The following is a 62,242-nucleotide window of genomic DNA, read 5'->3' as shown; positions in this document are numbered from 1 at the left end:
TTCCCACTGGTCAGGAACAAATGGGGTTGCCCAGCAAACTCGCACAAAAGGATCCCCCCCGCCCATCCCGCTCGTTGTCAGAAGCCCAGACAAGACCACCACGCAGAGGCCTCCTCGAATCCATGTCTCCCAGGAAATGGGCCCCCGTGACTCAGCCAGCACCTTCCTGGGAGAGGACTCTGGGCTCGCAGCTCTGAGGGGGGGAGAGAGAGCGTAGCCTCCAGGCCCCTGGAAGGGAGGGGGAAGCTGCCTGCACTTGCCTGGGATGCTGACAGGGCTCCTCAGGTTCAGGCCACACCTGCCCTGACTGGGGGATGGGCGGCCCTGGCGATGAGCCTTCTAGGCCTGTTTGGAAACTTTCTTTTGGAGAGGTGATCCCCAAACCAGGGACAGCCCGAAGAAGCCACAGATCTGTGGCGGCAGAGACCCGTGCTGACACCCCAGGGCTCCTCTGTCTGCGGGACCCTCGCCCTCGGGCCACCTAGGTTCTGTCTCCCCTTTCCCTCTCTCACCGGCTCCTGGACGGGCTAATTGTGCCAAGTCCAAAGAGTCAGTGAGTGTATCTGCACGGAGGGCTCCACCGTATTTTTATAGACTTCTGAACAGAAAGAAGAAAGGAACATTCATTTTCACGTGGTGGGTTCTCCCAGCAATTTCGAGCTGAGTGACCTTGGGGAAAGCTCTTGGCTCTCAGAGCTTGGGTCCCGCCTTCTCCGGGATGGGGGTAACGAGCCCTTCCCAGTGGTGTTGTCCAGATTCAGTAGGGTCATGTGGAGAAGTCACCCCCCAGGTGTCTGGTGCCCAGCTAGTAGTCAATGGATGGTCTACATCCTTCCATCAAGACTCACCACTCTTGTCACGACACATCATTCATTTTACCGTCGGGCTGCCAAAAAACCCAAACGCAACCACTGAATTCTGTCCCTCCGTACGCACTACCACCTGGCGCTCGAACCCCCTGACTCTGCGTACACAGTTCCCACATCTTCCCGAGCCCCTCCTTCACTCAGTCCACATTTAGCTTTCTCTGTGAGCTCCCAGTCTGGTGCTCATCGTCTGTGAGGAGCACGTGGACGTGTGCTCACTTTCCCTGCCGAAACTGCCAGGGCTCCAGCTGCCCCTAGGTTGAATGCTGAACGTCAGCCACCTCGATTTTTAGGGCAGTGGAACTACTCCGTACGAGGGTGTAATGATGGGTACGTGTCATTACACACTTGTCCAGACCCACAGAGCGTACAACCCCGAGAGTGGACCCAAAGGCGAACTGTGGACTTTGGGGCTTTATGACGTGTCCGTGCGGGGTCATCAGCCGTAACAACAGTGGACCCTCTGCTGAGGGATGTTGATAGTGTGGGGGGCTGTGCACGGGGCGAGCAAGGGGTGTCCGGGAGCTCTCTGCACCTTCCTCTCAACTGTGTTATGAAGCTAAAATGCTCTAAGAAATAAAAAATTAGCCACCTCTGAATATCCGTCCGTTCCTTCCCAGCAAGGCCTGGTGTGGTCTCCGAAGTGCCAAGTCCCCATGACCTCATGCTTGCTCAGCCAGCCTCTGCCACCAGTGACCCTACGGAATGGCTGCTCTGTTGGTCGTCCTCTATGGTGGCCGCTACAGCCGCTCCCTGTCTGGCTTGAGGATTAGGGGTGTCACCTCCCTCGGCTGCTCCTTCCCAAGCATGTGAAAGCTGTGGGTCCCTTCATCCCCCAGTGCAAGAGAGACCTGGCTGGAACTAACTAGTCACAAGACTCCCCTGAAAACTCAGGGTGATCAGAGGGTTGAAAGTTAAAGTAACTTACAGAGAGTAACTACTGTTGCTACTACCAGAGTGGGCCCTGCTCCGAGTCCAAGGCTGGACTGTCAGCCTTCATTTGGGGGTTCCAGAAGTGTGCCTGCCTCCCTCACACTGGTCAGAGGGTCCCCACGGCTGCCCCTCCTGCCTCATGGATTCTGGGTGTTTTCTCTGTGTCACCCACCAGAATCACCAGAATTTTCCAAAGGTGGTTGGGATCCGGGACGACTGAGACAGAGGACGACAAAGGGACCCTCAGGGCTGCCAGCTGGCTGGGTGTGCCACAGAGCCATCCTCCAGGGGGAATGACCCGGTGCTGCCCAAGGTGAGGGACAGGTGCTCAGGGGAGCCCCTTGCCAGGGTGACAGCAATGCTGAGAGCACCATGTTGCCCTCAGCCGTCCCTCTGCTGTGGGGAAGGGCCATTGTCCCACCTCCGTATGGCCAGTCACCTAGAGAGCTGTCCAGGTCATAACCAGACACTCCCATCATCTCTCTGTAGGTTTTGGGTGACATCCCCGTTACCCCAGTCTGGTCCTATCTGCCCATCCTGGCACCTGGAATTTGCCATAGTGAATTCAATTTTTAGCCTTTGCCTTCCCAGACAATGTTTGCATTCAATGTCCTTTGAAGCCTTTGGTATCTTAGTAAAAAGTAGTTCTATGGTGGCTTTCAGCTCTCTGGTGGAATCTGGAAGATATGGGGTTAGGATGGCTAAGTCTTGGTGTCCTAGCTAGAGCAATCGGACAACTAAAAGAAATAAAAGGCATCCCTACTGGTAAGGAAGAAGGAAAACTCCCACTATTTGCAATGTCATAGAATACCGTGAGGATTCCGCCAAAAAACAGCTAGAACCGATAAATGAATCCAGAAAGTTCTCAGGATACAAAATCAATGTACAGAAATCTGTTGCATTTCTATACACTAATGATGAAGCAGCAGGAAGAAAAATTAAGAAACTAATCCCATTTACAGTCGCACCAAAAAGAATAAAATGCCTAGGGGTAAACTTAACCATGGAGGTGAAAGTCATGTACTCTAAAAACTATAAAACATTGATGAAGGAAATTGAAGATGATACCAAAACATGGAAAGACATTCCATGCTCATGGACTGGAAGAGCAAACACTGTTCAAATGTCCGGTGGATCCAGGCAATCTACGGATTTAATGCAATCCCTAGCAAAATGCCAACAGCATCTTTTTTTCCCACAGAGCTAGAACAAACAATACTAAGATTTCTATGGACCCACAAAAGACCCCAAATAGCCTAAGCAATCTTGAAAAAGAAAACCCTGGAGGTCTCACAATTACAGATTTCAAGTATACTAGAAAGCTCCAGTAATCAAAACAGCATGGTACTGGCACAAAGGTAGACACATAGATCAAAAGAACAGGATACAAAGCCCAGAAACAAGCCGTGGTTATATGGTCAATTAACCTTTGACAAACGTGGCAAGACTCTGCAATGGTAAAAATACAGTCTCTTCAATAAGTGGTGTTGGGAAAAGGAGATAGCTACATGGAAAAGAATGAAACTGGACCACTTTCTTACACTATGCACAAAAACAAACTCAAAATGGTTTAAAGACCTACATGTGAGATCTGAAAGCATAAAAATCCTAGAAGAGACCATAGCAGTAATTTCTCTGACAGCAGCCATGACAGCACATTTATAGATGTCTCCTGAGGCAAGGGAAAGAAAAGCACAAATAAACTGTCAGGACTCCATCAAAATATATGCTTCTGTACAGTAAAGGAAACAATCAACAAAACTCAGAGACAACCTATGGAATGGGAGAAGATATTTGCACATGACGTATCCGATAAAGGATTAGTATCCAAAATACATAAAGAACTTCTAAATTTTAACATCAAAACACAAATACAGTATAATGAATCCAAATAAAAATAGGCAGGAGACATGACCAGACCTTTCTCCAAAGAAGACATCCAGATGGGAAACAGACAGAAAAAAGAAAAGATGCTCAACATCAGTCATCATCAGGGAAATGCATGAAAACTGCAGTGACATGTCTCCTCACACCTGCTAAAAACACAAGAAACAGCAAGTGTTGGCAAAGAGGTGGAGAAAAAGGAGCCCTCATGCACTGTTGGTGGGAATGCAAATGGGTTCAGCCACTTTGGGAACAGCATGGAAGCTCCTCAAAAAAAAAAAAAAAAATAGAACTACCCTATGATCCAGTAATCACACTGCTGGGTATTTACCCAAAGAATACAAAAACACTGATATGAAAGGACACATGCACCCCTATGTTTATTGCAGCCTATTTACAATAGCCAGATTATGAAAGCAGCCCACATGTCCATCGATAGGTGAATGGATAAGGAAGATGTGAAGGACACCTGGGTGGCTCAGGCGGTTACGCATCTGCCTTTGGCTCAGGTCATGATCCCAGGGTCTGGGGACTGAGTCCTGCATTGGGATCCTTGCTCAGCGGGGAGTCTGCTTCTCCCTCTGTCTGCCCCGCCCCCGTCGTGTGCTCTCTCTCTGACAAATAAATAAAATCTTAAAAGAAAGATGTGAGATATATATCTACAATAGAATATGATTTGACCATAAAAAGAATGAAATCTTGCCGTTTGCATCAACATAGCTGGGTCTAGAGAGTATAATGCTAAGTTAAAAAAGCAGAGAATGTGACTCACGTGATTTCACTCATATGTGGAACTGAAGAAACAAAACAAAGGAGCAAAGGAGCAAAAAAGAGACAAACCAGGAAGCGGACTCTTTACTAGAGAGAACCAACTGGTGGTTGCCAGAAGGGAGGTGGGTGGGGGGATGGGTGAAATAGGTGATGGGATGGAGAGATTACTCATCGTGATGAACACTGAGTAATGAATGGAAGCGGAGAATCACTCCATTGTATACAGGAAACTAATACCACACTTTATGTTCATTATACTGTAGTTAATATAAAAATTAAAAAAATAAAAGTACTCAACTGTAAACTTTTCATAGTCTTGAGACTTTAAAATGGTACATGATGACATTAAACATTTTGTGATGAACATATACCTGCAGCTGTTGAAGACCATCTTCCTGAATGTTCTGGGACAAATTATAAATCTAGAAAACAAAATCCAGCTTGATAACCACTCTAGTTTCACTTCAAAGGAGTCCTGAATAAGCCTAAAGCATTGAACACAAGCTGCGTGTAACTAAAGGTTTGTGTATAAGAGCATGAAGTCTGTTCAAGCAGTAAGATCATCTGTGTTTTGGAAAACTATGCATAGAAGGTTGAAATGACATAAGTCTTCCTTTATTGCTTAAAATACAGCTTTCCTAAATTCTTTTGAAATCTCCATTTCCTGTGTGATATAACGAACGTCATTTGAATTTGCACTTTTCAGGGGAGTATTTTATATGTACTTATGACCAAAGTGGAAAAACGGTTAAGGCTCCTTCTTGAGTTTGTAAGAGCTGAACTATTATATCTGTAGTCTAAAAAGAACATTTGATAACAGAAGAAGTTACACTGGATGTACTCCCTTGATCTCATTTCCTCTGCCTACTTTCTCCTGGTGGAGAGAGAAGCTACAAGTCTGGGCATGGGATGTTTCTTCTGCTCCCCCCCGCCCCCGGGTTAGTCACTGTGCGGGCTCCACCCTGGTGTCTCTTCAGCTGACAGTGCCAGCCAAGTCTTCCTCTTTCTGGAAACAGGCTTGTGATGTAGCACAAGGGGTGGTCCCGATTGGACAAACAGAGATCACTTAACTCTAGGCTGGCCACTCACAAGGTCACTGTCAAGTGGGGGAGGGCCAGCGCGGCAGGAGGGCTTAGCTAAGCCCACCCCAGCGAGAGCACAGGGGCTATGTAAGAGCAGCTGTTCTGAGCGATTCCATACATCCTGAAGAGTCGTCCCAGCTGCAGTCCATCTGTGTCCTGACAACAAAGCTCTTGTTGCGCTGGGAGCCCGAAGGAGGTAAGTTCCTGGTCCTTGCTTCCTGCCCACATGGCCTGCAGTGAGGCTGAGCTCCCTCCCTGCTCCCACCCCCCACTCTGTCCAGTTCGCCCGTGATGCCACAGCCCCTAAGTGGGTATCAGATGAGAGATTCTTATTTGGAGCTTCGCGTGGTGTAGCTCACTGGTACCTCAAAAAGCAGCCCCTCCACACCCAGGCGGTAGGGGATTTTGGGCTTCCATTGGGTCTAGAATGTGTGTCTCTGGGCTGTGGAGGGAGAGGAGGAGGGGGAGTGGTCTCTTGCCTCACATCTGGCCCAGTAGGCTCTCTGTGTCCAGTCTGGGGGGAAGAATGCGTTTCCGATGACAGGTTTGGTCTGGTTCTGTTGGGTTTGAAGTTGGTGGAAACGTTTGTAGGTTCTGGTCATGGTCAGTCCCAATTTTGGGGTCTTCTTGGAGTTCCTTGCTCTTGAAACTCTTTGACTGGCTCTTGTCTCTCCATCCTGCTTGCCCCACACCTGACTTTGCCTGTTGCCTTCTTCTCCCCATCTACCGCGAGGCTTGGCGAGTTTTGACCACTCCCTTGACCTCAGCCACCACCAAATCCTTCTGAATTGACACCTTGAACTCTGAGATCTCTTTTTTCCAGCTGATTTCCTGGCCCACTTGTCTACCAGGCATGTACCCTGGCTTGTTTCAAGATAGAGTGGTTTTTATGTGACTGTTGATTCATCTTTTAAAATATTTGTATGCCTGGGCAGGTTCAGAGGCAAACAAAACTCTTTTTTTTTTTTTTTTAAGAAGGCTCCACACAGAGTCACGACCCTGAGATCAAGACCTGAGCTGAGACCAAGAGTTGGTTGCTTAATCGACTGAACCGCCCAAGCGCCCCTCAAACAAAACTCTGAAAGTGAATAATAGTCTGGACATAGAGGCAGCAGCACACAGACACCACCTGACAGAAGGATGGCTTCAGTAAGTCCCCAGAAAACTATTTTAAAAAGAACCACTCTGTCTGTGGTGATCATGTGGGGTTCCCATGTTGGTCTGCAGCTCTGGCACAAAGGGGCGTGCGTACTTGCTGAGGCCCGAGGGTAGGGCTGTCTGGGTGGGGGATGTAAAAGAAACGTTTTGTTCCCAAAACTGCTAAATAAAGGCAAAGATTCTACCATTTCTTAAATGAACTGTACTCTGGGAGCCAAATGAAGAGCTACGACAAGACCCAAAGGCACAAAGTGACACTTTGAGGTGACTTCGAGGTGACCCCCCGCCCCTCCCCCACCCAGACAGCCCTAGGTCACCAGGGGGCAGGAACAGTGGGTTCAGGGAGGGCAGCCCGCCCCCCTGCCCAAGCCCACCTCCTCGCTCACACTGTCCGGGGTCAGTGGGCAGAGCTGGGGAGGGAGGGTCCAAGAAGATGACCCATGGAGGTGTGGGCTCGTGGTGGGGAGCCATCAGGAAGGCGTTCTTGTACCCCCTTCTCCAGCCTCTCTGCTTCTCCCTCCATCCCTTTACTCCCCTTCCCTATGTTCCTTCTTCCCTCTGGCTCAAGAATAGCCACATTTCCTGAGTGCTCCCTGCATCTGATACTTTGCCGAAGATTTTATTTCATCTCAAGGACGGTATGAAGTAGCAGGGATCACTCCCAGCCTCACAGACGAGGACCCCGACACTCCGGTGAAGCCTCTTACCCAAGACAGGGGGCCTCTGAACCGACGAGGGTCTGACTCCCAAGACTTGCCCTGTTATTTTTTTTAAACTGCTGTCTTTAATTCCACAAGATACATGTGAATACATTTCCCTTGTTAAAAAAAAAACCCACAAAATAAAACAAACCCCAGATCCATCCTCTGCATCGTGGATAGGGCAGCGCGGTGTGCGCCCCCCAACACGTTTTGCTACGCCTTTGCACACGTAGACACTGTCACATCGAAGTGTCGTTTTGTGCCTTTGGGTTTTGTCGTAGCTCTTCATTTGGCTCCCAGAGTACAGTTCATTTAGGAAATGGTAGAATCTTTCCCTTTATTTAGCAGTTTGGGGAACAAAACGTTTCTTTTATATCCTCCAAAGGCGCCTAATGAGTTTTTAAAGTATCATTTATGAACACACGGATTTTATTTTATTTTATTTTATTTTATTTTATTTTATTTTATTTTATTATTTTTAAACATTTTATTTATTTATTCGACAGAGATAGAGACAGCCAGCGAGAGAAGGAACACAAGCAGGGGGAGTGGGAGAGGAAGAAGCAGGCTTATAGCGGAAGAGCCTGATGTGGGGCTCGATCCCAGAACGCCGGGATCATGCCCTGAGCCGAAGGCAGACGCTCAACCGCTGTGCCACCCAGGCGCCCCTAACACACGGATTTTAACATAGTTCATGTGTTTCAATCCGTGGGCAGTGATCATTCTTTTTGATGTTCAAATTGCCTCACCTTTGATCAGTTTGACTCCTTTTGGTTTTGTTTGTTTTGGTCAAGTTGACTCTGACTCCTGTAGTCAGCCTTTATTCTCAATCGTGTGTCCTCGCCAGCTCTTTAGTTGGCTGGCAGCCTTGATGCTTCCAGAGGCTGAATCCCTGGATCAGGTGTTCCAGCCCAAGGCCTGGCTCAACGGAGTGGGGGTGGGGTGGGGATAGGGGGTGGGGGAGGGGAGGGAGCATGGAGGTGGCCGTGGGTGGACGGGATGTTGCTACTAGCAGACCTCAGAAAGCCCCTGCAGCAACAGCATTCTGAACGTGGCCAGGACAACATACTTCCTATTTCTGCAAAGTCCAGAAGGACGCTGACATACTCTCTGATCCCCAGCCTTCAGTTGCCCTGGGCTTGCCTGGGACATTCTGTGAAGGGCGTAAACATTAGAAACATTCAGACCTAGGATTTAGTCTTGCTCTCCTCACTAGGGAAGGATCTTTAGCATAATGCCCAACCTTACTGCGTCTCAGTCCTCTCACCTGTTAAGTGGGGGTACTGATCACGGTCACCCACAGTTCTCCATCTCTTCTTTGTCCCCAGAAGAGTTCATTTCAGAACGCCCCAGAGAAGGGAGGGTTTCCCACCTGTGTGAGGAGAGCTCCTCCTCCCTGTTTCCTACAGGTGATGGACAGAGGGAATCTTCAGGCTGGGCTTAGGCTCCTTGCAGGTCAGGCTCTAGAATATTCCTAGTAAGGGTTCATCTCTGCCTGTCTCTGATTCTCCCGTTGCAGGCCAAACGCGGACCTAAAGTTGGAGACCTGATTGAGATTTTTCGCCCTGACTTTCAGCACTGGGCCGTCTATGTGGGAGATGGCTATGTGGTCCACGTGACCCCCTCGGGTAAGGACAGATTTGTGCTGAAGCACAAGGATTGAGGTGGAGAGTGTGAGCAGCGGCGCCCTGATGGGCTTGTCCTCGCTCCGACATCTAGCGTAAGGGGCACTGGCTGACTCTTCCCTGCTCTGTCGATCAGCTGCCCTTCCTCTTTAGCAGTAAGTTCCTGGAGAGACTGTGGACCTTTCTTCCATTAGAGTTTGGGGTCCATGTCCAGCCAACACATTGTATTTGAGGAACACCCCTTCACGGGTCCCATCTCCTATGTATCTGCTGTTCTGGAGGGACAAAGACGAGGAAGAGGCAGCGGCCTCCTTTGAACGGCTGGCAAGTGGCTTTGAGGCTTAGTGGAGGAACCCCTGGTCTCCCAACTAGACTGAACTGGTTTGGAACCCTGGGCCCTCCGCTTCCTGGCAGTGGGACTTGAACACGTGACTCTGCCTGAGGAAGTTCAGTTGCACCCTTTCGGGTAGGTCAGACTCCCTACCTCCTGGGTGGGGGAGGAATGTCATGAGGGGGGCTCGGGAAAGGCCTGGTGCAGGGCTTGGCCAGGAGCTGAGCCAACCAGTCTTTCCTCCTGAAGAAGGTGGAGCTGGGAGACCGTGGACATCGCCTGGCCTGGTCCCTTCACTTTGTAAATGACGAAGCAAGAAGAGAGGGGAGTTGTCTGAGGTGGGCTGAGTGAGCCGGGCCTGGGGTCTGGGGCCCAGATTCCCGGCTCAGGCCTCCGTCTTGCTTAGCGACTTCCTTTCTATTTCCAAAATGCCGCTCTAGCCTGCTGGGGCCACGCAGCTATGGCCCTCGTGGGGTCCTTCAGAAGCACTCCCATTCTTTCCTTCAGAATTGAGGAAACCAGAGCCCATGGACTCCTGGGGATTTCTCCAAAGTCACCCAGGCGTGGATCTGACCTGTTTTTGAGTTGGGGGCCAAGCAGGTTGGCCACTGCTCCTCCTTACTGATGATGCCAAGGGCAGTGGGGCTGCCTGCTCGGGGCCAGCTGTGAGCCCATGGGCCTGCCCAGGGTCGAACTGACGGTGTCCTCTTTGTGGACTCACAGGTGAAAGGGAAAGAGCTGCTTCAGGCAGCACCAAATCTGTCCCGAGGGAGAAGGTCGTAGCGAAGAAGGAGCTGCTGGACGACGTGGCCGGGAGAGACAAGTACCAGGTCAATCACATGCACGATCGCCAGTACTCAGCGCTGGCTCCCGACCAAATCGTGCAGCGGGCGGAGCAGCACGTGGGGCGGGAGGTGCCCTATTTGATGCACAGGGGGAGTTCCAGGGACTTTGCGATCGATATGCGCTACGAAGTGACCACTAGCCTCAGGTATGTCTTCAGCCTGCGTCCCCGTCCCCAAGAAGCAGACCATCCCTCAGCCGACGGTGGCTGAGCCTCTGTGTGGCCTGGGCTTGGGGGGAGATGAGGCACGAATAAGACCAAATAGCAGAGACAGAATCCCTGCCCTCAAGCATGTCACGGTCGGGCTGGGGACGGAGGTGTGGACGAGACCCACACCGCGGCACAGCAGACTGCTGGGACGAGGTGCCCCAAGGACGGGAGTCACAGCCTTGCCGGTCAGATGGCGTGTCCAGCCCTCGCTGGCCACCAGGCGCCGAGATGGACCCTTGCCACAGCCCCAGAGACAGGTGTTATCATCCCACTTTACAGGTGGGGAAACGGAGGCTTTGACTGTGTATGCCGCCTGTCCGCGCTCCCTCCACAGTTAGGTATTGAGTCTCTAGGACGTGAGAGCCACTGGGCGGAGGTGGGATTTGAAGCCAGGTGGGTTCTGCTGCAAGGCTCTGATCAAGCAAGGCTTCATGGAAGAGGTGCCACCTGAGCTGAGTCTGATTTAATCCTTTTGATGAATCCGAAACCGGAAAGGGAGGTGGAGCTGACCAGGAAGCAGGGCGATAAGGAGGAGAGGCAGAGGAACAGTGCGAGCCACCTCCTGGAAGGTGGGTCTGTGGTTACTTATTTCTTCCAGAAGTCCTGTGTGTGCGGAGAGGTGCGTTCTTCCATCTTCCCCGTTGGCATCCAGGGATGCTCAGAGCTTAGGCTGTGCATGTAGATTCAGGATGGGTGAGGATGAAACTCCTCCTTTGTAGAGTAGGAGAAGGCTCTCTGGTGACGGGGGAATGGACAAGGAGAAGCCTCACCTTCTGGAAGCGAGGATTCTGGCCCGGAGCCCAGGCTGTTAACTGAGCCACCGCTCCTGGCTGGGGGCAGAGAGGGGATGCCGTGTGCTTGCCTAGCAGTGACCCGGTGATGGACTCCCTCTCCTTTGGGCTAAGGAGGGTAGACCTGCCTCCGTCCAGGAAGGGGTGGCAGCAGGGGAGAGGGCGAGGTGGGGAGGGACAGGGGGTGGTGCGGAGGGGTGAACTGCCCTGTCAGGCATCTAGAAGCACCCCTCAGATTGTGCTGAAGCTCCAACAACCAATCTGGGAGACCCCAACTTTTTGAGAGGGGTTGACCCTCTGCCGTTCTTCTGGGAGGTCAGAACTCAAGGCGGTAGGAGGGACCCAGGGGTGGCAGGCCACTTCTTTTATTCAGTTTGTCCCTTGCTTTGGTGTCTCTTTTTCTGAAGTCCTTCCCCCGAAGGTCGAAGGTCACTCCTTAACTTGCCTTTCTTTCTCCCTCTCACTCCTGACTCTGTGTCTGGAAAGACTCCCCTCTGTCTCTTTCTCTCTGCAAGAACTCGGGCTGGTGAGAATGGGCAGAACTTGTGGCCGGGAGGTGTGCATCCGAGCTTTTGCACCAGGAGACAAGCAAACTCTAGTAGGGCTTCTAGCAACATGAGGCCACGTACTTAGGATGGCCCCAGGTCCCCAGAAATGCCTGCCTGAAAAAGCTCAGCACTCCAGGAGAATTGACCGTGTAGAGGCCAACATCTGACCGGAGGCCCCTGACCTCTCTTTCTTCCAGCGTTTCCTGAGAAACGCTTACGGTTATGAACCCTTCCTCTGCCCGTGAGGCGTTTTGTATCTCCTGCAGCTTAGACGTGTCTGTCTCAAGGACCTGGAGGCCATTTCTTTGAATGTCATCATCAGAAAGAACAGGGCCTCAATCTCCCAGTGTCTGGGGGAAGGTTGGATGGTCGCTTGCAACCCTGCCAGCCCACAGACACGGCTGTTGCAACCGCATTGACCCTGCCCCACCTTCTGCACCTGCCACTCCCGGGACTCTCCTGAGCCCGGGCTCGCCTCTCCCTCATTCGCCCTTGAAAATGCCCAGTCACCTCTGTGCAGTTCCGGAATGGGGCTGAAGACCATCCGTCCTCAGTGCTTTCACCAATGTGTGACTTGGACACTGGCAAAAGTTTCTGCGTGGGTCTGAGTGAAATAGTGCAGCTTTTCGTCCTCTTTTCCCCAACCACTCATGGGGCTCAAATTCCTTGATATGCCGCAGAGGCCTGCTCTTTGCCGGCTGTTTGCAGTATTTGTTCTTCTGGCTGCGAGGGGCCGAAGCGTGCTTGTTAGCATGTCGGGCTGTTTTGGGCCCCGTCGCTTGCTGGCCGTGTGAGCTCTTCCTGCTACCCAAGCTGTCCCCTCTGCAGGATGGGACTAGAACAGGGTTATAAACAGGGTGTTTGGCAGATTAAGAGAAATCCTGTGGCTGTAGAGTCCCCTGACACCTGGCAAGCAGCCATTCCCCAATGCCTGCTGTCCCCTTCTGCCTCCGGTTCCTCCTGCACTGGTCTCACTGACACAGTGGCTGGGCAGGGCCCGGGCCCCCCTCAAGCTCACACCTGCTGTGCGGAGTCCACCGATCCTCGGGGGTCATCCTCACGTCTCCACCCCACCGTCGTGGATTTCCAGAGGATCTGCTTCCTTCCCCAGAGCCCTTTTCCTCTCAGTGCACAAGTGAGGTCATCTTGTTTCCTGAAAGCAGAGCCTCGGTGCTGCTCATTGTCAAGACAGGCGTTTAGCAGATGAACCGTGAACACCTCCTGTGTGCTTGGAGGTGGGCTGAGCACCGGGGACAGCGAGGACAATCCAGGCGAGCTCGCTGGCCTCAAGCCCTGCAGAGGGACGAATCACAGGGCTGCTTTCCCCAACTTTACACTCGCTTCAAGGCTCCAGGTTGGCCAGGCCTGACCTAGAACATCCGGCCCTGCCCCTCTGTGCTTTCCGCAGGCACATCTGGGGCTTTATCATGCTGTAGGTTACCACAGGGCCGTGCATTCTACTCCCATGAGGGTCTCCAGTTCACACCAGCTCCGATTTCCTCTCATTCTCGCCTCGTCAGGCACCTCCTCCCCTCTTTCCTGGTTGGCCTGCCCTCTTGGAATCCCCCTTCCCTGCCAGTATTTGTTCCCTCTGTGTTCCATTGGGAGGACAAATGCCACATGGGTCTTTTCCTGAGTTGAAAGTTCTAGGTGTGTGTTTTGGTGGTCAGACCCCTTTCTCTTCTGTTGCAGCTTGCCGAAGAGGACTTTGCAGGACAAGTGACAGCAGTTCTCCTGGCTGCCATGTTGGTCATCCGGATCCAGCAGGCCGGGAGCCAGCAGAAAAAGCCTTCCGTTCAATGGCAACCCGTCAGCATGGAAAAATGTTGCTTGGCCAGCAGGCATGGAGTTTGGTTTATTGATTTCGCTCTGTTTTGTGATCATGGAGGCTTATTTTAACAAAGCTAAATAAAAGCCCAGGAAAATTTATTTGGGGGTGTAAAATCTCATGTAAATTCGGTAAAAGACACGGTTGCTTCTGTTAGGGAGTGAATGTTTGTGTCCCCCTCAAATTCATGTTGAAGGCCTAATGTGATGGTATTTAGAGGTGAGCAGGATTACGTGAGGTCACGCGGATGGGGCCCCCCATGATGGCTTCATGTTCTTCTAAGAAGAGTGACCAGAGTTCTTGTTCACCCCCACGTGAGGACACAGTGAGAAGGGGGCCACTGGGAAGCCAAGAAGGTTCAACCGGCAACTGAACCTGCCCGCGCCTCAATCTTGAGTGTTTTAGCCGCCGAAATTGTGAGAAATCAATGTCTGTCAATGGCTCGCTCAAGGCAGGGTCCTGGTGCCCACACAGTCAGCGTCAGGCAACCAGAAAGCCACCCGAGAGGCTGGGCACAGACAAGTTTAGGGATCAAGCGTCAGGTGCCATCCCTAAGGAAACAGGCTCCGGGCTTGTCTGTCACGCTGCGCTCCTGCAAGGGTGGGGCGGGTGACAAGTATTTTAGCCAGCTCCCATCTTATGAATAGCCTCGTGTCACCAATGAGAGAGCCTTTCTAGCCTGTTAGGCTGATGATCGTGTCCTTAATTTTCCAAGGAAAATCCATTTTCAATATTCGGTGTGCTAGTTAGGAAACATCTGGTGATCAGAAATGAAGATAGTTTATGTAGCTTTGTCTTTCAGGCAGAACGCCAACCTACTGCCCCTGGGCTGTGGTTTCTTGGTTAGAAAGTCGGCCACCGCTAGGGACTTCGTGGGAGAAAACTAGCCTCTCTTTTGTTTTTCAGGCAGCAGGAGAATGTGCCTAGGGACTGAGCATGACCCTATTCTGGGAAAGTCTCAAGGAAAGAGGCCCACTAGAGCCGCCCAGAGAGCAAAGCAAATAGGGAGAGTGTAGAGAGAGCTGGCTGATGGGGCCAACGTTTGCCCTGAGGGGCTGGCTGAGAGGAAGGGCTGAGCGGGTCTTCACAACCCAGGCCTTCTGCCTCCTTTCCCGACCAGCCTCTCTCTAAGGTTGGGCACAGAGCCTTCTAGGCCCTTGCCTTCCCGATGCCCCCAGAGCAGGACTGGCCCTCCTGCTCTGTAGGATGCAAAGGGTTCTCAGGGATACAGGGGAGATTGTCTTCAAGTTCCCCACATCCCTCTTTAGCATTCCTCCTTCCTAATTCCCTATTGCCTCCCCACCCTGACTATTTGTTTCAAAGAATACCCTCCCACCCCACCACAACCCTGGTTCCGGGCTACACAAGCCTCACACATACCCTCACATCAAGACTTAGCCTGTCCTAAGTCCTATTTCTTCCAGATTCCACTAGGGAGCTGAAAGCCACCATAGGACTACTTTTTACTATGATACCAATGGCTTCAAAGGACATTGAATGCAAACGTTTTCTGAAAAGGCAAAGACTAAGAATTGAATTCACTATGGCAAATTCCAGGTACAAACAAAAAGACGAACAAAAGCTAGACTCTTTTTTTTATTATAATAATATTTTTTTATTACTTTATGTTAGTCACCATACAGTACATCCCTGGTTTTTTATGTAAAGTTCCATGATTCATTACTTGCGTATAACACCCAGTGCACCATGCAATACGTGCCCTCCTTACTACCCATCACCGGTCTATCCCATTCCCCCACCCCCCTCCCCTCTGAAGCCCTCAGTTTGTTTCTCAGAGCCCATAGTCTCTCATGTTTCATTCCCCCTTCTGATTACCCCCCCTTGCTTTATCCCTTTCTTCTCCTACCGATCTTCCTAGTTCTTATGTTCCATAGAGGAGAGAAACCATATGATAATTGTCTTTCTCTGCAAAAGCCAGACTCTTAACTACAGAGAACAAACTGGTGGTTACCAGAGCGGAGGTGGGAGGGGGGATGGGTGAAATAGGTGAAGGGGACTAAGGAGAGCACTTACAGTGACGAGCACTGAGTCATCTATAGAATTGCTGAGTCATTATATTGTACACCTGAAATGACTATAAGGCTGTATGTTAATTATACTTGAACTAAAAAAAGAATTTTAAATTAAAAATACATACATTTCCATAAAAAATAATAATAGACTCTCACTTTTTGACCAAGCTCCCCTCCTGCGTGACTGCAGGAGACCCAGTTCCCTCCCAAGGTTTTCCCAAGGGCATCGACCTGGAACCCCCCTGACAGGCCCCCACCAGCGGTCCCTGGGCCTCTTGTCTCTGTAGCAGTCGCTCTCTTGGGTGCTATTGGTGCCCTGGCCCTTCATCCCCCTTCTCAAATCAGGGCTTGAGAATAACAAAAGGTGATGGTGAGCATTGGGCAGACACTGGGGAGCAGCTAATCTCTACTGGTGACGTCCCAGGGGGCTCCCCTCTGTCCGTGTCTCCTCCCAGCCTCTGGCCTGCTGCCCGAGACGAGGGCTTCATCCTTTTACTCAGTTGGCACGTTTTCCTGACTGACATGGTTTCCGCTCCCTATCTCCTACTCCCAGCCGGAGAAACCAGATCCCTTTACCATCGTAATACTGTCTGCAGAGCGAATTCAGTGTTTCCCGAAGTCAGCCTTTCCATCCGTAGGCAAAACACCCAGAAAGCACGCGGGCCCTGCTGGCTCATGTGTCACGACTACTGGGCCCCCTACCGAGAAGCAACCCAGCATGGTCAAGTTCCCTGTCTTTCCCCGGATGTGCCCAGGGAACCAACCCCATCACTGACCCCACTCGCCAACCCCCAAAAGGGAAAAGGAGCACTAAAAAAGAAGCACACGAACAAGAGATCCGTGTGTAACGTCTCAGCAACATTGGCATTCCTATGACTTTCCCTTAGGATCTCCCGGAACGGCAGGTGTAAGCCTCACAGCTACAAGACTGGAAAGGTTCACCTGAGTGGTTCCACGCAAAGCAGAGATCTCACTTTCGACCCTAGAAGGCAGAAACTGCTCCAGGTTTGTAAACAGCACTTTCAGAAACCCTCTTTCCCCTCACCCCCACCCCCCACCTGCCAAGTATAGGGTGTGCGTTCGAGAGCTCCCGGCTTCGTGGGCAGCTGGGAGGCAGAAGACGGCTGTCCGGCAGGTGGTCTCCGCCCCGTGCTCCACTGTCTCGTGTCCCTCCAACCGACTCGCTTCTCGCTGCTGTCCCTGAGCGCTGCTCCTGGGTTCAGGCCAAGGCGGGGAGAGCCAGGGCGTGGCATGTGGTAGACGCTCAAAAATGTTTGTTGGATGAATGAAAGAACGTAAACCCTGAGAGGCACCTGAGGTCCTTGGCCCCACGGGGTGCAAACTGAAAGAAGCCACAGAAGTGACTAAGCGGGAGATGGGTGAGCCCTTAGTGTAGAGGTTACTGAACACTCTCTGTCGTGGGGGAGTTGACTGCTTGTAAATCAAGCAACATCCGGTTTCTTGGATTAATGATTGCTATGGTCTGGGAGGTCAGAGTCACCTTCAGAATCAAAACGTTCACGGATACATGACCAAGTTAATTCAAAACTAAGAGGAATGGGGCGCCTGGGTGGCTCAGTCGTTAAGCGTCTGCCTTCGGCTCAGGGCATGATCCTGGCGTTCCAGGATCGAGCCCCACATCAAGCTCCTCCGCTGGGAGCCTGCTTCTTCCTCTCCCACTCCCCCTGCTTGTGTTCCCTCTCTCGCTGACTGTCTCTCTCTGTCAAATAAATGAATGAAATCTTTAAAAAAAAAAAAAAACTAAGAGGAACATACTTTATAAAACATACATTCCTGGTGGTTGGGTTCTACTTCCAAGGAAGTCTCCATCTGGACCATAACGAAGGAGGAGCTGAAGGAAGCGGCATCGGGAACTCAGCGGATTCTGGGGGGCGGGGAGGAGATGATTGGAGGGACTCAGGGTAATAAGGGCTTTATCCTCATCACGATCCACAGAAATGAGGGCATATGCTCTGCCTACCAACCCCCCGGAACAGCCACGCAAAGCAGAGAGAGAGGCCATTGGGAAGGGCAGATGGAAGACAGAGACACACACCCAGACTCCAGCGCCTAGAGAATAGGAGGATGCAGCCAAGTTCAGATGCTAAGAAAAGAATGGGGGGGGGGCGGTAATGGAAGAGTTTCACTGCAGGTCTGCTTTGTCCAAATAGGAGAAAGGCTCATGGGTGATCCTAACAGATCTCGTGTGAAATGCTCTGGGCTCTCCATCCCGTGCTTGTTCCTAGCCATTCTTTTTTTTTTTTTTTCAAGATTTTATTTGTTTATTTGACACAGAGAGAGAGCGTGCGCACAAGTGGGGGGCGGGCAGCAGAAGGAGAGGGGGAAGCAGACTCCCCGCATAGCAGGGAGCCTGATGCTGGGCTCGATCCCAGGACCCCAAGATCATGACCTGAGCTGACGGCAGACGCTTAACAACTGAGCCACCCAGGCGCCCCGGTTCCTAGCCATTCTGAGAGTCCCTTCCCAGATGCCTTCAGCTCTCAACGGGCACCAACCATCCCTGGTCATAATTCTAGATCTGCCGTCAGGCCAACAGCGGTCAACACCCAAAAATCGCTCCTTCCTCTCCCTCATGAGCACAGAAGTCCACTGAGGAAATTATTTTAAATACTCGTCTGAAATCAGTGAAAATACCAGTTTCAAATCTTCTGATGATTCTAAGGTAGAAAAGCCAAGTAAATGTTGATTATACTTTAAAGCAGAGGGTGTTAAGCAACAAGGAGTGAGGCTGGCGTGGGATTTGGGATTTTGGATTAAGCCCAGATGGCCTTGAATAGCAAGTACTGAGTTTCCCTCAAGTCTCCTCCCCCGCACAGCGCTGCGGGTCAGAAAGAGCAGGGTTCGCGCAAATGCAAAAAAGCCGGAGACATTCGAGTTCAAGAACAAGAACTTCTGAAAAAGAGCTCTCCGTTCCTGGGAATGTTCCAGCAGAGGTTTCCCGGATGGCTTAGGTGGGATTCAAACATCACAGACCAGAGTCAGCCTGAGAAACGAGCAAGGCCCTTCCCACAGGGAGGGAGATAACGAGCCTGCCAAAGGCCTAGCACGGTGCCTGGCCTCTCACGGTTACGTACTAATAAATATTCGCTTCTTCTCACCCCGAGAGTCCACGGATCTGTGATCACATATATTGGATGTATTTCTGGAGGGGTAATTGGATACATTCTAGATTCTTCCAGAAGCTCACAGTTTTCTCGAGTCGGGCTATGGAGAGAGAAGGCAAGGGGAGGCAAGGAGGCACATGGTCCTTGCGGATGGCAGCATTTCTTCCTCCGCTGGGAGTCCGAGCGCCTTCAGGCAGTTACGGGCTTGGGCCTTATGCTCTCCACGACGGCGGAGATGACCGCGCCCGCAGCCTTGGCGCCTTCCATCAGCACGTGCTCTACCTGCAAAGCAGACCGGTTCACAGGACTCTCAGGGGTGACCCCAGGCTCGTGCCCTGCCCTGCCCCTACCGCACCACTCCCCTTCAGCAACCGGCCTGCCTGGAGGAGGAAGCCACCTGTGCTAGCCTCCATTACCAAAGATCCTAGAGCTGCAAGAGACCTAGAGAAGTCAGGATGGCCCGAGAGGGACATCCCAGGCAGATGCACTCCCTGTCCCCCCGGGGGCATCCATAGCTCCTCGCCCCCTTCCTCCCTCAGGCCAGGTGTCTGCCTCTCCTGTAGGGCTCAGAGGCAAAGGACCTCGGAGCGGCTCAGCCACTGAGGCCGTCACTCTACACACAGGGAATCTGAAAGCCAAGGAGGAGAACTCGCTTGGACAAAGTCACGGCAGGAATTCGTGTCTCCTCCGTAGAAGGCCCCTTATCATCCATTTGGTCCCTGGGGCCTCTTGTCATGTACAAATGCTCGTGGGATGGGAGAGCCCCTACACCAGAGCCTCCAAGCCCCCCGCACTGGAGCCAGGCCTCCGCAGAATGGAGGACAGGCCGGGAGAGGACAGAATATAAAGGAGGAAGGTGCAGAGAGTGGAGGGGGAGGGGTGGGTGACCTGTTCATACCTACTCGGCAATAGCAGAGAGACCAGCGTTGGGATTTGAGCCCAGCGACCCCAGAGAACATAAGAACCACAGAAAAAAAGCAGAAAAATGATGTTCCTCCTTTAACTCATCATTTCTCAATCTATTAAAAAGGGGATAATAAATACACCCCCCCCATGGGGTTTTAGTAAGGATCAAATAGGAATGAGGGCTGCTCAAGTCGTCACACGTATTTAGAGCTATTTTTCAAAGCTCTTGAACACACGGACTGTGCCTCACTGGGTTATCCCCGCCCTGGGTGGTGGGGGGTCACGAGCCCGAATGCAGCCCGGACCAGGCAGGTAAGGTGGGCGAGGCTGGCAGGTGGCACGCCAACCCGCACACGCCCCATCTAAAGAAGCAGCCACTGCTCGGCCCCCACGGGGTGTCACCAAACAGGAACAGGGGCCTGATGGCCTGATCAATGAGTTGTTCTAGAAAGGCTGTCAATCCAGATCTTTCTACATAAAATTTCTATGTTTTTAAATGTTGGCAAGTAATACAAATTAAAAAAAAAAAACCACACTATTTGTCCAAGCAAAACATGTCTGTGGGCCAGAGGTAGCTGAAAACCTCACTTTATCCCTGTTTTGTAAGAGAACAAACAGCTCAGAAATAAAACGGTCTGACCAAGGACACCCATGGCCAAGCCGGGACCCCCAGGGTCCTAGCTCTGCAGCCCGGAGCCTTTGCGCTCCTCCACGGCCTAATAGACCCGTCGGGTCCTGCCGAAGTGGAAGCCCACCAGCACCACAAAGAGCATGAAACCACTGACCACCGTTCTGATCACTGATGCGATGACGAGCCCCAAGACGGCTCAGCCAGAAGCCACCGTCTCAGCAAAAGGCGCCCTACCTGCTGGCTCCTGGGCACACCGTATCTGAGGCCATTGACAAAGTGCTCACAGTTCCCCTCGATCAGGCTGTACTGCACTATCTTGTTGACCATCTCTTTTGTGCGCTGGAGGATCTGGTCCACGGGCAGCGGCAGGTATGTCCCGTCCAGCTTGTTGTTGACCTTCCAGGAGCAGCCGTGCAGCACGTCCTCCAGACGACTGTACTTCACGACGGCGCGGTTGCTGAAGACGGAAGTGATGCTGCCGGCCTCGAATTCCTCACCTAGAGCCCAAGATGAGCAGAGGCTGGAAAGCTGCGAGGGACAGCGGGGCAGAGCCCTGGCTCGCTCTAAGATGCGGGTCCAGCTGCTTGCCTCCGAGGGCTCGGCGTCAGCTTCTATCAAAGGCGTGGCCGAGGACGGGGAGCTGGATGGGGTGAGCTGCCCCCAGGGAGACACCTGTCTCTTGGATATCAGCCTGCCTCTCAGCCTTTTTTTTTTTTTTATGACCGATGATGTTGAGCATCTTTTCAAGTGCTTATTGGCTATGGAGAAATTTCTATTCAGATCCTTCTCCCGTTTTAAAAATTGGGTTATTTGTCTCTTTATTATTGAATTGTAAGAATTCTTTACATATTCTGGGTAGTAGAACATGTCAGATCTGTGTTTGCAAATACGTTTTGCATTCTGCGGCTTGTCTTTTCACTTTCTTTTTTTATTTTCTTTTTAAGATTTTATTTATTTATTTGAGAGAGAGAGTGTCAGAGAGAGTACAAGCAGGGGGAGCTGCAGAGGGAGAGGGAGAAGCAGGCTCCCTGCTGAGCAGGGAGCCTGATGTCGGGCTCGATCCCAGGACCCTGAGATCATGACCTGAACCAAAGGCAGACGCTTAACCGACTGAACCACCCAGATGTGTGTGGCTGCCCGGAACCACCTTTCCCAGGAGACTTCTGCCCTGCACTGCACGCCCCATTGTCAGCGATCTTCCTCATAAAACTCTAGAAGTACCTTACAGTGGGACCCCAGATTCCACTCGTACTATACGGACCTGACCAAGTCCTAGGACTTGAGTCTTGCTTTCCTAACCAGACTTCAGTAATTTTCACAAATGTGTGTTAAGCACCCTTACGTGTGAGCGTCGCTCCTGGCTGCGGGGCTAGCATGGGGCTCTGTGACCTGCCTCCCTCTGCAGCCTCGGCTGGGCACAGGGGACGCCACGCAGACAGGGCCCTGGGTGCCACCCACTCAGCTTCCGCCCAGAGCCACACTGCCTTTCTCCCCACTCAGATATTGGGATTCAAAAACAGGGTTCCACAGATTTGAAAAAAGAACGATTTGAGAGGAACTATATTGTCATATTCAGTCCCTAGAGGAGACAGATGTTCTCAGAGAGGGTGAAGAACCCGCCCAAAGCCAGGGCGGTCGTAATATGAAACCAAGACCGTTTTTCTGCTCTGACCATATGGATAGGCAAATGCGTGTACCCTCCCCTGCAAAAGTCGACCGAGAACAAGAAATGTCCCTTGTCCTCTTCTTACGTACTTGAAGAATATCTGCCGATTTTAGGAAAGCTCGCAGCGGGCAACTCAGCTTTCAGGAACAGAATTCATTTTTAGAGAAAGATCTGATGGGGAGGGTGGGGACATAAGAGTTAGCGACCTCTTTGGTTATACAAGAGGGAGGCTCCTGGACTTAGGGGATGTGGAGGTGACATGGAGCACTTTTTACCTTCTCAGCATGTAGGCGGGGCAAGGGGGAGGGGCTCCCTGCAGGTGAGAGCCCCGGTGGTGGGGGAGCCCAAGGAGGAGGATGGAGCCCGGGGGGTGAGGGCCTTTGGTCTCAGTGCCCTTTGTCAGGGTCATCCTGAGTGGGCAGTACTCACACAGGATACAACATTGAAAAGGCATCAGACCATAAGCAGTGGTGTCCCCCAGCCTCCCCTTCTCCCAGCGCCTCCCAGTCCCTTCGAATGAGGAGACTCCTGTGACTCAGTGTGTCTCCTGTTCTATCTTCTACCATCACCCCGTTCTCCCATCAAATCTCCACTAAATTTTAACTAGCCACCAGTTGAATCTCAGCCTTGTGTTAGGCAACCTTGAGCAATGAAAGGAAGGCTGTGTCCACGCTGAGGCGGGAGCAGCCTGGGACAGGCAGAAAGAGCAGGGAGATGAGCCAGGGAGGACGTGCCCAAGCCATCAGGAAGCCGGGAGCCGCATTTGGGGGCCATCGGAACATGGAGGCATCTGCACCCCTCCTGGGGAAGCCTCCGAAATAAGAGGAAGGATACGGAGGCTCAGCGAACACGGGGCCACCTTGTGCATTGCCTCTCCCTTGGCGCTGGACACTCGGTATGTTTGGCAGACGGAGATCGAGCTCCGTCACCCAGTCGACTAAGGGCCGGGAACGCGTTGCGTGTGTGCTTGTTAATGAAGGGAAGCAGCTGAGAAACAAGAGCTCATGCACGTCTTACTCCGCTAACTTCACTATCAATACCAATATGTCAATAGAGTATCCACCCTTACTCGGGGCTGCCAGATGGACCACGCAGTCATCTTCCACGTAGATGGCCCAGTGCTCATAGCCGATTCGAAAAATCTCAATCAGGTCTCCGGGTCTGGGTCTGGGTTTGCCCTGTGATGGGAGAAATAAGATAACATAAAGAAACCGCACGTGGCCCCGGAGCTCCGGAGACCCTGTTTGGGGATTAGCTACAGCTCGGCCTGAAGACACTGGGTTTCATCACTTTCTAGAAATCCAGGCTGCCAGACGCTTCCTTCCCAGGCAAGACCAAAGACCCCCCACACACACTGTCACTGGAGTTATTAAAGCCACAGAGGCTAACTGTGCCACCTATCGACGTACTGCCACTGGGCTCCAAATGCACCGTCCAGCTAAGCTCCGTGAAATGTGCCCGAACTCTTTTAAGCTTTTCTCCTTGAAAATGAGCGCGTCGTTAAGCATTGCAAGAGGAGAGGGTTCCCCTGCAGTCTGGCTTGGGGCAGGGGATGGGGAGGGCGATGGTGAGTAGTGGGGGTGTGAGGACTTCTGGTGGAGCTCTGCCTGAGCCAGAACCCTCCAATAATAACCTTTCTGAGCCCTTTGACAGAGAAAGCAGTGCCGACGCCTCCAGCGCCTGCTTGTGTCTTGATTCCCTCTGCACGTCTCCCATGTGGACCACGTGTGGTCCAGAGGGGTCCCCCCTCCTCTGCGTGCTCAAACCACCGGCTGACAACACCCCCGCCCCCGCCCTACACTCCAAAAGGTTGTGCTTCCCCAGGAGTTACAATGCCACCCCAGCCTGGCCAAACCAAACTTCTCCGCTCTCCTCTCTAACGAGGTGTGAAGCCCCTCCAAGCCTGTCCTTCCCTGAGTATTGTCCCTCAGCCCTGGGAGGCCATATCGAGGTTCTTCATTTCTTGTAGTTACTCATACACAGTTTAACAATTCTTTATAGTAAACTTCCTCCTGTTTAATCTACTGGAAGTAGATTCCCCCTGTTTAATCTAATTTCTATCTCTTGGCTGGACCCAGAATGCTGATACTCTGTCTCTTCAAAGAAGCCTGGGGAGGAGACAGTGTGTGTGTGTGTGTGTGCACAGTATAGTATTGTGCACTTAAAAATTTATTAAGAGGGTAAATCTCATGTTAAGTGGTTTTACCACAATAAAAACAAACAAAGAAAAGAAAACCCAGAGCTTTGCAATTGCAAACCCAAACTACAAAAAAACAAAAACAAAAACAAAAAAAAAAAAGAGGAAGAAAGAAAAAGAGAAAGAAGAAGAAAAAGAACTCTCCTATCCCCTCCTTCTGTAAATATGCATCCCTCCCAAATTGTCCCTAAGGGTGTCCAGGAGGGGTCCTGGGCAGAAGTCCTGCTCACTGATAACTCCTGAGAAGGCGAGCTGGGCAATCAGAGCCTGGGGAGCCCGAGGGAGCCCATCACACCGCCCCACCCACCCATCAGCTTGACAGCGGCTTTGTCACTTAAGCACAATCTGCCAGCTTTAGTCTAATTTGCTCAGGGTTGCATCTCGCCTCCCAGTTCCCAGCTCAATTTCCCTGGTGGAGGACAGCCATTTGCCTGGCAGAAATTCACAGAAGTACAAGGGGGCTTTCTACCTGTTTCTTTTCTGAGATGCAATTTACAGAATTTGTGTAACCATCACCACCCTCCATTGTACTTCATCAAAATTTAAAAATTTTGTTCTTCAGAAGATATTGTTAAGAGAGTGAAAACACAAGCCACAGACTGAGGGAGAATACTGCAAACACGTATCTGATGAAGGGCTCGCACACAGAATTTCTGAAGAAACCAAGGGAAAAAATGGGCAAAAAGATTTGGACACTTCACCAAGGAAGATACATATGGAAGATGTTCAACATCGTTAGTCATTGGGGAAATGCAGATTAAAACCACAATGAGATCCCTACAGGCCCATGAGGATAGCTACAATTAAAGAGACTAGCCATACCAAATGCCGATGAGGGTGTGGAGGAACTGGAACTTTCACACTCTGCTGGTGGGAATGTAAACTGGCACAACCAGTTTGGAAAACAGTAGCTGAAAAATACAACTACCGTATGGGGGGCGCCTGGGTGGCTCAGTCAGTTAAGCATCTGCCTTTGGCTCAGGTCATGATCTCAGGGTCGTGAGACTGAGCCCCATCAGGGCTCTGTGCTCAGCAGGGGAGACTGCTTGAGATTCTCTCTCTCCCTGTGCTCCTCCCCATCACTCTCTTTCTCTCTCCAAATAAATAAATAAAATATTTAAAAAATACATCTACCATATGATCTAGCCATTTCATTCCTAGGTATTCACCCAAGAGAAAAGACAACATATGTCCATACAAAGACTTGCACACTGATGTTCACAGCAGTTTTATTTGTGATAGCCAAAAACTGGGAACAGCCCAAATGGCCATCGACAGGTGAATGGATAAACAATAGTGTATCCATACAATGGAATACTACTCAGTAATAAAACAGAATGAACTATTAATCACATGCAGCAATATGGATATAACTTCAAATAATTACATGAAATTATGTGAAAGGAGACGGACAAAAAGAGCACAGAAGATATGATCCCATTGACATAAATCTCTAGAAAATGCAAATTAATGTATAGTGACAAAAAGCAGACCAGGTGCTGCCCGGGGATGGGGGCGAGAAGAGGCGGGATTTACAAAGGGAAACAACGTTTCGGGAGTTACGGAGATGTTCATCATCTTGATTGCGGTGATGGTTTCACGGATTCGCACATACTATACCAAACCTAGCCCAGCACATATTCTAACCATGTTGCATTTTATCGAATGTCAGTTATAGCTCTGGAGTTACGCTCCAGTCAAGCTCATCAGGGTTCAACAAAGCTGTTTTAAAAAAATTTTAAGGCACAACCAACATCCCAAATCAGTATGCACTTCCACCTGCCACACAGTCTAAATAAAGTACAACACAGTCTGCAGAGAAGTCGCAGTAAAGATGTGGCTAAGAGCTCTTGGGACGCTCACCTCCGCGGCTTGCTTTGTTAAGGTCCCAGCACTCTCAGGCTTCGGGGCTGAATTCCACTCCGCTCTTTTCTGCTTGGGTGTGGTCTCCAAGTTCACTACCGGCTTCTCCCTAATGAATTTTGCGATCATAGAGTCAACAAGTAACACTACTTCACAATTACTGGAAATTCTGCGTTACTTCAGATCTGTGATTTTCAGAGCTCTTTCAATTTCGAGACCCTAGGAAACATCTTCCCTGAAGCTTGTTTCCGGAACCACGCCATTAGGAGCCTCACAAAGTAATCACCGTTGACTGCTTTTCCGAGGAGTGTTAAACTGCTAATGAGAGCAGTGAGCAGCTTTCAGGGTTTTTTAAATAGCTGATCATCTTTCTTCCATGTTTATGAAAGTGACTTGCACATAGCTTTACAAAACTGGTAACGGTATGTAATGGCTTCTAATGAAATGCAGCTGGCCTCTGCTCCCTCCCTTCTCTCTGCCCATCCTCCTGGGAGAGGCAAGCCCCTTAAACCCTTGAGCTGTTTCTTCCAACAACTAGTTCCATATTTCTGAGAAATCGCATTAAGCCTCAATACTATAACTGCAAGTATCGTGAGAGAAATCCGTATATTTTGTCCCTTGAACCAAAACGTTGTTAGCAGAGTACTGAAACCAAAGGCAGGAATATGCTTTGGGATAGTACAGTGAAATATATTGGGGTCACAAAGGCCTGGGTTTGGGGCGCCTGGCTGGCTCAGTCAGTAGAGTGCTAGAGTCTGCGACTCTTGATCTCGGGGTTGTGAGTTCAAGCCCCACGTTGGATGTGGAGATTACTTAAAAAATAAAATAAAATCTTAAAAAAAGAGCTGGGTTTGAACCCTGGCTCTGATCCTTGCTGCCCAAGCTTGAGCTAGTAAATGAATGTGTCTGAACACCAGTTCGATTATCTATGAAATAGAGGTGAGAGCGTTTGTCTCGCAGAGTTGTCGAGGGGGTAAAGGAGAGAGCGGGCATACACGTCTAGTACATTACCAACCAAAACTGGCATTTTCTTTGCCTTTCCCCCACGCTTTACGTCTTCTCCAAAGTACAGTGTATGGGGGTGGCGTATAGCTCTTTGGGGGAACATTCAGACCCTCGAAATTTTAAAAAGAAGCAAACTGTGTGTTTAATGAAAGTGAACTGAGGAAATTTGCAAGATCACAGCATTCATTAGTGAGACCGAGTGGCCACGTGGAAAGAGCCAGTTCTCAGGGTTCTGGAGGTCTTGGGGCTAGAAACTGCTACCAGGCAGGTCCCGTCAGCGGGCCCCAGGCCTGGTGGTAATCTGCTGTCTGGAGCACACCAGCCTTCCCTTCACTGGTTGGGGGGTGGTGTAGGCTGGTTCCTATGGAAACCCCTCAGGATTTGCTTTACATAACTGCCATCAGAGTTGGTTCTTCAAAGGCTTCCCCTCCCTAAGACCCAGTCCTTCCACACCGAGACTCTTACCCCTCCTGGATGCTTCTGCTCAGCTCTGAGGCTCCCTGCTGCGGCTCCTTGGGAGAGAGCAGGACCAATGCTTGAGATGGTTCTTCTAGGGGGTTGGGGGATGGGGAAGAAGATGCTGTTTAAACCACAGCTGCCTCCTATAGGGAGCGAGATCTGTGAAGGGAGAGTGGGAGCCAGCACCTTGACGTCTCTGTGAAGGTGGGCTCAGAGCTCCAGTCCAGAACCCTGCCTGGCCTGGTCAGCACTCCACCAGTTTGGGGGTAAAGGAGGGGGATGGTGGGACTAGGTGCTGGAGAGGGCTCCGTTCCCCTGGGAAGGAGAGACTTTGGAACTCCCACGGATGAAACTGGGAGAGGATGAGGTGAGATCCCAGAAATCTGGGGGCTAAACCTGAGCGCAGGAGCTTCTGAGGCCTCAGAGCCCTAGAGCCACGGTTAGCTCTGCTGGGGAGCAGCCACCTCTGCTTCCACTTCCACCCGAAGTAGAGTCGGAGGCTGGATCCCCGAGAGAGACACTGGACGCCTGGCTCGCTTTGATTGAATTACCAACAGAAGGTCATTCCCCAGTATGTGCTCATTCCGGTTAAGGGGCATTGGCAGGACCGACAGGGAGCTAGGAGAAGAAGCCTTGAAGGCAACTCTGGTGCCTTTTCCGGGGGTCCGACGGCCCGCTGGACCTGAGAACCGCCCCCCCCCCCCCCCCCAGTAAGGCCTGCGGGCCGCGGCGCCGCGGTTCGGTGGGGAGGAGCCCGGTTCCTGTGGCCGGGCCTAAGGGGCACAGCTGAACCGCCTGGGGCTGGTGGCCTGTCCCCAGGCCGCTTACCTGGGGCTCGAGGGGCGGGGCCGGGGCGGGGCCGGGAGAAGCGAGAGAGGCGGTGCCTGCTCTCCCCGCTGGCGGCCGGGGTGAGGCCCATCCCGCTGCTGCGGCTCCGCGCCTGACCGGGCCCAGTCGGCTCTGCCTGGGGCTAGCGGAGCCGGGGGGCGGTGGAGGACGCTGGCGAGGCGCAATGAGGCCCTGCCTAGGGCGGAGGGGCGCCTGGCTGGGAACCCGGGGCGCGCAGCAAACGAAGGGGCGCGCGGGCGCCGTGCGCACGGGGGAGGGAATGGAGGGGGCGCTCAGAGGGGCGCTTAGAGGCCCAGGAAAGGCGGTGGCGGAGGTCATCGGGGGTGGAAGGTAATGCAGAACAGTAGGAAAGGAAGCCGGAGGTGCCATCCGACGTGGCTGCTGAAGCCCACTGAGCGACTAACGCATTGATGCCAGATTAGGAGGGCCTGGGAGGCACGCTGGGGAGTTAAGATCTTGAGGGATTCAGAGTTTTTATTTGAGGGGCGCCTGGGTGGCTCAGTCGGTTCAGCGTCTGCCTTGGGCTCAGGTCATGATCCCAGGGTCCCGGAATCAAGTCTCCTGTCCATCAGGCTCTCTGCTCAGTGGGGAGCCTGCTTCTCCCTCCATCTTTGCAGCTCCCCTGCTTGTGCGCACGCGCTCTCTCTCTCTCTCTGTCAAAAAAATAAATAAAATCTTAAAAAAAAACCCAAAGTTTTTATTTGAATTATTTATATAACTTAAATTCTATGTTATGTAACTAATTATGTAATATATATAATATATGCAAAAGAACACATGGAAGGCCCCTGGGTGGCTCAGTTGGTTAGCTGTGGGACTCTTGATAAGGGCTCAGGTCTTGATATAAGGGTCGTGAGTTCTAGCCCAGGGATGGCTCCAGGCTGGGCGCTGAGACTACTTAAAAAAAAAAAAAAAAAAAAAAAGCACATGGAATACATGTAGTTGTGAAACACAGTAAGATTACTCCCCAGGAACACACCAGTCTACTTAAGAACAGGAACGTACCCAGCGCGGATGCTCCTGCCTGTGTCCCTCCCTTATCCCATCTCCCTGCCTCCCTCTGCCAGAGATAACCTCTCCCCACTCCTGTGTCTATTATGCCCTTGCTCTTTTTTTTTTTTTTTAAGATTTTATTTATTAGAGAGAGAGAGCCTGACAAGGGGCAGAGGGAGATGGAGAAGCAGACTCAGCCCTGGAGTGGGGAGCCCTTCCCAGGCTCTATCCTAGAATCCTGGGATCATGACCTGAGCTGAAGGCAGACGATTAACCAACTGAGCCACCGAGGCACTCTCATGCCCTTGCTTTTTAAGATAGCTTTTTAAAATCCCTTCTTTGTACTCCTCTTACATCATTTCATTTTGCATATGTGAAGCTTTATAAAAATGGTATGCTGTATGCTATCTTCTGCAACTTGCTTCTTTCAAGGCTGTTTCCATAATACATACATAGTACTGTATACATCTGTAATTCATTTTCCCTGCTGGAAAATATTCCATTCTGTGAATATACCACAATTGATCGACCTGGTGATAAAGTCACATGATTTTTTCCTAATTTGGAATTAGAAACTATTGAAAAGAACCCAAATTGTGCCCTGACGGATGCACACAAGAGATTCTACAGAATTTAGTACCTGGGAAGGTATGTAAATATTCAACTTTACAACAGAATACTAAAACATTTTCCCAAGTGATGGTGCCAATTTCACTTCTAGCAGCCATGTGTAAGCATTCTTGGGGATTTACATCTTCTCCAGCACTTAGTACTGTCATGCTTGCTTTCTCCAGGTAAATGGATAGAACTAGTATTTTACTAAGAAGTCTTACTGGAAGTTTCAATTTGCATGTCACTGATCACTAAGATTGAAACCTTTACATATATGTATCAGCCATTTAGATTTCCTCTTGTAAAAAGTGCCTGTTCATGTCTTTTGCCCAATTTTCGATGGAGCTGTTTTCTTGTTAGCGTGTTGAGGCCGTGTATGTGTTCTTGGCGCTCTCCTTTGTCAGTCGTGTTTGCTTACACGTATTTTCTTCCAGGTCATGGTTTGTCTTTTCACTTTCTTTATGGAGTCTCCCGATAAAGAGAAGCTATTAACTTTAATGAAGTAGAGCTTATCAGTCCCCTTTTTTGTAGCTAGCACTCTGTGTCTTGCCATGAAGTTCTTTCTTGCTCTGAAGTCAGAAAACTATTCTTCTATCTTTTCTTGTAGAAGTTTTAAACTTTTGTCTTGTTCATTTAAACTACCTGGAATTGATTTTTCCCCATATGAATAATCCCCATATGATTTATGTCAGCCTGGCATATTCATAGTTTCTTCTTCCCCCAGGAATGAGCAAGACCACCTCTGTCATGTGTCAGGCTTTAGTGAACGAGCAAGGAAATCGTTGGCTATATTCTACTCCATTGGTAAATGTGTCTGTCTTTGTGCTCCTATCATGTGATCTTAATCACTCTATCTTTAGGATAAATCTTGACATATGGAATTCTCCAGACTCCTCTCCCCATCCCCTTAGTCTTCCACAGAAGCTTCTTGGCTTTTTGCCCTTCCATAAATATTAGCTTGCTAAATTGCTCAAAATACTCTGTTGACATTTTGAATGAAATTACATTGAGTCAGTATATCAATTTGGCAATTTCAACATCTTTACAAAATGGAATCTGCCAATCGATTACATATTATCTCTGTTTGTGAGGTCTTCTTTAACGTCTTTCAATGAAGTCTTGATCTTTGGTATATTACATTTGTCCCTCTACTCATTTGGAAGTTCACACTCTATTCTTTTTTTTATTGCCCTTGAAATTTTAACATGCATGCTCAAAGTCTGAAAGTAATATCGTAAACACCCCTCTGCAACAATACAAGGACGTCAGAACACTCATCCCTGTCTTCCTCTCCTATGTTCTTTTAGTTTTGCCCTTTTTAAAAGCCTGAATTCCCTTTATCACCATTCATATACTACACAGACACGGGTATAGATTTGCCTGCTCGCCACTACCTTTGCTCATCACTCCTTCCTGCATTGCAGACCTTCCCGCTGAGGTCATCTTTCTTCTTCTTAAAACATAGCCCTTTGGAGCTCCTGTCATGAAGATCTTTGGTGATTCACTTCTGACTCTCACGGTGCCCCGATGAGGACCCCAGTCACCCTTCCAGGAAGTAAATATGTCTGCTTCTATTTCTTTCTTGTGGTGTTACCAACATTGATGACCAGTGCTAACCTGTATTGAGTTTCGGTAACCAAAAGTGATGGCAAAGTGACAGGAACCCAGCAGGAAAGAAAGAGTCAACCTACATGGTCAAGAGCCGTGGGTGGAAAAAAATCAAGCTACGTCACGTTTTTGGTTGAGATTCGTCCATAAACTTATGTTCCGTGGCGGAGGGAAGAAGGTTCATAGGATAAACATCAAAGGAATGAGAAGTGTTGTGTTAGCCTACTGAGGTTACGGGTGATGCTTGCTCTTCCCCCATTTTACAGTATTTCCATCCAGATGGTTCGATCTCCTTGGTGGGGGCAAGGTAAATAAAAAGTGGCTGGCTTTGTCCTATTGGTTTTCTCCTTCAAGTGTATGTGGTCTCTCTCCAATTAGACTGGAACCTCTTTGAGAGTGAGAGTGATTGCCCCTCCTGTAATGACCACAACGCCTCGTCATACAAAATGGCCGCAGCCACAAAAACTCCCTCCCAGGGCAGAAGAGTATCCAAATAAGTTGAAACTGTCTTCTCCAGAGTGTATTACCATGCTTTCAGGCCATAGCACCTTCATTCCCTCAACAGATGCTGACTGAAATACAAACAATTATAAGAGAAAATTATAAACAATTATATGCCAACAAATTGGGCAATCTGGAAGACAGGGATAAATTCCTAGAAACATATAAACTAACAAATGTTCAGGAACTAAACATCCCCTGTCTGGGCCATTTCCTGCCCCGTCCCCTTCCTCCAAAATGGTCCTGACTGGAATTAGCCAGCTCCCACCCTCCAGATTATACCTGCAGCTTCTCTGTTTTCCATTAGTACACCAGACTCTTTCCAATCCTTTGGTTCAAGATGCTGGAAGCTTTTTTTTTTTTTTCCTTTTGGCCCCTTTCCCTCATCTTTCTCATCAGCCAGCTATCCAGTTCTGTTGATCCTTCCTATCCAGGATTTCTGCTCACACTCTGTTCCAGGGTGGTGCAAAACTCGTCCCGAGAGAAAGAGGATCCATGACGCTCTCCAGTGACCTAGAAGGGAACCAGATAGAAGAAGGGGGTAAGATGTAGACCAAAGTAGGTGAATCTGGGTATAAGTCTCTCCCTAGGCCCAGAGTTACACCCGTTCAGGAGCAGGGATAGGGAAAGAAGTTGCTGGATCAAAGAATGGGGGAGAGTGGGGCACCCTGAGATTCCTGACCGCAGATTATGATTCCCTGGCTACTAATTGGTTACTCATAGATAAATAGATAAATTTGCCTCAGTGGGGATCTGTGGCCAGTGAGAAGAGCACCTGCCTAGTGTATGCTTGGGCCAGGACTCCACACCTGCTGGAGGAGAGACAGAAGGAGCTGGTGGCCGCATAGGAGCCAGAAACCACGACTCCCAATCATTCATTCCTTAAATACACCGAGCAAGTGCTTTATTTATTTATTTTAAGATTTTATTTATTTATTTGATAGAGACAGCGAGAGAGGGAACACAAGCAAAGGGAGTGGGAGAGGGAGAAGCAGGCTTCGTGCCGAGCAGGGAGCCCAATGCGGGGCTCGATCCCAGGACCCTGAGATCATGACCTGAGCCGAAGGCAGATGCTTAATGGCTGAGCCACCCAAGCGCCCCTGAGCAAGTGCTTTAAATGCATCAAGCAAGGCATCACTTGGTAATGAGGGTATAAGTATAAATTTGCCCTCATGGAATTTACCATCAGGAAGTAGGGGGAGGGGGAGACAAATATTAGACAATTCTTCAGTGTATAATGACCAGTTATGATAAGCGCTCTCAGGGACAAGCCCAGGTCTAGGGAGCTGGGGTGGGGTGGGGGGCACCAGCCTGGGGCAGGGGAATCCCCCATCCTGTCAGGGTCAGGGTCATCATCAGCCCTTTCCCTTCTCCCACAAGTTCGCCTCCCTTTGGCTCAGGAAGAGGGATTTGCCCCCTCCCACCCCTGGACAGACCAACAGACACTAAGGCCCTCCTTGATTCTGGAACTTTCCATATTCAACAAGCTCTTGGAGAAAAGATTTAAGCCCAGCCAGATTCTCCCAGCTGTCAAAACCTGGGGCCAGGAGAAATGAAATGTAGCACCTGCTTCCTTCTGCTGCCACACCCACTCCCCACCCCTGCAACAGTCTTGGGGTGCCAGGGTGAGACCAGACATAGCTATTACTCTGTTACAGGCTGAATGGTGCTCTGCCTCCAAAATCAGAAAATCAGATGTTGAAGCCCTAACCCCCAGGAACTAGAATGAGACTATATTTGGACATACGCCTTTTTAAAAAGGGTGATTAAGGTCAAATGAGTTCATAGGGGTAGAATTCCATATGACTGGTCTACTTAGAAGAGATTAGGACACAAACACACAGATCAAGTGTGGGAAAATGAACATGTGTGTTTAAAGAGCCCAGTCGGTGCTATTTTGCTATGCCACCCTCCTGCCTTGATTCAGAGTGGGGACTGAGGCTGGGCTGGGGAGGGGGGCAGGGCACATTTGCCTCAGGCCTAAAGATGGGCACTGTGAGGCCGGGACCAGGACCCAGGTCTGCCTCCCAGGGGCAGGGCCCCCTGCCTTGCCCAACGGGATTCTACACCTTGGTTTCTCCTCCGTGGTATGTAGATTATTGTGTCTGAAGGGACTGAGATGGAATTTCCCCAAACAGAGCACCATCTGCAGCCCGGCTCCTCCTACCCAGCAAGACCTGAGCAAACTTCCTGGTTCTGTACCCCAAGCCCTGCCCATTAAAGCCTAAGTCAGTGAGTGCTTCTCAAACACCGATATGCATCAGAATCACCTGGGGAGGATGCGAAAATGCAGATTCCTGGGCCCCCCTGCCAGAGAGGTTCCTCTTTCCTAGGTCTGGGGTGGGGCCCAGAAGGACACATTTCTAACAAGCTTCCAGGCCTCACTGATGCCACACTTGAGAAGGCCCGGCTCAGATGCTTTTCCCCAGAGCTGACCCTGCACCTGCCTGGCCATCAGAGCAGCCTTATTCTTCCCTCAGCTCCCCAGGCCTTGGAGCCTTTGTCCAGCCTGGAGTGCTGCCAGGAATTCCCTGCCTCCAAGTCTGACAGGGTGCTCGGATCCTGGGACCTCCCAAATCAGGATAAAGTTGAGGGGTTGTGCTGCCTTTTAAAGGGAAGGCTTTACTGGAATTTGAGCCAGAACTGGAGCGACGCTAGTCCAAAGAATCCTGGGGGATCTTGATTAAAAGGCAGATACCTGGGCCCACCCCCAACACAGACCTCCTGTGAAGACACTCTTCTGGAGTCACCCTCTCAATACAGAGCTGAGCAAAGAGAGTCACAGAGAGGGCAAGTGACTTGGCCCAGGGCACACAGCATGTTAGAGCAGAGGCTGAGCGAGAACTCGGGTCACCTTCAGGGTGGAGTATATGGCCCACTGAACCTCGCTGCCTCTTCTGAGCCTCCGGGGTGGGGGGGCCCTCCTCTCTTCCAGCCCCTTCCTCACCATCTTCCACCACCTTTCTGGTGACCGCAGCTGGGCCCTGGCATTTTTAGCTAAAGCTGAAATGGAGCCTCAGGGGACTAGAAATCATGCAAAAGAGAGAAAAGTGGGGGAACGGGCACGGAAGCCAGGGGAATGAAAATCTCTCAGGTGGGAAGGGGAGTCAGGAACCAGAAGCCACCCCATGATATCCAAGCAGCTGGGGCGGGGCTTCTCCTGGGACCTGCCCACGCGTGCCACCACCCCGGGGGCCCAATGACTGGGGAGGGCTCCGATGGCAGCCCAGGAAACCACAAACCCTTGCAGGCCCTAAAAGAGCCTGCCTCTAACCTCCCTCTGCAACAGCTCCGTGCTTCAGATCCAAGTGCAGCCGGAGGCCGGGGTGCTGGTTAGTTAGTTGCTTAGTTCAAGCTTCTGGCTCCTGGACCCGGATTTCTGCTGACAGCCCCAGGCCAGCTGGTGGGACCGGATCTGGGGTGTGGACCAGGGGCGGACCGCTGCCCAGACCTGCCTCTCACGCCTGCTGCAAGGGGCACTGGGACCCTGCTGGGCGCAGGTGAGGCTAACAGCTGGGGGAGCTGCTGCCCTGGCCCCTCAGATCCTGGCTGGGAAAGGCAAGTCCGGCCAGTGGGGGCAGGGCCAGGGCTCCTGGAATCTGGATCTGCAGGCTGAGTTGGAGGCGCTCCACGCCCCATGTCACCTGGAGAAAAACTGGACCCACTTCCTGACCCCTTCATCCTGCAGCCGCCAGTCTTCCACCCGGTGAGCTGCCACTCTGGTCTGGAACCTCCAGGTCTCAGGCCCCCCCACCACTCCCCCACTCCAGCTGGACCCAGACTCCTCCCAGGCGGTGGGTGGAGAGGCCTTGGGTCTTGGGCCCGGCTCCCCCGACACCTGCTCATGGACCTGGAAGGCCCTACTGAGCTTAGCGGAGTGGCTGAACAGCTAATTCCCACCTGGGTGAGAATGATGGGCTCACAGGGTCCTTACATTTTAAAAGTAATAGAGCCTGGAGTCAGAGCTGTGCTGCTAATGCCTGGCGGGGGGCTGGGAGGATCCGGGGCTACTGTGTAGTATCCTTGGGGGGGGGGCACTGAGCATCTTGGGTGGTCTCATCTCCAGCCTGGAAGAGAGTCAGCTTGGAACCTCCAACGGGGGGCTGGGTGTGGGTTCCCCTCACGCGGATTTTCCGAAGTCTGGCCTTGCTTTACAGGAGGCTGAATGCCCAGTGTATTCTGCCCTCTCATTAATGAACGCTAATTATCACTTTCTCTTGACTTGGCCCTCTCCCTCCAGGAGAGCTGCATCAGCTCCACAAATATTACCGGCCAGTCCTAGAGCCTGGGAAGTGGGAGGGACTGAGGTGCTGAGCCTGGCTGAGCTGTGGGCCCTCAGACAGCCAGGAGCTCCGGCACCTCCCCAGGTGCCTGAGTAATGGGGCGAAGCAGCTGCCCAGGTTGCAGCCCCTCCTCGCTTTGCAGGCTGCAAGCTCCTACCTAGAGGGCAGCACTGTTGGGGCTCAGCTCCTTCTAGATGGTTCGGACAACACGTGGAAGGCAGTCTTGTGTTATGCCGACCTGTATACACCTGGGACACGTGCACAATCGTTCTGCAAACACCTATGCAGAGCCCACGCTGTGCCAGGCCAGGCGCTGAGCGCAGAAGGGAAAGGCAGGGCTTCCGCTCTGAGTGGCCTGTGCCTCCAGCAAAAACAGCCAGCCCCCTGGTCTCCCCGTGAGCCCGCCAATGGCCAAGCTAGCCATGCCAGTGAAGTGTCCTGGGAACACAGGGGAGGGAAGGAAAAACGCAGTCACCGTAGCAGGCAGCGCTTGGAGAAGGTGTCAGAGGACGTTGAAAGTCCAGTTGGATCTTACAGAGCCGAGGGAGAGCAGAGGAAGCGCCCCGAAAAGGCAGGGAGCTGTAAACCTGTGTGTTGCGCTTTAGGAATTGGGCACAGCTTCTGTGTGGGGCGAGGTGAGCCTGGGAAGGTAGGCGGGGCCATTGTTGGGTGTCTCTCCAGGCGTCCGTATCAGGGTCCCAACTTGTCCAGCCTTCTGCCCACCTCCCCGCCCCCCCCAGTTCCTGGGCTCCAGCCAGTAAACAGTCCTCAGGATCTTGATACCAGGCTTCTGGAGGCCAGGGCCAGTCTCATAGAGCCCAAGGAGCTAGGGGGAGGGACAGGGCTGGTGTTCTAAGTGGGCGATGGAGCTGAACTTGGCTTCCCCAGGGCAATGTGGCTTTGACATGTGAGAGTCTGGGAAAGGGGAGAAGGTGGAAGAGAACCCCAATATTTCCCCATCAGGATGTTTTCTGTTTGGGGCAGGAGAGTGGAGTTTTCTTGTTCTTCCCTCCCCACCTGCCCACCTGGCACGGGGCTCCCTCGTAAGACCTATTCTCCAGCCGCATATGGCTAGTTTTCTCCCCTTGTTCAGGTGGTTCCTTATGTCACGACAATTTTCGGTGGCCTGCGCGCGGGCAAGATGGTCATGCTACAGGGAGTGGTCCCTCTAAAGGCACACAGGTAAGGGGGTGCTCCACGCGGGAGCTGGAGCTCAGCCCCAGCGGCATCGAGCTGGAGGCTCCTCTCTGCCTTCGGGGTCTCGGGGTTCCCGACCAGGGGTGCCCCTTCGAGAGCACCTCTCACCAGGTTCCAGGTGGACTTTCAGTGCGGCTGCAGCCTGCACCCCCGGCCGGATATCGCCATCCACTTCAACCCGCGCTTCCACACCAGCAAGCCGCATGTCATCTGCAACACCCTGCGCTTGGAGCGCTGGCAGGCCGAGGCCCGGTGGCCCCGCCTGCCCCTGCAGAGAGGGGCGCCCTTCCTCATCCTCTTTCTCTTCGGAAATGAGGAGATGAAGGTGAGGGGAAGGGATGGGCGTCGGTGTCTAGGACCTGCATCCCTCCACTGCTCCTTCCTTCTGCCGAAATCCCCACGTCACTGTTGAGGAGGGGTGTCACCCGCCAGGAGAGCCTGAGACCCGAGAGGACAGAGCAGCCGCCCAGCCCCGTCCCAAGCTGCCCGGGGCCCACGTGGCCTGGGACCCGGGGTGGCAAGAAAGGTCTCCCGCGCCTGGCCCTGGGGAGGCCCCCACTGCCATCGTCCTAGCAAGCTCTTCAAGAGCGCCTGCAATATGCTGGGCTCTGTTCTAGCCCCTAAATATCCGCTGGGTAGGTCCTCATGGGGCGGATCCTCACATCCTCCCCATCTCTGGGCCTCAGTGGAGGGGGGTGGGGCGCAGGGACAGAGACCTCCACTTCAAGCCTTTCTCCGTGGATGGGAACTCCTGCCAGGAAGATGCCAGGACCTCGACCTCTCCAGGGGAAAGGGAAGCTGGTGGGAGCAGGCAGTGGGGGGAGGGGGGAGGGGTCATCGGCCTCCTGAACCCCCATTTCCTCTCCTGGGGCTGAGGCTGCTGCAGAGGGATGGTGTGGGGAAGTGCCATGGCAGGGGCAGAGGGAGAGTGACAGGGGCTTTGGTTCCAAGGCCAGCTGGGCAACTTTGGGAAGGTCCCGGAAGCTCCCCAAGCCTTGGTCACCTCGTCTGTCCAATGTGCCTGCCTCTCAGAGTGGGTCTGAAGTGAAACGAGGGACATTTCAGGTCAGAGCGCCCAGCGACGCCAGGCACGTTAGTGCAGATTCAGTGCTGCTGAGCTGTCTGTCTGTCCGTCCTTCCAGGTGAGTGTGAACGGACAACACTTTCTCCACTACCGCTACCGGCTCCCGCTGTCTCGTGTGGACACCCTGGGCATATTTGGTGACATCCTGGTGGAGGCCGTTGGATTCCTGAACATCAGCGTGAGTTCCCTGAGTGGCAACGGCCCCTGTCTTCCCCTGGTGCCTGGGCGGGCCCAGGACCCCCCACTCCGCCGCCCCAGGCAGGCCCTGTCACACTCGTTTTACCCAAGGTGGAGGGGATCCAGCAAGTTGTGGGATACGAGTGGGGTGGAGAGGGTGCCCACCGAAGGGGACCTGAGAGCAATGGCCAGGAGGTGACCCGCTTGCGCACCTGGAGCCATGGGGCCCAAACAGCAGCTAGCTCTGTCATTCGCCCCAGAGCACCTTATTAAAAGTGCAGATTTCTAGGACCCGCCACCAGACCTTCAGATCAGCACGTGTGAGGAGGGGCCTAGGAATCCGCATGTTCAAATGCCAGGCTTGAGAAAGGCCGGCAAGGCTTCCAGGGAGAATGAGGAGCTACCAAAGCGAGCCTCTGCCCACCTCCCAGGCAAGGGCAGGGGGCGGGAGCTCCGGGAATGACTCACAGGGCCTGCAGCGGGCCTGAACCCCTCGTGATGCTTTTCCTCTTTCCTGACAGCCGTTTGCAGAGGGCGGCAGCGAGTACCCGGTTGGATACGTGAGTCTCCAGGGAGCAAGGTTGTCCCTTGTGGTTCCGGCCACACTAGCTGAGCCACCGGGGCTCCCATCTCCCCCGGCTGGACCTGCCGGTCACGGGGCTGCCGCCCAAGTTGGCGAAAGCCAGCTGCCCTTCCCTCACTGGGCAGTTGCCATGGATCCTGTCCCCCACCCCCAACCCCCGGTAGCTGGCAAGCCTGGATTCTCCTCTGGCAGCCCGAGCTGGGGCCAGCTTGGGAAGATGGACGGGGTGGGCTTGCTGCCCAGGATGGGCAGAGCCCCAGGACTCCTATCGGAAGATCCTGCCAAGTTGCAGCTTTCTGTCCTCAGCAACCGGCAGAGGCAGCCAGGGTCAGCCCGCAGGACAGGGGGACAGATGAGGCCCAAGGCCACACAATAAGTGAATGCCAGACCCTCTGTCCTGTTCTTCCCCGTTCTTCCAGACCTAGTGTCTGCTGAATCCAAGAGGGGCCCCCCGGGACTCTAACCGTTCACCTGTGTTGCGTTCGAGAGAGACAAGCCCCAGATCCCCCCAGTTCTTAATAATAATACTGAGAAGCTTTCCTTCACTGAACAAACACCGCATGGTTTCTATGTCCCCTTTCTCTTTCTTTCTCCCCTTGACAGCCTTTCCTGCTGAAGAGCCCCAGCCTGGTGAGTGACCTCCCTCCTGGGTCACCTGGTGGGAAATGCCCTCAGCATCAAGCTTCCCCCTTCCTTCATAGACACCTGCGGGCTGCAGTGGGCCAGGCAGCTTCAGGCTGAAACCCCAGCCTCGTTTTACCTTTTCTCCATTTATTCTGCATACAATTATTTGCTACTCTTCTGTGCCAGGCCCGGTGCCGGCTCTAGGATAGAGGGACCAGCCAGTCCCAGCACTCCAGTTGCTCGCAGGCTGGTGGGGAGACAGACCGGTGAACAGGACATTACAGTTCAGGGTGCAGCAATGGGGGATGTGTCTGGTGCTCCTGGGCCCCAGGAAGGGGGGCGGCCACTGAGCTCAGCCCTGAAAGGCCAGGGAGAGCCGAAGCCTGCGGTAGATGTTTGGTGAATGAGCAGAGCTGAGTGTCCTCTTGGCTGCGGGCCTTGAGGCCGACTTACCAGCCCCAGGGCTCCCCTGGGGGCAGCCGCTCTCCCCAGACCCCTGTGTGCCCCCCTTCTCAGTCATCTCCCCTCTTCCTACAGGAGCTGCCCTGCTCGCGTGCCCTCCCCCGGGGTCTCTGGCCCGGACAGGTCATCATACTGCGGGGGCTGGTCCTGCCGGAGCCAAAGGAGTGAGTATCCAGATGGAAGGGAGGGAGAGGCAGATCTGATGGAGCACGAGCTCTACAAGCGTCCCCTCTGCCATCTCCAACACCGCTGCCCCATCGTGGAGCTTGTGGTTGGAAGGGTGCTCAGTGCTCAGTCCCACCAACTGAGCACTGGTCGGTGCTCCGTGCTCAGGCTCCCCCCGCAGCCCTGACAGCCCCAATTCTGGGAGTACCTTCCCCGCCTGTCCCTCTGGTCAGGCCAACCAGCCTCTCATCGCAGGTGCCAGCTCAGGCCTCCGGAAAGGTCCTTTAAGGGCTCAGGCTGAGACCCAGAGAGAGAATTCAACCTCCCAGGGTGACAGAGTGCCCTAGTTTCCGGCGGGGGCGGGGGGGAGGCCCAGAGCCAGGCAGGAGGGGCTCAGAGCCACACACCAACTACCGGGACGCTGCCTCACCTCTCCCACAGGGGGCGCTCCTGCTCAGCTTCCCCAACCTGCAGGCTCCAGGCTGCTTTCGCTTTCTTTTTCCTTCCTTTTTTCGTTCTCCCCTCTCCTTCCTTCTTTCCCTCCTTTCCTTGCTGGAATTGCGTTGGATGTCGTGACTTTTCTGGGCCAGGTCGCCTGGGTCTCACTTCTGCTGAGGACACTTACTGCCTCTGTGCCCCTTCAAGGAAGTTACTTTTCCTTTCTGTGCCTCAGTTTCCTCGTGTGTAAAAAGAGGTAATGATTAGTGCCAGCTTCGGGGGTGGTGTGCATGCTTAGAACTGGGCCAGGCGCATCGTAAGCGCTCGACAAATGTCATCAAAATGGTCTCTGTGGAGGGGCAGGAGGGAAGGGAATTGCCCTGTCTTCTTCTGTTTCGGTTTTGTTGTCTGGAGTCACTGACCTCACTAAACTCTTGCCCTGCCTGCTCTTTCTGGAGCAGTCCTGTGAATTCTGGAGCAGGCATGCAGCACAGCCCCGGGCAGCATGAACCTCCAAAGCCCGGCACAGCGGGGCTGGGGTCTGGCTTGTGCCTCTTATAAACTGTGTGGTCTTGGGGAAGTCACGACATCTTTCTGAGGCTGGAGTCCTGAGTTTCCCCATCAGAATAAAAGGAGAAAGATCATCTCAGTCCTAGAGGGAAAATGAAAAAGTTCCCAGGGGTAGAAAGAACACTGTCCCCCCAAAAAACTTGGGAGACGTGACACCAGGTTCATGTCCTAGCTCAACGTCGAATGGTTATTATTAGGGACGCGGCAGGTGACTTAACTGCTCTCTCTCGGGGACCATGAATTCACACGCCCTCCGAGGTCGGACAGGTGACATAAATAGTGAAGCCCTGGTTGGGAAGGGAACTTGGAAAGAGTATTTCCATAAAGCCACTCAGGCCGGACCTTCTGATTATTTTACAAAGAGAAGCTGGAAGCCATCTTTCATATAAACTTTCCCAGTTTGGGCACGTGGTATTGCTTTGAAGTTGAAGAACACTGTGGATCCGCCAGGACATTTCTACAGGGCCACTTCCGCCACAGGCCGCCAACATCAAGACTTGGCGTTCAGCCAGCCCGCAATAAATGCTGTTACTGTTGTTTTCTGGAAGCGACTGTGGCTTGAATTGGACAGAGGGAGTAGGAGTTGGAGGGCAGGGAATTCGTCTGCATTAAAAATCCGTCCTTCCCTCTCCATCCTTCCTCGCAAGCACCGGGCAGGTGGGCGGCTGCACCTGCTGAGAGCCAGCACGGAGCTCCGCTAGGGCATCTGGAAGGAGTCGGTTACCTGGCCCAGGGCTGTGCTGGACAGGGATGAGGTTGCGGGGGTGGGAGTTGGGGGCAAACACCGAGGCCTCCAGGAGTTCCAGGCCAGTGGGAAGGGCATGGGCTGGTGCTAGAGGCTCCGTGCGGTGCACTCTCCAGGGCCCCTGCCTTCCAAGCTTCTTCCCAGTGGTGAGCCCTTGCTGGCTCCTTCCCAAAGCTGGAGAATGTCTGCGGCATCCTCCTAGAACACATCCAGCTGGAGTCCCTGAAAGACCCGCCCAGGGCACACTAACGCCCCCTTTTACCCCTGCCCTTTGCCTCCCGGTCTTCCAGCGATCAGGCTCTTATCCACCTCTTATCAGGCTCTTATCCTCAGCTTCCTGCCGAGGTCTCAGGCAACAGTTGAAGGGGTGTTGTTTCAAAGGTGACTTTGGAAACTTCCTGGACATAAAACAGAATCCGGCTGCCTTATGAGGGGTAGGTGCCAGGCAGCAGAAAGGCACCCAAATCTGGAGCCCTGCACTGTTGCCAGCCCGAAGCCCCGCAGCTATTACTAGTGACAGGGCCAGCCACGTGACTTCCTGTCCTCGTCAGTTACACGGGCTGCTGAACCTCAAGGCCCAGGATTTCTGGGAGGGCTCCGGAAATCTACTGTGTGCCAGGCACTCGCTCGATTCCACGTACATTATCTCCTTTGTTCCTTCCGTGGCCCTATGAGGGAGGTATTGTATTCGAGAGTGACATTTGTTACACATGCCCGGTGCTGTTCTAGCACTTTACACAGGACGACTGGTGAGGCAGGTACTCTTCTCCCCATGCTACAGATCAGGAAACTGAGGCACAGAGACGTGAAGTGACCTCCCCAAGGTCACAGGACTGGAAAGAGCAGAGCAGGGTTGAAGCCGGGTAGCCTGGCTCTAACCCCCACGCTATTTGCAAAGCACTTCAGGCGATACCTAGCATATAGCACCCAATAAATGTTAGTTACTATTAATATAATGCTCCCCATCTCGAGGAGGGGAAAAGGAGGCTCAGGCAAGGTAATGTGCTCCCCAGGGTCCTCCGGCCAGTGGGCGGCAACGTGGGGATTCAGTCTCAGGTGTGCCTGAGACTCGCTCAGGTGTCCCCACCCCTCTGAGGTGCCGAATCTTCCAGCTGCTCTCCCACATCCATCCCTGAGCCCAGGATCCAGCAGCCACGGCTCAGAGGAGTCAGGGAGCCCCTTCTGCCCCTTCTAGCAGCTTCACATTGAGCCTGCGGGACCAGGCCGCTCACGTGCCCGTGACGTTCAGGGCTTCCTTCGCAGACAGAACCCTGGCCTGGATCTCACCCTGGGGGTGCAAGAAGCTGATCTCGGCCCCCTTCCTCTTCTACCCGAAGCGATTCTTCGAGGTCAGTCAGAGCCAAGTGGCCCGGTCCCTCCGGGGCGGGGCACAGAGCAGCATTCCCATGGGGAGACAGGGGTGCATCCTAGGGATAGGGGGGCAGAGGATGTGGGGCTGGGAAGCCAGAGCCCGCCAGGAGAAGCAGACTTCCACGCCATGGCTCTCAACCCTCCCTACGGCTGCCAGCGATCCCACTTCCAGAAAAGGGATTTAATTAATCAAAGCAGACCCTGGCATTAGGGTTTTCAAAAAAAAAAAGCTCCCTTTTAAGGACTCCCAAGTGCAACCAGGGCTGAGAACCAGTGCGCGAGGGCAGGCGATGGGCACAGATGGTGAAACTGAGGCCCAGGGCTGGGCTGATCCTTGTGGAAGGTCGCAGTGATCTGGTGACAAGCTGGGTGCCCCAGTCCTGTTCTTTCCCACCACCAGGTGCCCCGTGGTCCCGGTCTTTGTGACCCCGAGGGGAGGGCTCGCTGGGTGGGGCGACAGGCAGGCGGTGGACCGTCCGTCTGTCTGGAAACCTGCACACCCCTCCCGGCCTTTCCCAGGTGCTTCTCCTGTGCCAGGAGGGAGGCCTGAAGCTGGCGCTCAACGGGCAGGGCCTGGGGGCCACCAGCCTGCGGCAGCAGACCCTGGAGCGGCTGCGGGAGCTCCGAATCAGCGGCAGCGTCCAGCTCTACTGCATCCACTACTGAGGAGTGAGCCGGGGATCCTGCCAAGGAAGGGAGGGGCCCACCCAGGCCCGGCGCCCCTCGGTGCGGCTCCACTCTCCTCCCTTCCTGGAACCGTGTGCCTGTCACCACCACCTGAGTCTGCAGGGGCTTTGGGCCCCATAGCAGAGGGGAGGCCCCAGAGCGAGAAGGCTCCTCAAAGGCAGTGGCTCCCTCCGCCAGGAGCCTGGGACTTGGCTCCATCCTTCCTGCAGGGCTGAGACAGTGGGCAGGTGGAGCAGCCCAACAAGGACAGTGGCTGAGGGGTGCCCGGGTGGCTCAGTCAGTTGAGCATCCGACTCTTGATTCTGGCTCAGGTCAGGATCTCAAAGTCATGAGATCGAGCCCCGTATCCAGCTCCGTGTTCAGCAGGGAGTCTGCTTGAGATTCCTTCCCTTCCTCTCCTCTGTCCCCCCCTCCGCCCTTGCTCTCTCCGAAATAAATAAATAAATAAAATCTTTAAAAAAGAAAGGAAAGAAAAAAACTGCGATTAAATTGGGTATTAAGCCCCAGTTTGGGGACTCAGTCTAAGTGACACCATTTGGGGTCACTAAAAAGTGACACTTTTTTAGCCACCTCAATAAACTCAACTTAAAGAAAAAGACTAATCCAGAGGGGTGCCTGGCTGGCTCACTTGGAAGAGCGTGTAACCCTTGATCTCAGGGTCATGAGTTTGAGCCCACATTGGATGTAAATATTACTTAAATAAATAGAAACTTAAAAAAAAAAACGAGTAGTCCGTGGAAAGTAAGAACATGATAATCATTCAGAGCTAGTTCAATTAATTAATTTATGAAACGATTAGAGAAAGAATCTTGCTTTCATTACTTAAATATTAAAGACACTCTGTTAGAAGTGAAGTCAAAGCTGAAATACGTTCCAAAGCCATCTCCGGGACTGAGACACAAACACTTTCAAAGTCAGATCAGCTCCTTCCACCCGCAGCCCCTCCCTGACCGTACATTCCAGACATCTGGGGAGTTTTTAGAACATGCTGGTTCCTGGTCCAAACCCGAGACCGATGAAATCAGAATGCCTGGGTGTGGGGCCTGGGCCTCAGAATATTTTAAGAGCTCCCGGGAGATTCTGACATGGAGCCAGGTTTGAGAATAACTATTTCAGGCCTTGAAGACTCTGGAAATTCCCATACCCTTTGACATATGAAATATCTCCAGGAAAGAAGGCGCCTCCCGCGGGGCCAGCACAGCCCTTGGTAGGGACTAGTGACCAGACAGCTGAGAGCCAGGCTTAAAAGATGGGACCCAGCCTATGGGAGGGCAGGGTAGAGGGGAAGATAAAGTAGCAATGCCAGAGAAGGTGGGGACACCCCAAATTAGGGAGGCAGGACCCTAGTACATACCAAGAGCAGGAGGGAGAGTAGAGAACGTGGCAGACTCAAGGTGACGGGATCTATGCTGATGAGCTTAAGGTAGGCCCCGGGACCTCTCTGAGCCTCGGCTCCCTCCACTGCAGAAGGGGGATGGTAAGTCATCGCTCTGATCACGCCACAGGGCTGTGAGGCTCACATGTGAGCAGCCCTCTCCGTTTTCCTGCACTTTCCCACACATTCCATTCCGGTAAAAACCCTGTGAATGTAGACAGGATAAGGAGGAAGCGAGGCAGACTGGCCCAGTAGCTTATCAGAAATCACAGAGCTGGGCTGAGGATGCCAGAGTTGGAAGCAGCCCTTCCCGTCTCCTGGTCGGTGCAGGCTCTCGGGGCTCTCCGCCGACTAGCCCCCTGAACTCGGTTCCCGAAGCACACAGCCTGAGCTCAAATCCTGCTGCCTGCACGAGCTTAGACGTCCCGGCTTTGGGCAAATTCCGCGTGTTCGCATGGAGAGGTACGGGCAGTCACATCAACCGAGCGGGATGGTGGTGAATTTATAAGTCAAAATTACTTTAAATGCCTCATACTGAGTTGGAACTCAATGAATGGTGGCTCTTGCTGGAAATGTGAGAAATGCCATGCTGCCCCCCCCGCCACGTTGCCAGCATCCCCTCCCCCAGCACGAGCAGAACCCTAGGAGATGGGGCCTCACACCCAAAGTGTGTCACCTATGGGGACATATCTCAGATGGGTGACGAAGTGCTCACCATTGCTTTCCAGAAGTGTGGACGTCTTCATTCAACGATCTCTCCCTCACAGAACTGATGACCTTGTGTGGACCTTGTCCACACGCCGGGTGGGGGGAGCAGGTTGTTGACCTGGTTGCTTTAGGATGTAAAGAACTTACTGGGAATCATAGACAGATGCACTCTCGACTCTGGGGGAATCGCTGTGGCACCAGGAGTTGGAAGCAGAACTCACAAATTCTGGAGAGCCAGGCTGACACTGTGCCGACCGTTTTGCAAACAAGTTCTGTTTGGGACCCAAGCAAGGGCTTGCCAACAACAGCGACAACAAAAAACACATTCCGACTGATGTACAACAAATCCCATCCTGTAGAGAATAAAGGTCCAGAGTCTTTTTATTTCCAAAGAATCCAAGGTACTCAGTAGGAAAGAACATAGTATTACGAGTCCGTAGGCACACGCTCGGGCTTCTAAAGCCAACAGCTGATGTTTAAACAGAAAATCCTTCCCTGCTTGCAGGGGCCATGTTCCCGTCTCCCATGTGGATGGCCCCGCGCTCATAGCCACTCCGAAAATTCTCAAGCAGGTGTCTGGGTCTGGAACTTGGCCTGCTCCGCGGTGCATGGGAAGAGCAGCGATGTGCGAGCGCTCGTCGCGGGAGGGATGCCCAGCCCCACTGTCCCTCTCACAGGGCTCCCTTCGGGCAGGCGCTAGACACTGGAGTCTGGGAAAAACGACCTGCTCTCCCACCCCAAGTCGTGGAAAAGGAGGGGGTGTCCCGGGAGTACACATTCGTTCAGATGTGTGTTCACACGCACGTGCGTGTGGGGCTGTGTTTCTGCATGTATGTTGTCGTGACACCATATGTCCCAGCATCTTTCCAACGTGTCCTAGCACCGCGGCCAGCCAAGGCAACATTGGGAAGTCCATGCTGAGCCCCTTTCCTCCTTGCAGACTGACTAAGGGCCAGCACACCCCACCCCACCCCGCTCATGCTGTCCATGACGACGTCGAGGCCCCTTCTTAGATCCTCTCCTGGCCTCGGGCTGCCTTTCTATCTTGGCTGATGTCCTGACAGCCAGCTTGGCCAGGGAGCAAGAACTCGTGCGTCACACAGCTGTAGGAAGTGGGGTGGACTTCTGCCAGCCAGCCCTCCCATCCACACAACCTGAGGAAGAATCGTTGTCCTCCCTCGCTCAGAGGCAGGAACCGGGCTCCCGGACTGCAGTGATTTGCTCAAGGTCACTTGTGTGAAAAGGCTGAGCTGGGTCTCTCCTCTGCTCACATCTCCCACTAGTGGCCCCATGGCCCTGTCTTCCACACCCCGTTCCTTGTCAGTGTTCGACCCAGGACGCCCCAGCTGCAAGGATCAATGCCTTTTCTGTTCCTCTTTTGCCTACATTCCTGATCTAGAGAATGATATCCTGCACTCCAACCCCTCATTCCAGGTTTCCCAATCCCAAAAGAGGGCCAACCTAAGTCCACCATCTCCCTCACAACCCCTTCCCTCCAACCCACCTCCAACTCTGCCCCCGGCACCTGTGTTCAGCCACAAAGTCCAGTCAATGCTAACTCCAGAAGTTTCTCCTGAATTCTCCTCCTCGTCCATCTCCCACCCTCTGACTTGGTTCAGTGCAGTCGCCATCCCTGCCTCTGTGACCCCCACAGCCTCTTGACCAGCCCTCCTGTCTCCTGTGCCTGCTACCCCACATCCAGTCTCCCCAAGACCCATGGTGGCCTTCCCAAAGGGCATATCTGGCCATGACCTTCCCATGGCCTCAGGGCACGGGGCACGCACTTTGGGCAGCTCACAGGTGCCCAACCCTCCTGACCAAACCTTCCTCAGCCCTCCTCACCCTGGATGCCCTCTGCCCCCGGGCTGACTGGTTTGCCCTTCTCCTCACCACAGAGCTGGCTCCTGCCTCCGCCCCTCCGCACAGCTGGCCCTCCAGTCGTCTTGCCCACTCCTCCCTCCTCTTCTCTGCCACACCGCCCAGCCCTCTCTGAGCAGCTGCCCTCAGCACCCAGCCTGGCTCAGCGGCTACTCTCTGGGTCCCCAGGCCCTGGGACCTGCCCCTCCCTTGGCACGGATCACGTCCTGCGGGGATCCCTGTGTCTGTCTGCACCTCCCTCTGCACTTCGAGCTCCACTGGGCAGGATCCTGGGTGCTGCCCCCGGCCCCTTCCTCTCCAGCAGCTATGATGGGCCTGGCCTGGAACGGGGCCGAGGGAATCTACATGGAAGAGGGGCTGGAGGATGAGCGGGGCCAGGACCCGGGGCCCAGCTCCTCCCCTCTCTCAGCCAGGGCACAGCAGGTGCAGGAGGGGCAGACACAAGGGGTGTATTCACTTCCTCTCTAAATATAGAAGACCACAGCCGGGGCGCTGCCAACAGGAACCAAATTCGGAGCTTGTTCTCTATCTGGATGAGGAAACGGGGCAGTTCCCTTCCAGGGCTAAGCCAGATGGCCTTTCTTTCTCCAGATTATAAAATATGCCTTCCAGGAATTATTCCGTTTCCTGGAGTAAGTGTATAAATCTGGCAGTGTCGTCCGGCGGTGTGCCACTGAGCTGAGACCCGGCCTCCTGCAACGTCCACGCGGCAGAGAGGGGGCTGCTGGGACTGGGTGCGTCACAGCCTGGGCAAGACTGGGCTGCAACTGAGAGGAAAGACCGTGGAAGGAAGGGGAGGGACAGAGGTGCTGTTGGGGGGAGTGAGAAGCTCCAAACCCTGGCCAGGAGCAGAGGCAGGCAGGGTGGGGATTAGTTCACCTCCCCGAGCCCCAAGGCTTCCCCCCTAGAGGCTCCTTTGTGAACTGAGTGTGAGCAAACTGGGCCCCCAAGGCCCAGACAGACACAGCTTCTAGAACAGGGAGCCAGCTCCCTTCACATATCACTCACCGTGCCTCCCCTCCTTACACGCCAGGCGTGCAATCGAGTCCTGTGGACACAGACAGGAGGTAGCCCCACAGCAAAGACCTCATAGCCCCCCAGGGAAAGCAGACTTTCATATAATAACGGAATTTTCACACGAGTTTTCAAAATAGCAGCTGGTACCCCCTCTCCCCAAGACCAGCAAAGCAGACCGAGGGAGCCAACCCACTGTAGATTTTCCCTTGGAAGCAAGAGGACTGGGCGTAGACATCAGGAAGGGGAGGCTGAGCGAGGCTGGCACCTGCTGGTTTCCTGCTCCGCCTTCTAGATGAAGTCCGAGAATACCGCTTCTGGGTTCATTCTGCCCTGCCCAGGGTCAATCACGCACTAACCAAGCAATGAACAAAACTCTGAAACCCAAGAAATGACCATGATGGCCCATCACCCAGGGACCCCTGACACACAGAAGCAGAAGAGAAATAGTGCCCCTGGGCAGTCAGTGTCGAAGCCAGCACGACATTCCTGACTCCCCCACCTGAGGATTTCATCAGCGATGCAGTGCTAACGAGCGACCCCGAGAGCTCGGAGGCTTAGCACGACAAACGCTTCCCGTAACCTGGGGGCTGGGGGTCCGCTGAGATTCTTCTGGGCTCCGCTGAGTTTGCCTCGTGGACTTCAGGCCTCCAGCACCCGGGTTTCAGGCCGGGATCCCGGCTGAAGGGGCAGCCTCTAGCTGGGACACGTGTTCCTCGTGACCGAGGGCTCACGAGCTGAAGCTGAGCCTGACCACGTATTCTTACTTAAACCTTCTGCTCGGATGTGGGAACGGCCATGGGCGCTCCTTTGCTCCCCTTGGCCACAGCAGATCCCACGCCCAAGCCTGATCAGTGAGGAACGTGGACAAGTGACATGATAATGGCAGGGAGATAGAAGCTATTACTGTGGCGGAGCATAATGGGGGGAAAAGAATCCCATCTACCGCAAGGACATTCTTTCCACAGCCCTTCAGAAACTGAACTCTCGGGAAGTGTTTAGCTGGAAGGGACTGGAGAGTGACAGGTGGAAGGCATGGCATCCACAGCAAAAGCACAGGTGGGATCTAGGTTAGGTTCTTTGGGGCACAAAGTATTCACTGCGTTCACTGGAACATCTTTAGCTAAAAGTAACAAAGTTAAACTACAATGGATTCAGCAGTGAGGAGATATTACTATCCCTTGCTTATCAAGAAGTCAAGAGATGGGAACATCCACGGAATCAGCCTGAGACGCAGGAAGATACATCTGGATCTCTACAAATGAACATCTCCAGCGCTGAGTATTGAGGTACTAAGCGGGGAGCCATGAAACCGCGCACAGATTTCGGAAGATAAACGGAAGGGGGAGGGAGCCGCTGCGTTCAGGCGGCGGGAAGCGGTAGCCACCTGCACAGGGGAGCGGGCGGACTCGCGGACCAGCACCCGCGAGAGAGCAGCCTGAGACCGTGAGCCAGGAGCACGCGCCACCAGACTGAAACGGAGCTCCGGTGTGCTCACTGGAACCAGACTGAGACTGGGAGCTCCAGAGCGCGCGGGGGCGGCTGGTGGCTGGCGGTGTTAGAAACACAAAGGACAGAGACGCGCCGGCCCTGGAAGTGAGGGCTGGGACGCTGGGTGTGGGGCGCACATCCCAGGACGCTGCAGGGTTGAGCAGCACCAACAGAAACAGAGTTAAAGTGACCAGAACATCAGTGGAGAAAGGTCCGCAATCCCTCTGTTCTGAGACAGAGGCTGAGATTCGGCCACTGCTGCTCTGACTCTCAGAAGAGGCACAGCAAACCACCAGGGAAAGCCGCCAGAGAACAAAAGCCTGGAAATACCGGCTCAGAGAGTGCCCATCCCCATCCCCCCTCGCAGGGGACACGGAGACTCTACCCAAACAGGGTTGCCTGAGTATTGGCGCGGCAGGCCCCTCCCCCAGAAGGCAGGCTGAAAAATCAAGAAGCCCACATCCCTAAGATCCCTATAAAACAAGGGCGCACGGCCTGGGACCCAGTCAATAATCTGGGCTCTGGACAACCCCGCAACCTCTCCTCATCAGAATGATGAGAAGGATAAGTCCCCCTCAGCAAAGAAAAGACAATGAGTCTGTGGCCTCTGCCACAGAACTAATGGATATGGATATAAACAAATTATCAGAAATGGAGTACAGAGTAACAATGGTCAAGATGATGTGTAGACTTGAAAAAAGTATTAACGAAAATGTTAAGGAGAATATAGAATCTCTAAGGGCAGAAATGAGAGCAAATCTGGCAGAAATAAAAATTCTATGAGCCAAATGCAGTCAAAACTAGAGGCTCTGATGGCCAGGGTCACTGAGGCAGAACGTATTAGCAATTGGAGGATGGGTTAGTAGAAGAAAAAGCAAAAATAGAATCTGGACTTAAAAAAATCCACGCCCACAAATGTAGGTTATGGGAGATCACTGACTCAATGAAACGATCCAATGTCAGAATCATCGGCATCCCCGAGGGGGTGGAGAAAAACAGAGGTCTAGAAGAGATATTTGCACGTCATAGTGCATTTTGCAAATATTAGATCCAAGGATACAGTATTGAAAGCAGCCAGGGCAAAGAAATTTCTCACGTACCAAGGCAAAGGTATCAGAATTACGTCAGACCTATCTACACAGACCTGGAATGAGAGAAAGGGTTGGGGGGGGCATTTTTAAAGCTCTTTCAGAGAAAAACATGCAGCCAAGGATCCTCTATCCAGCAAGGCTGTCATTCAGAATGGGTGGAGAAATGAAGACCTTCCAGAATCGCCAGTCATTGGCCAATTTTGTAACCACGAAACCAGCCCTACAGGAGATATTAAGGGGGGTTCTATAAAAGTAAAAAGGCCCCAAGAGTGATACAGAACAGGAAGTCACAATCTATAGAAACAAAAACTTTACTGGCAACATGGCATCATTAAAATCATATCTCTCAGTATTCAGTCTCAATGTAAATGGCCTAAATGCTCCCATACATGCCACAGGGTTGCAGATTGGATAAAAAGACATGACCCATCCATTTGCTGTCTACAAGAGACTCATTTTGAACCTAAAGATACATTCAGACTGAAAGTAAAGGGATGGAATACCATCTTTCATGCCAATGGACCTCAAAAGAAAGCTGGGGTAGCAATTCTCATATCAGACAGATTGGATTTTAAACTAAAGACTACAGTTAGAGACACAGAAGGGCACTATATTATTCTTAAAGGATGTATCCAACAAGTGGATATGACAATTATAAACATATATGCCCCCACCAGGGGAGCAGCAAGATACACAAGCCAACTCTTAACCAGAATAAAGAGACATACAGATAAAAATATGTTAATAGTAGGGGACCTCAACACTCCACTATCAGCAATAGACAGAGCACCGGAGCAGAAAACCAACATAGAAACAAGAGCTTTGAATGCCATACTCGACGAGTTGGACCTCATAGATATATATAGAACACTACACCCCAGAACCAATGAATACTCATTCTATTCTAATGCCCATGGAACATTCTCAAGAATAGACAATGTTCTGGGACACAAAACAGGTCTCAAACGATACCAAAAGATTGAAATTATCCCCTGCATATTCTCAGACCACAATGCTCTGAAATTGGAACTCAACCACAAGGAAAAATTTGGAAGAAACTCAAACACTTGGAGACTAAGAACCATTCTGCTCAGGAATGACTCGATAAACCAGGAAATCAAAAATCAAATTAAACAATTTATAGAGACCAACAAGAATGAAAACACAACGGTCCAAAACCTATGGGACACTGCAAAGGCAGTCCTAAGAGGGAAATACATAGCCATCCAAGCCTCACTCAGAAGAACAGAAAAATCTAAAATGCCGTTTTTATATTCTCACCTCAAGAAGCTGGAACAGCAACAGAGGGACAGGCCTAATCCACGCACGAAGAAGCAGTTGACCAAGATTAGAGCAGAAATCAATGAATTAGAAACCAGAAGTACAGCAGAGCAGATCAACAGGACTAGAAGCTGGTTCTTTGAGAGAATCAATAAAATTGACAAACCACTGGCAAGACTTATCCAAAAGAATAGAGAAAGGACCCAAATTAATAAAATTATGCATGAAAAAGGAGAGGTCACGACCAACACCAATGAAATTGGAAGGATTATTAGAAACTTTTATCAATAGCTATATGCCAATAAATTAGGCAATCTGGAAGAGATGGAGGCCTTCCTGGAAACCTATAAACTACCAAGACTGAAACAGGAAGAAATTGATTTTTTAAACAGGCCAATTAATTATGAAGAGATTGAGTCAGTGATAAACAACCTTCCAAAAAACAAAACTCTAGGCCCGGACAGTTTTCCTGGGAATTCTACCAAACATTCAAAGAAGAAATAATACCTATTCTCTTAAAGCTATTTCAAAAAATAGAAACAGAAGGAAAGCTACCAAACTCATTCTATGAGGCCAATATTACCTTGATCCCCAAACCAGGCAAAGACCCCATCAAAAAGGAGAATTACAGACCGATTTCCCTAATGAATATGGATGCCAAAATTCTCAACAAGATCCTGGCTAACAGAATCCAACAGTACATTAAAAGGATTATCCATCATGACCAAGTGGGATTCATCCCTGGGATGCAAGGGTAGTTCAACATTCGCAAATCGATCAGTGTCTTAGATTTTATCCAGAGGAAAAAGCCAAAAATCATATGATTCTCTCAATAGATGCAGAAAAAGCATTTGACAAAATACAGCATCCTTTCCTGATTAAAACCCTTCAGAGTGTAGGGATAGAGGGTACATTCCTCAATCTCATAAAAACCATCTATGAAAAGCCTACAGCAAATATCATTCTCAATGGGGAAAAGCTGGAAGTCTTTCCCTTAAGATCAGGAACACGACAAGGACGCCCACTCTCGCCACTATTATTCAACATAGTACTAGAAGTCCTTGCAACAGCAATCAGACAACAAAAAGGGATCAAAGGTATCCAAATCAGCAAAGAAGAAGTCAAAACGTCTCTCTTCGCAGATGACATGATACTCTATATGGAAAACCCAAAAGAATCCACTCCCAAACTATTAGAAGTTATAGAGCAATTCAGTAATGTGGTGGGATACAAAATCAATGCTCAGAAATCAGTTGCATTTCCATACACGAATAATGAGACTGAAGAAAGAGAAATTAGGGAATCCATCCCATTTACAATAGCACCAAAAACCATACGTTACCTTGGAATTAACTTAACCAGAGACGAAAAGGGTCTATATTCTAGAAACTATAAATCACTCTTGAAAGACATTGAGGAAGACACAAGAAGATGGAAAAATATTCCATGCTCATGGATTGGAAGAATTAACATAGTTAAAATGTCCATGCTACCCAGAGCAATCTACACTTTCAATGCTATCCCAATCAAAATACCAATGACATTTTTCAAAGAACTGGAACAAATAGTCCTTAAATTTGTATGGAACCAGAAAAGGCCCCGAATCGCCAAGGAACTGTTGAAAAGGAAAAATAAAGCTGGGGGCATCACAATGCCGGATTTCGAGCTGTACTACAAAGCTGTGATCACAAAGACAGCATGGTACTGGCACAAAAACAGACACATAGACCAATGGAACAGAATAGAGAACCCAGAAATGGACCCTCAGCTCTTTGGGCAACTAATCTTTGATAAAGCAGGAAAAAACATCTGGTGGAAAAAAGAGAGTCTCTTCAATAAATGGTGCTGGGAAAATTGGACAGCTACATGCAAAAGAATGAAACTTGAACACTCTCACACACCATACACAAAGATAAATTCCAAATGGATGAAAGACCTCGATGTGAGACAGGAATCCATCAAAATCCTAGAGGAGAACATAGGCAGCAACCTCTACGACATCATCCACAGCAACCTTTTTCATGACACATCTCCAAAGGCAAGAGAAACGAAAGAAAAAATGAACTTGTGGGACTTCATCAAGATAAAAAGCTTCTGCACAGCCAAGGAAACAGTCAAAAAAACTAAGAGGCAGCCCACGGAATGGGAGAACAGATTTGCAAATGATACTACAGATAAAAGACTGGTATCCAAGATCTACAAAGAACTTCTCAAACTCAATATGCGAGAAACAAATAAATAACTCATAAAATGGGCAGAAGATATGAACAGACACTTATCCAATGATGACATACAAATGGCTAACAGACACATGAAAAAATGTTCAAAATCATTAGCCATCAGGGAAATTCATATCAAAACCACACTCAGATACCACCTTACGCCAGTTAGAATGGCAAAAATTGACAAGGCAAGAAACAACAATTGCTGGAGAGGATGTGGAGAAAGGGGATCCCTCCTACATTGTTGGTGGGAATGCAAGTTGGTACAGCCACTCTGGAAAACAGTGTGGAGGTCCCTTAAAAAGTTAAGAATTGAGCTACCCTATGACCCAGCCATTGCACTACTGGGTATTTACCCCAAAGATACAGACGTAGTGAAGGGAAGGGCCATATGCACCCCAATGTTTATAGCAGCATTGTCCACAATAGCTAAATCGTGGAAGGAACCGAGATGCCCTTCAACAGATGACTGGATTAAGAAGTTGTGGTCCATATATACAATGGAAAATTACTCAGCTATCAGAAAGAACGAATTCTCAACATTTGTTACAACATGGACGGCACTGGAGGAGATAATGCTAAGTGAAATAAGTCAAGCAGAGAAAGAATTATCATATGATTTCTCTCATCTATGGAACATAAGAACTAGGAAGATCGGTAGGGGAAGAAAGGGATAAAGAAAGGAGGGTAATCAGAAGGGGGAATGAAGCATGAGAGACTATGGACTCTGAGAAACAAACTGAGGGCTTCAGAGGGGAGGGGGGTGGGGGAATGGGATAGGCTGGTGATGGGTAGTAAGGAGGTAACTTGCATGGTGCACTGGGTATTATATGCAACTAATGAATCATCAAACTTAACATCAAAAACCAGGGATGTACTGTATGGTGACTAACATAATATAATAAAAAAATAAAAATAAAAATAAACACCTTTAAAAAAATTAAATGGAGATGAGACCGATTAACAGGAGAAAATCAAATTTAATTTTGCGCGTATGGGGAATCCACACAGACATGGAAATTCCAAAGTCAGGCAAAATGAGGTATACACGTCATTCTGAACTAAGGCAGGGAGGGGTCTGGGTCTGAAAGAAGACATGTGCTTCATCGGAAGCTCTGAAAAAGTAAATGTTTGGTAAATAAATATTTGCAGGACCTACCAGAGACAATGGGACACAGAGGACATTGATCAAACAGGCGTTGCTAGCCTCCTCCCTGTTCACCATACCTAGCTCATAGTATAATGCACTTATCTATGCGATAGCTCTCCTGCTGGAGCAGGACTCCTCATAAATTCTCTTAGGCATTTGTGGGAGAGGCAAAGAGCTCTTTCTGAATCTACTCCTGAATCTGATTGCCTTTAACTGAAAAATAATCTTCATGCCAAGGTGGCCCATCTTAGGACAGCCTGTCTTTGGCCCCTCCAGACTTGTAGGCTCCTTTTAGAAATAACGCTCACTTGGAAGCGGCGGGTAGTGCTGGCCAAGGCCAAGGCCAAGGCCAAAGGAGCCAATAGACCTTGGACCGTCAGGAGCTCTGGTCCAAAGAACCTGGAGCCCGGGGATGATGTTGGCAGAGGTGATGGCCTTCCTGAGCCCCCCCAAGCGTAAGTTCATTCTCATGGGATCTCTGCTCACAGCAGCAAGCCTCCTGTATTCTCTGCCAGCCGCTGAGTCAATGCCCCCGCTTTTCCTGCAGGATCCCGTAGGGAACCGGTCTGATTGTCTGAAAACCCGCGCCAGCCTCTTTGCACCTTTCTAATAAGGCTGTTGTGACAGTGCGTGGGATGTAGGCGAGCGCATCTTACGTGCTGTTGGCCTAGCCAATGGCCATCTCCCCGTCCCCACCCCCACCCCACACGGTCGCTCACCTTCTCCCAGGCGCACAGAGCCCTGCTGTGCACGGGGCAGCAGGAGCCCCTCCGCAGCTCCACGGGATGTACCGGGAGTGTTCTGAGCCTGCCAAGGAGGCCCTCGATTGGTTTAGGAGAAGACAGGTGACCCAGGTCCGAGCAGTGAAGGGCGGGAGTGAGACCGTCAGGGGATGATGGGAAAGCTTTTACTCCCAGAAACCAAGAGGCAAGCGATAGGTGGTACAGTCGGTTGGGTGTCCGACTCTTGGTTTCAGCTCAGGTCCTGATCTCGGGGTCATGATATCGAGCCCCGTGTCAGGCTCCAAGCTCAGCACAGAGTCAGCTTGGGACTCTGTCTCCCCTTCCTTCGGTCCCTCCCCCCATGCTCACCCACAGGCATGCGCGCTCTCTCTCAATCAAATAAGTAAATAAATCTTTAAAGAGAGAGAGAGAAGTGATGAGCAACATCTCCCTTCACTGCTTTTGGACATTGCCAGGTGAAAATGTGCCCCTTGAACCTGCTGCAGCCACAGGGGACGAAGGGGGCCAGGCTCCAGGTGGCTTTGAAACGGTAGCAGGACTAATTCCATCTTGAATTCGGTTTGCCTTGAACACGTCTCCCTCCCTTGTCGGTCCACAGTGGAACTATTTGCACACTGAAAGCCCGTTGGGGGAACTAGCTGACCTTTAAATTGTAATGGGAGCACTGAATTAAGACAGAACACACTGCACAAAATAAACCAGTCAGCACTTTCTTGCATGTCACTCCTGAGCCTTAATTACTATGAGCTTATCGTAATCAATTCCGTTTACAGTTTCTTAGGGAACTTGAAGAACCTGGCCCATGTTTATTGAAGACGTTTGATTGATTGGTCAAGCCGTGGTGGAGCTGTGGCTGGTCTCTTTTCCATTCCTCTTCTCCTTTCAAAGTCCTGCCTGCATGGATACGGGACAGTGGTTTTTTGGGGACATCAGTATACCATCGTCTCGGTTTGCCGGCTTTCTTGAGAAAAATCGCTTTTCTTGCCCCAACACTTTGTCTCTCTCCATTTATTGGCCTGTCCTGCAGTGAGCAGATCGGACCCGGGTTCAACAACAAGCCACAGTGATTCTGTCTTTTGAGTCACGTAAGCACCGGCCCTTCCATTTAGAGCAAATGTTTAGTATCCCTGGGGGAAAAATGTTTATGTGGCTCCTGGGTGACTCAGCTGGTTACCAGTCTGACTCTTGACCTCAGATGAGGTCCGCATCTCAGGATCAGGAATGTGAGTCCTGCTTTGGACTCCAACCTGGGTGTGGAGCCTACTATAAAAAGAAAAGATTCGTCTGTGATAGTTTTTAAATAGTATCAAAAGGAAAGTGAAAGCAAAACTCTCAACTTTGGTATAAAAGTCGGTCCACATGTAGCAGGACAGCAGACACGACCATGGCTGAGGTAAGCCCCTGGAACTTTCTATTTGCGGCTCTCCAGCAGCAGGGCAGCCCCCTCCTGTAAAGGCCTGAGTCTGGGTGTCTGGTCTGGGCCACACTGAACTGCAGAGTTTGGAAAGGCTTTTGAAGGAGGTTATGGAAAAGTCTTGGGTGTTTCAAAGTCCCTATTCCTGCAGCACAGTGAGGGCTTCGGTCCCAGTGAGCCTCCCCTCTCATCTCAGCATGGGGGGCTCAGGGGCTCTCGGGGAAGGAGCTGTGGCTGCCTGGGGGCTTGGCCCGCCTGAGCTGGGAAGCACCTGGTGTTTGGGCCGAGGGGGGTGACCAGAATTGGGGATCCCCAATGTGCCTGTCTCCCTCACTGGGAGAGTTCAGTGCCTGCTCAGTTCTCTCCTTCTCTCTCCTCTTCCCTCTTTGGCATCTGTCCTGCCTCGGTAAGGATGCTTCCATTCCAGCTTTCTGACTCCGGATCTCCCTTCCTGTCGGCCCTGATACGCAGATCCACAAAAGATCCAGGCAGGGGCAGGTCGGACTCCGTGGTTCGTGTGCACTGAAGGGGAAGGAGTTGAACTCAGGCAATTCGGGGAAATGAGGCCATTCTGGGAAGAAGCTGCCCACTCCGCACACCTGAGGGCCTGGGGTGGGGCCAGGGCCTGATTGCTGCCAAAAGAAATCCGCCTTTGTTGCCTGGGCAGCCTCTCCTCCTCAAGGCGGGGCCCGGGGTCACATTTGATCGGCCACCAGCTACTGTGCAGGGTGTCTGGCCCTGATCCTAGCCAGACGTTGACTCTCAGAGTGAAAAATCCCCTTTTGATTCCCCCATGGCGACCATCCCTGTGCCTGCTGTGCCCTGGCCGAGAGGGGAGGAGCTGGGGCCCGGGTCCTGGCCCTGCTCATCCTCCAGCCCCTCTTTCACGTAGATTCCCTTGGCCCTGTTCCAGGCCAGGCCCTTCACAGCTGCTGGAGAGGAAGGGGCCGGGGGCAGCACCCAGGATCCTGCCCCAGTGGAGCTCAAAGAGCAGAGGGAGGTGCAGACAGACACAGGGATCCCCGCAGGATGTGATCTGTGCCGAGGGAGGGGCAGGTCCCAGGGCCTGGGGACCCAGAGAGTTGCCGCTGAGCCAGGCTGGGTGCTGAGGGCAGCTGCTCAGAGAGGGCTGGGCGGTGCGGGGGAGAAGAGGAGGGAGGAGTGGGCAAGACGACTGGAGGGCCAGCTGTGCGGAGGGGCGGAGGCAGGAGCCAGCTCTGTGGTGAGGAGAAGGGCAAGCCAGTCAGCCCGGGGGCAGAGGGCATCCAGGGTGAGGAGGGCTGAGGAAGGTTTGGTCAGGAGGGTTGGGCACCTGTGAGCTGCCCAAAGTGCGTGTCCCATGCCCTGAGGCCACGGGAAGATCATGGTCAGATGTGCCCTTTGGGAAGGCCACCGTGGGTCCTGGGGAGACTGGATGTGGGGTAGCAGGCACAGGAGACCAGGGTGGGAGTGGGGGTCCAGTCAAGAGGATGTAGGGTCCGGGCACCTGGCTAAGTCAGAAGAGCATGTGACTCGTGTTCTTGGAGTGGTGAGTCGAGCCCCATGTTGGGTGTGGAAATTACTAGAATAAATAAAATTAAAAAATAATAATAAAGGCTCAACTTCATGGAGTGGGGTCAGGTCTCAGATTCAGGCGCAGAGACTGCCCTGATGAATTCAGAGGGTGAGAAGTGGACCAGATGAATTCAGGAGAAAGTCCGGGGTCGGCCTTGGTTGTTGGATGCTGGCATGACCAAGAGGACTAAGGAAAGCTGACCACGGGTCTCTGGTTAGGTGGCCTGCACTGAGAGGGAGCGGTGTGTGGTTTGCTGAGGGCAGGCCCAGAGAGGGAGAGAAACTGAAACATTCTCAAATCAGATGCTGTGGCCCCCTGGGGTGACGGTGGGGGACACTGAGGAGCAGGAAAGAGGTGTGGAGGGGGAGGGAGGCAGGGAAAATCACGGGGAGAAGGGGCAGCTCAGCTGAGTGCTCTTGGCCAAGCCCCTCTCTCTGATCTTCAGTTGCCCACCTGAGCAATGGGCTGATGCTTCCTTCCCCTGGGGCTGCGGGAAAAGTGCCCACAGAGGCGAGCTTTGTGCACGCTGGGTGTAAGCCCCCAGGGCCAGAAGCTGCCAGCCCTACAGAGCCTCGGGTCCCCTCAGGTTGCTGTCAGCTCGTGTCTGTCATGTTGGCACCTCCAAGGGCGGGTGTCCTGGGACTGGAGGGGATGGCGTCTGAGGAGAGGCAGGTGTCTGTCGCGGCCGTGGACAAGGAGGGCCAAGAGGTGTGACGAGGACCTGCGAAGGGTCGAGAAGCTGGTGACTCTCCTCTCTGACTGCTGGGGAGGGGTCTGGGGCTCCCAGGCTCCGCGAAGGGGTTTTCATCCAGGTGGTCAGGTCCACACTCTCAGGAGCAGGTGTGCAATGCGCCTGCACACGCACACTCACAGCCTCGGTGTGCACCTGCATCTGCCCGACACACACACGCAACCCCAACGTATACACACACAGATGTGCGCCTGCGTACGCCCGACACACACACGCAACCTCAACGTATACACGCACAGATGTGCGCCTGCGTACGCCCGACACACACACACACACACACACACACACACGCAACCCCAACGTATACACACACACAGATGTGCGCCTGCGTACGCCCGACACACACATGCAAACCCAACATAGACACTCACGTAGTTGTGCATGGACAAGGAACACTACACTCAGAACACACATACACCACATGTGCATACACACACTTGTGTTCCCTCACCCACACCCTGTACAACACGAGTGCACACATACATACATAATAATACACGCACGCTGAACAAATCTCCACTCTCCCGTTCCACAAGGTCCATTTCTCCAGGCTTCCAGCCCCCGGTTCTTCAGAACCTCTCGAAGTGACAGCAGGATGAGGACCCCACAGGGGCCAGGGGGGCCCCTCCCACTGCAGGCTCTCACCAATGATGAACATCACGCAGTGGGGCCCCGGCCAAGCTGCAGGACCCCAGCTGGGCTCTTGAATGTTGCCTAGAAGGCTGCCTACACCATCCTGGGTTTTTGTGTTGCAGTTTGGTGAAGAACCCAAGCCCGGAGACCTGATTCAGATTTTCCGCATTGGCTATGAGCACTGGGCCATCTATGTGGGAAATGGTTATGTGATCCATCTGGCTCCTCCGAGTAAGCGCTGTTGGAAATACTATTTTCAAAATATTTGTTACCATCATGAGAACAATTAGAGGAAAGAGCTGAGCCAGGGAAACCTGACTCGGTTTCTCCCTGAGCTTTTGTGAGCAGACCGTACATCCATACCCCGCTGAGTAATTGAGCGGAGTCCCATAGGTCTGCGGGCGGGAAGTCACGTGGAATGCACATTCCAAGGATGGGGATGAGATGAGGAGCCTCTGATTGCTGGAGACCAGCTCATGGTCACTGGTGGTCACATTGCCTGGATGACCTCCCCACCACCAGTATTCTGA

General features: G+C 52.1%; 4 protein-coding genes and 1 long non-coding RNA gene across 11 annotated transcripts in view; 3 read left to right on the top strand and 2 right to left on the bottom strand.

Moving 5' to 3' along the window:
- The first annotated feature begins 5,529 nt into the window (after positions 1-5,529).
- Positions 5,530-13,673, top strand: LOC113244203 (phospholipase A and acyltransferase 3-like). Of its 4 annotated transcripts, none has more exons than XM_048217682.2 (5): positions 5,549-5,732; positions 6,515-6,685; positions 8,915-9,023; positions 10,075-10,342; positions 13,437-13,673. In XM_048217682.2, the coding sequence occupies exons 2-5, from the start codon at positions 6,677-6,679 to the stop codon at positions 13,465-13,467; spliced, it is 417 nt and encodes a 138-aa protein (XP_048073639.1). In that variant the 5' UTR covers positions 5,549-5,732; positions 6,515-6,676; the 3' UTR covers positions 13,468-13,673. The 4 variants fall into 4 exon arrangements, with proteins under 4 accessions (XP_057173593.1, XP_057173592.1, XP_048073639.1 ...); XM_026483415.4 differs by having other exon boundaries at positions 6,512-6,685; XM_057317610.1 differs by having other exon boundaries at positions 5,530-5,732; positions 10,075-13,673.
- Positions 13,674-17,411: 3,738 nt separating this feature from the next.
- PLAAT5 (phospholipase A and acyltransferase 5) lies at positions 17,412-26,572 on the bottom strand. The gene is made up of 4 exons (XM_026487719.4): positions 25,994-26,572; positions 23,003-23,111; positions 20,502-20,764; positions 17,412-19,012 (listed from the first exon to the last, which is right to left on the bottom strand). Exons 1-4 carry the CDS (start codon positions 26,120-26,122, stop codon positions 18,920-18,922), a joined length of 594 nt encoding a protein of 197 aa, XP_026343504.2. The 5' UTR covers positions 26,123-26,572; the 3' UTR covers positions 17,412-18,919.
- A 1,990-nt stretch (positions 26,573-28,562) lies between these two features.
- On the bottom strand, positions 28,563-35,551 carry LOC113246994 (uncharacterized). The gene is made up of 3 exons (XR_008961155.1): positions 35,295-35,551; positions 32,303-32,533; positions 28,563-28,959 (listed from the first exon to the last, which is right to left on the bottom strand). It is a non-coding gene; the product is annotated as an uncharacterized LOC113246994 (long non-coding RNA).
- On the top strand, positions 35,413-44,884 carry LOC113246993 (galectin-12). Of its 4 annotated transcripts, none has more exons than XM_026487791.4 (9): positions 35,413-35,520; positions 37,397-37,485; positions 37,612-37,825; positions 38,643-38,762; positions 39,283-39,321; positions 39,948-39,974; positions 40,506-40,594; positions 43,544-43,697; positions 44,239-44,884. In XM_026487791.4, the coding sequence occupies exons 2-9, from the start codon at positions 37,445-37,447 to the stop codon at positions 44,383-44,385; spliced, it is 831 nt and encodes a 276-aa protein (XP_026343576.3). In that variant the 5' UTR covers positions 35,413-35,520; positions 37,397-37,444; the 3' UTR covers positions 44,386-44,884. The 4 variants fall into 4 exon arrangements, with proteins under 4 accessions (XP_026343576.3, XP_026343573.3, XP_026343572.3 ...); XM_026487788.4 differs by lacking the exon at positions 35,413-35,520 and adding an exon at positions 35,644-35,726 and having other exon boundaries at positions 43,547-43,697; XM_026487787.4 differs by lacking the exon at positions 35,413-35,520 and adding an exon at positions 35,644-35,726.
- A 13,663-nt stretch (positions 44,885-58,547) lies between these two features.
- LOC125282586 (phospholipase A and acyltransferase 4-like) overlaps positions 58,548-62,242 on the top strand; it is a 7,360-nt gene continuing 3,665 nt past the window's right edge. The window contains exons 1-2 of the mRNA XM_048217685.2: positions 58,548-58,752; positions 61,835-61,943. Coding sequence (XP_048073642.2) covers positions 58,744-58,752; positions 61,835-61,943 — 118 coding nt within the window. The 5' untranslated portion in view covers positions 58,548-58,743. The remainder of the gene's footprint in view (positions 58,753-61,834; positions 61,944-62,242) is intronic.

Source organism: Ursus arctos, unplaced genomic scaffold, assembly GCF_023065955.2.
Source record: "Ursus arctos isolate Adak ecotype North America unplaced genomic scaffold, UrsArc2.0 scaffold_23, whole genome shotgun sequence".
In the NCBI taxonomy this organism is placed as follows: Eukaryota; Metazoa; Chordata; class Mammalia; order Carnivora; family Ursidae; genus Ursus; species Ursus arctos.
Note: the sequence above shows the minus strand (reverse complement) of the source record. Positions and strands in the feature narration are given on the sequence as shown.

Bases quoted from the DNA above. Each gene is read 5' to 3' on its own strand.
- LOC113244203 (XM_057317610.1), top strand. The intron at 9,024-10,074 runs GTAAGGACAGAT...GTGGACTCACAG, and splicing joins GGTCCACGTGACCCCCTCGG to GTGAAAGGGAAAGAGCTGCT.
- PLAAT5 (XM_026487719.4), bottom strand. From the start codon at position 26,122: ATGATCGCAAAATTCATTAGGGAGAAGCCGGTAGTGAACTTGGAGACC. The intron at 23,112-25,993 runs GTGAGCGTCCCA...CTCCCATCACAG, and splicing joins TAACAAAGCAAGCCGCGGAG to GGCAAACCCAGACCCAGACC. The intron at 19,013-20,501 runs GTAGGGCGCCTT...TCTGCTTTGCAG, and splicing joins GTGTGCCCAGGAGCCAGCAG to GTAGAGCACGTGCTGATGGA.
- LOC113246993 (XM_026487787.4), top strand. From the start codon at position 35,658: ATGTCACCTGGAGAAAAACTGGACCCACTTCCTGACCCCTTCATCCTG. The intron at 38,763-39,282 runs GTGAGTTCCCTG...CTTTCCTGACAG, and splicing joins TTGGATTCCTGAACATCAGC to CCGTTTGCAGAGGGCGGCAG. The intron at 39,322-39,947 runs GTGAGTCTCCAG...TCCCCTTGACAG, and splicing joins GCGAGTACCCGGTTGGATAC to CCTTTCCTGCTGAAGAGCCC.